This window comes from Barbatula barbatula (genome assembly GCF_947034865.1).
Source record: "Barbatula barbatula genome assembly, chromosome: 3".
In the NCBI taxonomy this organism is placed as follows: Eukaryota; Metazoa; Chordata; class Actinopteri; order Cypriniformes; family Nemacheilidae; genus Barbatula; species Barbatula barbatula.
In genome coordinates, this window is record NC_136764.1 from 18,428,908 (window position 1) to 18,498,333 (window position 69,426).

At 40.2% G+C, this 69,426-nt stretch overlaps 7 protein-coding genes across 19 annotated transcripts in view; 3 read left to right on the forward strand and 4 right to left on the reverse strand.

The window, feature by feature from the left end:
- Positions 1-840: 840 nt before the first annotated feature.
- afg3l2 (AFG3-like AAA ATPase 2) lies at positions 841-6,742 on the reverse strand. Its single transcript, XM_079451588.1, has 17 exons — positions 6,478-6,742; positions 5,844-5,937; positions 5,682-5,762; positions 5,479-5,597; positions 5,134-5,286; positions 4,964-5,038; positions 4,722-4,846; positions 4,346-4,619; positions 4,120-4,257; positions 3,882-4,035; positions 3,547-3,654; positions 3,269-3,394; positions 3,067-3,177; positions 2,858-2,973; positions 2,540-2,740; positions 1,975-2,169; positions 841-1,844 (listed from the first exon to the last, which is right to left on the reverse strand). The coding sequence occupies exons 1-17, from the start codon at positions 6,568-6,570 to the stop codon at positions 1,602-1,604; spliced, it is 2,406 nt and encodes an 801-aa protein (XP_079307714.1). The 5' UTR covers positions 6,571-6,742; the 3' UTR covers positions 841-1,601.
- Positions 6,743-12,453: 5,711 nt separating this feature from the next.
- On the forward strand, positions 12,454-23,168 carry plcd1b (phospholipase C, delta 1b). Of its 2 annotated transcripts, none has more exons than XM_079452466.1 (15): positions 12,454-12,771; positions 15,262-15,420; positions 16,927-17,155; positions 17,245-17,374; positions 17,485-17,713; positions 17,816-18,017; positions 18,114-18,258; positions 18,357-18,509; positions 20,030-20,161; positions 20,242-20,401; positions 20,882-20,998; positions 21,787-21,965; positions 22,103-22,235; positions 22,312-22,461; positions 22,555-23,163. In XM_079452466.1, exons 1-15 carry the CDS (start codon positions 12,741-12,743, stop codon positions 22,644-22,646), a joined length of 2,241 nt encoding a protein of 746 aa, XP_079308592.1. In that variant the 5' UTR covers positions 12,454-12,740; the 3' UTR covers positions 22,647-23,163. The 2 variants fall into 2 exon arrangements, with proteins under 2 accessions (XP_079308592.1, XP_079308591.1); XM_079452465.1 differs by lacking the exon at positions 12,454-12,771 and adding an exon at positions 14,193-14,647 and having other exon boundaries at positions 22,555-23,168.
- Positions 23,023-34,639, reverse strand: ctdsplb (CTD (carboxy-terminal domain, RNA polymerase II, polypeptide A) small phosphatase-like b). Of its 2 annotated transcripts, XM_079452467.1 has the most exons (8): positions 33,922-34,566; positions 31,316-31,476; positions 31,122-31,154; positions 29,355-29,456; positions 28,877-28,933; positions 28,145-28,237; positions 27,145-27,330; positions 23,023-26,049 (listed from the first exon to the last, which is right to left on the reverse strand). In XM_079452467.1, the coding sequence occupies exons 1-8, from the start codon at positions 33,995-33,997 to the stop codon at positions 25,924-25,926; spliced, it is 834 nt and encodes a 277-aa protein (XP_079308593.1). In that variant the 5' UTR covers positions 33,998-34,566; the 3' UTR covers positions 23,023-25,923. The 2 variants fall into 2 exon arrangements, with proteins under 2 accessions (XP_079308593.1, XP_079308594.1); XM_079452468.1 differs by lacking the exon at positions 31,122-31,154 and having other exon boundaries at positions 33,922-34,639.
- Positions 34,640-35,776: 1,137 nt separating this feature from the next.
- hhatla (hedgehog acyltransferase like, a) lies at positions 35,777-41,715 on the forward strand. Of its 4 annotated transcripts, none has more exons than XM_079451628.1 (13): positions 35,781-35,951; positions 37,574-37,686; positions 38,438-38,505; positions 38,611-38,724; positions 38,954-38,974; positions 39,165-39,359; positions 39,461-39,670; positions 39,783-39,954; positions 40,110-40,254; positions 40,368-40,403; positions 40,488-40,689; positions 40,773-40,917; positions 41,229-41,715. In XM_079451628.1, the coding sequence occupies exons 2-13, from the start codon at positions 37,581-37,583 to the stop codon at positions 41,363-41,365; spliced, it is 1,551 nt and encodes a 516-aa protein (XP_079307754.1). In that variant the 5' UTR covers positions 35,781-35,951; positions 37,574-37,580; the 3' UTR covers positions 41,366-41,715. The 4 variants fall into 4 exon arrangements, with proteins under 4 accessions (XP_079307755.1, XP_079307754.1, XP_079307753.1 ...); XM_079451627.1 differs by lacking the exon at positions 35,781-35,951 and adding an exon at positions 36,380-36,508; XM_079451629.1 differs by lacking the exon at positions 38,954-38,974 and having other exon boundaries at positions 35,777-35,951.
- A 1,395-nt stretch (positions 41,716-43,110) lies between these two features.
- Positions 43,111-47,222, forward strand: klhl40a (kelch-like family member 40a). The gene is made up of 6 exons (XM_079453844.1): positions 43,111-44,329; positions 44,800-44,960; positions 45,052-45,159; positions 45,402-45,587; positions 45,930-46,079; positions 46,650-47,222. The coding sequence occupies exons 1-6, from the start codon at positions 43,208-43,210 to the stop codon at positions 46,759-46,761; spliced, it is 1,839 nt and encodes a 612-aa protein (XP_079309970.1). The 5' UTR covers positions 43,111-43,207; the 3' UTR covers positions 46,762-47,222.
- A 909-nt stretch (positions 47,223-48,131) lies between these two features.
- On the reverse strand, positions 48,132-53,501 carry zbtb47a (zinc finger and BTB domain containing 47a). 2 transcript variants are annotated; one of them, XM_079453750.1, is made up of 6 exons: positions 53,151-53,501; positions 50,855-52,039; positions 50,323-50,470; positions 50,115-50,230; positions 49,420-49,564; positions 48,132-49,328 (listed from the first exon to the last, which is right to left on the reverse strand). In XM_079453750.1, the coding sequence occupies exons 1-6, from the start codon at positions 53,154-53,156 to the stop codon at positions 49,105-49,107; spliced, it is 1,824 nt and encodes a 607-aa protein (XP_079309876.1). In that variant the 5' UTR covers positions 53,157-53,501; the 3' UTR covers positions 48,132-49,104. The 2 variants fall into 2 exon arrangements, with proteins under 2 accessions (XP_079309876.1, XP_079309877.1); XM_079453751.1 differs by having other exon boundaries at positions 53,154-53,494.
- Positions 53,502-57,968: 4,467 nt separating this feature from the next.
- The window catches only part of vipr1a (vasoactive intestinal peptide receptor 1a), a 26,215-nt gene continuing 14,757 nt past the window's right edge, over positions 57,969-69,426 (reverse strand). For 5 of the 7 annotated variants that reach the window (XM_079453760.1, XM_079453763.1, XM_079453762.1 and 2 more), the window contains 5 exons: positions 68,216-68,282; positions 68,007-68,098; positions 67,794-67,923; positions 60,849-60,890; positions 57,969-59,660 (listed from right to left, as the gene is read on the reverse strand). In XM_079453760.1, coding sequence (XP_079309886.1) covers positions 59,469-59,660; positions 60,849-60,890; positions 67,794-67,923; positions 68,007-68,098; positions 68,216-68,282 — 523 coding nt within the window. In that variant the 3' untranslated portion in view covers positions 57,969-59,468. Of the gene's footprint in view, positions 59,661-60,589; positions 60,891-67,793; positions 67,924-68,006; positions 68,099-68,215; positions 68,283-69,426 lie in introns of all 7 variants that reach the window. The other 2 variants (XR_013786481.1, XR_013786482.1) reach the window with 2 other exon arrangements.

The following is a 69,426-nucleotide window of genomic DNA, read 5'->3' on the forward strand; positions in this document are numbered from 1 at the left end:
TTTGTTCTGTTGAACACAAAAGAAGATATTTTAAAGAATGTGGGGAAACTAAACAGTTCTGGAGCACCATTACTACCATCTTAATTTTTCCCTACTAAGAAAGTCAACAGTGCCCCAGATTTGTTTGGTTAGAAAACAATCATCCAAATATATTTCTTCGTGTTCAGCAGAACAACTAAATCTACACAGGTTTGGAACAACTGGAGGGTGAGTAAACTATGACAGAATTGTCATTTTTGGTTGAAATGTTCCTTTAAGTGTCTTGTGACTAAATATGACTATATGAAGTTACTGACATTGAGTCACAAATTCATTTGAATTTCTATTTTGGTTTTCTCAAAATAAGGAGACTTTAAAAATCGAAAGAATAAAAAAAATTCTGTGAATTAATCCTTAATTGTATGTACATATCTCAGTTTATTTCTTAAACAATACAACCATTCATACTATAGATGGATTAAGAACTAAAGAGAGTTTTAAAGTTTACAATCTGTGCATTTATTCAGCTTTCAGCACACGTCAAATCCTTTTTACAGAACAAAATACACATTTACATATACTGTAATATCAAGCAAAGCTTGATGAAGTCACATACGGACAATGCATATTATGTTGACGTGTTCTGAATGTATTCCCAAAGATTGCCAGATGTCACAATAAATGTAGCTGTACAGTCAAATAAATAATGAATCTACCTTCATTAGCTCATCATCAACATAATGAACTATTGAACGGATTTCTGTATGACTTCATTTAATAGAAATGTGATTTGCGTAATATGCACATAGCAGCAACTAAGCAGCTGCAAGAGCAAAGAACGATAGAGGAAAACATGTAAAAAATGACCGCTCTGAATTTAAAACACTGAATATTTTGTTTCAAAACAGGCTGCGTGAAATAACCTAGAAACCAAGGGCTGATGATCATGTTGGTGCAAACGTGAGAAAGTGAGATGGTATGTTATTTAACATGGGTGACTTATGTGCTGTCTACAACATTCATCAAGTCCAATGCAGTCTTTCAGACAACCAGTAAGCAAACAAACCTCTTCCAAAAGGTCAAAATGTGTGGCAGTTTTAAACTGGAAACTTAATTTACAGAAAGTAAAAACACATCCGACATGTCATAGAGGAAGCGGTAGCAGTTGAAACTCAAAGATAATTGAATAAATTGTCTATATTTATGTATATTTATGTTCTCCTGTCGATTATTTTTGAAATGACTACAAAAACATTGTTTCTTTGTACATATACAGTGCTATCGCCTTGACTTTAAATTATTTTTGGCAAAGAACTTCTGGGTCACTTTAATTCATCTCAGCTTTTAAAGATTTTCTATGCAGTTCAAAAACTGGATTTTTTCACGGTAATACAATCAGATTCAGCAAATAAAGAATGCAATTAAACTGTATACATGTTTATAAACACCCTACTGTTTACAATATAAGTCCAATGCTTACCATTGGGAAGGAGCCCTCCAATCAGAGCTCTTCTCCAGAACAGGGTTACTTGCGTGTCTGCCTAACAGGGGCATCACGAAAAGCCCTTTCCATCTCAAAAATAAGTGCCGTGATCTTGCGGCCCGTAATGAATAGAGGGTCCTTAGAAGGGCATACCACCAGTGATCTGCCGAGCCACCTGTTCCTCCGTAGACTCCTCCTTCTCGCTGCTCCGCTCCCTGTTCCAGTCTTTCAGGCCTTCTGGGAGCGAAGTATCTTCGTCCATGCTCCCAGTTCCCTCAACAAAGTCTTCATAAGTTGACTTTTCAGCAAAAGGCCTTCGGCCCAGCAGCTCCACCATGTCATTCTTATCCAGCACCTCTTTCTCCAGTAGACGCAGTGCCACCTTGTGGTGAAGAGAGAGATGTTACAAGACAAACTTGTTTTCTTGAGAAAAGAGACCGAGTGATGAGAGAAACAAATCAATGCGAAAAGCATGTAAAATGTTCTTGAGCTCAATCTCCTGCGTGCCGTACCTTCTCCACCTCTGGTTTCCTCTCAGTGAGCAACTGTGTCGTGCGATCATAGGCCATGGTGATGAGGTTCCTGACCTCAGAATCGATGAGACGAGCCGTGGCCTCGCTGTAGGGCTTCTCCAGAACCATCTCTCCTTGACGTGGCAGGTCAAATGACACCTGGCCCACCTTTTCGTTCATGCCAAACTGCACGATCTGTTGACAAAATGAACAATGACATGCTACATACAGTATTTCAGTGAGTCACAACAAAATAATTGTGCATATGTAGGTTAGCCAAATAAATAGTAAAGTGTTAAAAGAACATAAAATGCTGTATTAAAAAACAATAAAGAGCATTTGAGTTTAATTGTATCCGTCACTTAGTTAAAATGGACAAATTGTGTAAGATGCCCTCATACTTGAAAATAATATTATTCAGAAAACACAACCAAACCTAAATGAACAAAATACTAATTTACAGGCAACATACACAATGTTATTTGTCATTTGTAATCCAATGCAATGCAAATCATCCAGTTACTATGCATGTCCTATTTTCATTAAGATATAACATGTGATCTACCTGTGCATATGCACTCTGTGTAACCTTCTTCAGGTCGTCCTGTGCCCCGGTGGTAATGCGGCCAAAAAAGAGCTCTTCTGAGACACGCCCTCCCAGCGTCATGCACATCCTGTCCAACAGCTGCTCTTTGGTGTACAGGTACTGCTCTTTAGGCAAATACTGTGCATAGCCCAATCCCTTTCCTCGTGGAATAATGGAGACCTGTAATAAACCAACCAATTATTGGTCAAGTTAATATTGACCCTGAGAAGGCCCAGGAAGGTTACAATAAGAAGTCTGTGTATTAAAATAAAGAGGAACAATATGTTTTTATTTTACTTTAAGGAGGGGGTCAGCGTGCTCAAGGAACCAGCCAGCTACAGCATGACCAGCCTCGTGGTAAGCCACTGTTTTCTTCTCTTCAGGTTGGAGCACCTGTGTTTTCTTCTCAAGACCTACACATACAGAGATCGTTTCAACTTTTACTAAGCACAATTTACATGTTGTGAATGTATCGTTTAAAACTAAAGCAAACTTCTGTCACCTACCTCCGATTACTCGCTCGATGGCCTGCTCAAAGTGTTTTTGGTTAATGGCATCGGAAAGATGGCGGGCTGCGATTAGCGCTGCCTCGTTGCACACGTTAGCAATGTCTGCACCTGTCAAACCAATAAGCAGTGAAGTTTAGTTCACATCACTAACTCAGAACACAACACAAACTGTAATTTATACAAACAAGTCTTTGCCTGCCTGAGAAACCAGGTGTTAGGGCAGCCATTTTTCTTGCCAGTGCTTCTTTGTCCAGCTCTGCTTCCATCTTTAGTGGCCTCAGGTGTACTTTAAATATTGAGGCTCTGCCTTTGATATCTGGTGGCCCTGTAAATATGATATATTACATAAAAATGTATGCAGGTGTGCATACGTGTATGTCTGGTTGTGTATAAATTCTCTCCAAGTTTTAACAGTATAACAGACAGGACAAAATGTGTATCTGTATAAGGAATAAAAACATCTAAAAGAATATTTACCAATGTATATCTGTCTATCAAAGCGTCCTGGTCTCATCAGGGCTGGATCTAGAATGTCTGGTCTGTTGGTGCCAGCTAGCACCACAACATTGATAGAAGTGTTAAATCCTACAAGACAAAATAATTTGACTTTAAGGAGTAAGAATACACCACTTCTGCACTTTTGCAGTGTTTATTGTTATAAAACAAAAGTATTATCAAGCAATAGTTAACCCAAAACTTTATATTTCTCATCATTTAGTCTCCATCTTCTATGAAGGACAGCAAAACATTTTGGGTAACTTGCGTAATCACCTAAATATAATCATGGAAACCGCTGTTTGTCGGATACATACCATCCATCTCAACTAGTAACTGGTTGAGTGTGTTCTCTTGTTCACTCTGCCCACCAAAGTTGCCTCTACCTCTCTTTCGTCCTACAGCATCAATCTCATCTATGAAGAGAATGCATGGGGCATTCTTCCGGGCTAAGACAAAGAGATCCCGAACCTGTAAAAAGAAAATGTATTAAATACTGTGATCAAGGTAAATTAAACAAAATCATACCAAAAGCTTTAAAACTAATATACTTACTCTTGCAGGCCCAACTCCCACAAACATCTCTAAGAATTCTGAACCATTGACCGTGATGAAGGGGACGTTGGCCTCACCTGCCGTAGCTTTGGCTAGTAAAGTCTTTCCTGTGCCTGGGGGTCCTGTCAGGATAGCTCCCTAAGAAGCAAGATGTTGATTGAATTACGAACAAATGATGTTCTCATAACAATGCAATTTTATGCAATGTGGAAAAGTCATTAAACACCTTTGGAATCTTGGCACCCAAATCCTGGTATTGCTTTGGGTTCTTAAGAAAGTTGACAAACTCCATGATCTCCAACTTTGCCTCCTCACAGCCTGCCACATCCTTAAACTTGACGTCAATCTCATCCCTAAGCACTTTTGCAGTGGTCTCGCTGACGCTGAAGAGACCACCCATTCCTCTCCCGGGCCGGCCCGCACCTGCTGGCCCTCTCCTCAACATGAAGAGCAGGAACCCAATGATCAGTACAGTGGGCAACATGCTAAGGAGGAAGGACCTAAGAACGACAGAAGAATAAGATTTGAAATTGAACGTCTGATTTAAAGTCCTTTTTTCTAGAGATCATAAACCATGATACACAATTAACTTAATATCTCACCCATCACTTTCTGTGGAATAGACCACTGGAAGTCTATTCTCTCCTTCGATACCCAGCTCTAACTGAGCAGTCTCCAAGTTGCGCTCGAATGTGTCCACGCTGCCAATGTTGAACCACACATATTGCTGTTGAAAGAAAGAAACTGAGTAATGTGTTTGATCAGATGATCATTGCTGACAAGGCCTTTATTATTAGAGACTACACAAAAAAGAAACATAATTGTACAGAAGACAAAAACTCACCCCATCAACTGGAGTTTTACCAGGGGTAAAGATGACTTTTACAAATCGCTTGTTTATGACATCCAACCTGTCAACCTGCAAAAGATATGATGTATGAAGTTTATTCACACTGTGGCTACAAATTAACATAACTCGATAAAACCGATGTAATATAAAATGTAAATACATACCACTCCTTTAGCAAGGTAACCATTTACAAAATCTTTCCAGGTAACCTCTCTTCCACCATCCCGAAAGAAAAAATAATATGTGACAGCTGCCCAGAAGGCCGCGCCAGTCAAGAAATACAGACGAAACTCTTTATCGTCCCATGGGACATCACCCTGCATGAAAAGTTGGGTCTTTAGGAACTTTTCAAATGATTCACAAAGGCATATGTTGGATTTATTAACACCCTTGAACTTTTACTACAATATATGTAAAGTAGATATTATTTAAATACTAAAGTTATACTTGATGTGTAACCAGCCTGTATAATGAATTAAAATAATCTATACTACTATAAAGGGATTTACCTTTTGAAGACGGCTGAACCATGTGGATTCATCCTTCCTTCCCCCTCTTTTCCCTCCTCCTCCTCCTGCTCCACTTCCTCCTCCACCAGTGGTCTTCTGAGCATTGCTTGGTTTGGCCTCTGAGTTATATCAGACATACAGGCATTGTACATAAAACATGCAAAGTGATCCAAAATCCACTTACATGTTATGAGAAAGATTACCTTTGACTTCTCCGTTGGGAAGCTTGGCCTCATCGTTTTTTGGACCACCATTCTTACTGTTTGGAAAGTATTTTTCAAACCCTTGAATACAATCAGAAACGCAATAAGGATGAGACTCAATGGATGACAGCACCGTTGATAATACGAGGATTTTTTATTCACCTTTGGGAGGTTTAGAACTTAATATTCTGTATGTGCCCAAGACCTGAGAGAGTAAAGATCTTCTTTCTAGGGCAATTTCTCCAACACCCGTAACCTACAAAGATAAACATATTCAGCTGATCCACAGGAAACTAATAAAACATTAGTTTTTTCTGAAAAGCTGCTTTGAAACTAAGAATTGTGAAAAGCACTAAACAAAAAATGGCCCGAATCTATAACAATCGCTCGACTATGGTTTATAAGGAATAAGAGGTCCCGTTTTAAACACATTGTAGCCTCATATAATATATACAGCAATTCAATATCAGTAATGTACAGTAATGCATATAGTCAACACAGAACAGTAAAATCATTTAACAAGCAAAACTATATTTAACGAAGGATAATGTTATGGAAGCTGTCTTTGTTGGGAATAGACATTAAAGCAAGTCTGAAGAACAGTGATGTAACAGCAGCTAACCGCGTTACTCAATGCAATGTCACTCAGGCCGACGCTTGTTTACCAACCACATCTCCGCATTACAACCTTGAAGTGTACACCAGAGACCAACAAATGGATGGCATGCGTTATAATGCGTGAGTTTACGATAAGACATAAGGCATTCAGAGAAATAAAGTCAAGCTGCTCATTTACCGATTGCACACGTTGTGTTGATCTGACATTTGACAGCAAAGCGTGGAGAAGATTCCTGCAGCCTCGCGACATGTGCAGATATCGGTGTGCCATTGTGGCACGTGCGCTTGTGATGCGAATCAATACAAACAATATAAACAACACAACATCGGAGGAAACGTTTTCACAACATGAACTTGAAATATAACGCTTGCCATTCTAGACAATGTACTTCCGGTGCACGCCGCTGATGACGCGCTCACTGGTTAACCCGTCGTGGTACCGTGTGCGAACTGTATGTATGGTTTTCCTTCGTTTTCGTGTTATTTAAGAAAAAGTATTTGGAAAACATCGGTTTGCAGAAAATTGGGGAAATGTGCCTGCTGCCAAATAGCATTACACAATATAATTGGGTAACGTTAGTAGACTTATAAACGTATTTGTGTCCTATGGTGTGACTGCAAAAATGTAGACAGAACTAACAATTTAGGTAAATCTCTCATGCTGTTTTATTTTTTATTCTATAAATATAAATATTCATAATAATATATTAACCGTTTGTTTTAAAAATATATTTTGCTGTCACACCATTATTTGCGTGTCCAAATTGGGAAATTATTAAGTTTAATAATAAAGTTATTAAATAGGCAAACAAGCTGATATGTGTTGGAGAAAAGAACCCAAAGCATATACATTAAAATAGTAGGGTGGTTAAGTGCAAACACATACTTATGTGTATCATTAGGGGGCGCAATATATCATTCTGAGGGAATCAAATCAAATGGAACAGACTTTAGTTTGATAGAAAACATTTGTTTCTTTGTTATAACTGTACATAATCTATAAATAATTGTGTGTATTATATGCAGCATTTCTCTAAAGGAGAAGAATGAGTCATATTGACTCATATATTTCCGTTTTTTAAGAGAGTTACCCTTTTTCTTTTTAATTAATTTATGATTTGTAAGACTGTGTGGTCAGACTAAAACATGGCTTTATTCAGAAGTGTCACAGCAGGCTCGTAGCAAAGGACGGAGCTAAACACAAACAGAAACGTGTGCCATTGCAAGAAGCAACATGTTTCTCTATTCTTTGACTTGGCATTGCATCCTGCCCGACTGGAATGTTCACATTCTTGTTGAAATGTTAGGTTGTCCCGTTTAAGGGACCAAATCCTCAAAGAGCTAAAGACCCCATGTTATAAATCATATATGCCCTACTATAATTCAGATTATCTTCTAAACACTGTGTAGTAACTCTTAACTCATAACAACCATTATCCCATTATGTAGACCTTTTAACTTTAGATCCCTCTCTCACTTGCAGCAGGCCAGGCACATTGAAATGTAAGCAAAATGTGTTTCTGTAGACTTGTTAACACATCAACATTAACGTTTAATGGACTTTGGTTATAGTGGAATAGCAAAGGATCTGAAAGGGGTTGATAATACAAAGAATCTGTGCAGAATTCATATTTTTGTGAGCATACCATGCATGCCATCTTCCCACATAATAATAAATGTCTCTCTGTTTCACACAATCGCTAACACGCATTGAAACTTTCAGCTATTCACAAACAGAAACTTATTGGACACAATGCCATTGCAATTACAGCTAATATTGTTTTTGAATGGCCATATTATGTTGTTTTTTCAAAATAACAAAAGTAAAATTGTAAACATTATAGAATTCTAGATACTTTTTGTTTAAATCCACTTAGATTTTTAAGCAACATTTTAACAGTAATGCAATAAAATATATTAATCAAGATTAATCATTATTGTTTCCTTTACATACATACAAAGGTCTGCAAAATGATCATAGGAAATTTATTTTTCTGATCTTAATTCAATGTAGGGTGATCCATTATTCAAATAACATTTGCTTTAACATTTCTCTCTAAAATATGATTTAGACCAGAAATAATATTGTAGCAGAGGTGGAAAAAACAGATTGTCTGCATGCTTTTCCAGGGCCCCTTCAGCACAGAGATGGATTTGGGAAATGTTGTCTCTTCCAGAGACTGCAGAATGGCCTAATGTTAAAATGCACTCACCCCAGAGCTGACAGTGCTCTCAGGATAAGCCAGCCATGAATGGGACTGCTGATTGGCACAACTGCAAACAGCTACTCACTACTACATGATTTTTGTTGTTGTATTGGGGCCAAGTAAAATACCAAACTGATATGCAGAGTGAACAAGATGACAAGACATTTGCTTCAATGAAGGTTGAAGAGTTCTGCACGTTTTTCTACAGACATTTCTCAATCATGTATTTGTCTGGGCATGTATTTTATCTTTGGAATCAAAGTTCTTTGCTCTGCTTGTAAGATGTAGATGTTTGCATGTCTTGGAATGTATCAATGGGGAATAGATGGCAACAGGTAGTACTTTTAACAAAGGGGACAAGGGATCATTTGATCATTGAGGGGTGACACTGAGATGTGATAAAAGGAGGATAAAAAGTCATTTTCTGCTCTTCCAGTCCCACAAGTGAATTCTGTATGTTCAACACTAACAAATATTACACTGTTGTAAGATTTATTGTTCATTGAAGTGGACTTTCCTTGAAATGTTGTGACATTAGCTGATGATAACAGAATCTCAGTAGGATTTATTCAAGTAAATTTGGGCAAAACAAATCTGCGTGCTGTATTAAAGGCATTTTGTTGCGACATTAAAGTGTTCTTTGATCACTTTTAGTCTGCCAAAGGAATTCCCAAAATCCATCCATCCATTTTCTACCGCTTATCCGGGGCCGGGTCGCGGGGGCAGCAGTCTAAGCAGAGATGCCCAGACATCCCTCACCCTACACACTTCCTCCAGCTCTTCCGGGGGGACACCGAGGCGTTCCCAGGCCAACCGGGAGACATAGTCCCACCAGCGTGTCCTAGGTCTTCCCCGGGGTCTCCTCCCGGTCGGACGGGCCCGGAGCACCTTCCGGGGAAGGCGTCCAGTAGGCATCCGTAACAGATGCCCAAGCCACCTCAGCTGACCCCTTTCGATGTGGAGGAGCAGCGGCTCTACTCCGAGCTCCTCCCGGGTGGCCGAGCTTCTCACCCTATCTCTAAGGGATCGCCCAGCCACCCTGCGGAGGAAGCTCATTTCCGCCGCCTGTATCCGGGATCTTGTCCTTTCGGTAATGACCCAAAGCATATTGACCATAGGTGAGAGTAGGAACGTAGATTGACCGGTAAATTGAGAGCTTCGCCTTGCGGCTCAGCTCTTTCTTCACCACGACGGACCGGTACATCGACCGCATTACTGCAGAAGCTGCACCGATCCGTCTGTCAATCTCCCGTTCCATCCTTCCCTCACTCGTGAACAAGACCCCGAGATACTTAAACTCATCCACTTGAGGAAGGAACTCTCCACCAACCTGAAGTGGGCAAGCCACCCTTTTCCGATTGAGGACCATGGCCTCGGCTTTGGAGGTACTTATTTTCATTCCAGCCGCTTCACACTCTGCTGTAAACCGTCCCAGTGCATGCTGAAGGTCCTGGTTTGAAGGGGCCAACACGACAACATCATCCGCAAATAGCAGAGACGAGATTGTGTGGTCCCCAAACCTGACACCCTCTGGCCCCTGGCTGCGCCTAGAAATTCTGTCAATACAAATTACGAACAGAACCGGTGACAAAGGGCAGCCCTGCCGGAGTCCGACATGCACTGGGAACAGCGTTCCACGGCCTGGACGAAAACCACACTAGGGTGCCCTGGTGCCACGTGCACTGATGGACATCCTTATGCTTGAACATGGTGTTCGTTATAGACAAACTGTGACTAGCACAGAAGTCCAATAACTGAACACCGCTCGGGTTAAGATCAGGGGGGCCGTTCCAAATCAATCACGCCCCTCCAGGTGTCACTGTCGTTGCCGACATGGGCGTTGAAGTCCCCCAGTAGGAAGACGGAGTCCCCAGTCGGAGTACTTTCCAGCACCCCTCCCAGAGACTCCAAGAAGGTTGGGTACTCTGCACTGCCGTTCGGCCCGTAGGCACAAACAACAGCGAGAGACCTAACCCCGACCCGTAGGCGCAGGGAAATGACCCTCTCGTTCACCGGGGTAAACTCCAACACATGGCGGGAGAGCTGGGGGCTATAAGCAGACCCACACCAGCCCGCCGCCTCTCCCCATGGGCAACTCCAGAGTGATGAAGTGTCCATCCTCTCTCGAGGTGTGTGGTTCCAGAGCCCAAGCCATGCGTAGAGGTGATCCCGACTATCTCTAGTCGGAACCTCTCAACCTCACGCACCATCTCAGGCTCCTTCCCCGCCAGCGAGGTGACGTTCCACGTCCCTAGAGCTAGCTTCCGTGTCCAGGGATCGGGCTGTCGAGGCACTCTCCTCCGACTGCCGCCCGATCCACTACGCACCGACCCCCTATGGTCCCTCCCGCACGTGGTGAGCCCACGGGAAGGCGGCCCCACGTCGCTCCTTTGGGCTGAGCCCGGCCGGACCCCGTGGGGAAAGGCCCGGCCACCAGGCGCTCGCATGCGATCACCGACCCCAGGCCTGGCTCCAGGGTGGTGCCCCGGTTGCGCCATACCGGGCGACGTCACGGTCCTTGTTATTTTCAACATCATAAGGGTTTTTTGAACCACTCTTAGTCTGACCCGTCGCCTAGGACCTGTTTGCCTTGGGAGACCCTACCAGGGGCATATAGCCCTCGACAACATAGCTCCTAGGGTCACTCGGGTACTCAAACCCCTCCACCACGTTAAGGTGGCGGTTCAAGGAAGGGTAATTCCCAAAATAGAAGACAGTATTTTATCAACCTCTTACCTACACCCACTTTACATGAAAACCACAGAAGACTTCTAATAATGTGAACTGATAATCAACTCTTTTAGGAAGAGAACCAAAACATGTCAAATTTCTCATAGGACTGTGAGCATGGTCCAAAGGGATTTACAGTTTTGTACCTTTCAAAAGTTCCTGTAAAAAAGTGTATTTGTTTGATTGTGTATTGCATTAGCAGCACAAATGTCAACAATGGAACACCCTTAGCTGAATGCACTGTAAGTCAGTTAAAGTGATAGTTGACCTAGAAATGAAAATTCTGTCATCATTTACACACCCCCAGATTGTTCCAAACCTGTATACATTTCTTTGTTCTGCTAAATACAAAGAATATCAGTAACCAAACAGATCTCATCCCCCATTGACTCCCATAGTATTTATTTTCCCTTATGGCGGTAAATAGGGGGTGAGATCTATATGGTTACGGACATTCTTCCAAATACATTCCTTTTGTTGACACGTGTCTCAAGTTGTGCTTATCCCTGAGGGTGCACTGTGCTTTCTTCTCAAATGCAAGTTTCTTTGGATAAAACATCTGTCAGTGCATAAACGTGAAGGTAAAAATAACTGCCATACTGCTCAACTCAAGACTCAAGGGAGTACACTCAAGAGTAGTAAAGGAAATGAGGGGAGTGCTTCAACAAAGGCGATTCTTGCTTACCTGTGAATGAGCTGAATGACCCACTATACGGAAATAATAAGTTATCAAGCGCCAAATATACTGACTTCAAAAAACCTAAAAACACCTGACATTAAAAAGCAACTTTCACTCAGGAATTTCAAAAGAGAAGAGGATTACTATTTGCTGTCTTTTCTACACTGTGTCTCTTTAAATGATAAGTAAGAGGAAATGCAGTTTAACTGGAAGCATTTTATTGTTCATTCAGATGTAAGGTCATCATACAACTTTCAAAATCCACTTTACTTCTGCAATGCAACATAGTTCGAACTGAAACATGATATTAAACAAGAATATTGAGTGAGACTGACTTCATCGGAACTACATTTTTTTGTTACAACACTCAGCTATGCAACTAGGCCTCACAAAACTGATTTTAACAGATCTGCTTGTTGTGTACAAATGCTTATGACCGATTCGATTAGTTTTTAATATCAAGAATATTTTAAACAATAAATCTTTGGATTGTCAGTGTGATTGTAGATTTCCCGGCCCCCTACAGGCAGCGTGAGGCACTGCACGCAGCACTTGAGATGCTCAACGGGATGGGTGGTGATGCGCTAACTACATAGGGGAGTGGCTCAATCATGAGACACTTTATACTGGGACGATAGCACCCTGCGGCAGGTAATCCGTACCTGTGACTAAAGGATTTACGAGTTATATCCTTTTTCTTTGTTTGTTCGTTCCTCTCTTGAACGGCTCAGCTGTACGCAGTTAAATGTTCATTTTCTGCTGACGTTGAGAATTGGATAAAATTGTGTACAACGAGGACATAAGAGTCTGCTGTTTTTACGAGTAATGGATTCCAACGGCATTGCTGATAAACAAGGTAAATTGCGAATGCGAAACGAAACTTGATGTGTTTAAATTAAAGTGATCTATCGGTGTCTGTGTGCATCAGAAATCAACCGACTAAAGTTGAGTTTGAGAAGCGTGATCGTCCAGACCTGAACCTGCACGCGCTCCTGAGTTCCAGCCACGCGCAGCTTGATGTTAACAGCTGCTTGTTAAACACGACACTTTGAAACATGATGCATGCAAAGTTGTGTTTATCGATGTAGATCGTGTACGCGTTTTAGATTGTTATATTTATATTTATATATTTGACTTCATATATTTAATACACTTCACAATTATTTTGTATTTGTATGTGGTTCAACTTAGATCAGTATTAAACTTTTAGGACACTTTAAAACTATTGCAATGCACAGATTTAATTTATCAGTGAGCTTTTTATTGGTTTAAGAAAAAACTGTTGAATGGCTAGTGTAGTGTAAATAGAACAGGCATTATATTCATGCCACACCCTTAGCAGTTGTATTGTCATGTGTTGGGTGTGTTTGTTCATCTTACTACAGTGCTCCGATTTTGCAGCAATATAGTCTACTGCGTTTTCTATTGAGGATGAGGGAGAGGTTTCAATAGCCCGAAGCAACATTCCGTTGACCCTTTCGCATAACATATCCTTTTCATTCCTTCGGTTCCTCTACCTGAAAGTCTGAAAGATTTGGGGTTTTATGCACTTCTTCAAATAAATGTTCAGCTTTGTTGTTTTAGGCCTACAGGCATTCATAATCAAAGAATAAAGACAAAACCGTGGCGTGTTATGTAACTTGAGTCACATTTGAGTTCTTAAAAAGCACAGTGGCATTCAAGAACATACTTGTTGTGTATACAGATTATCTGTGTGATCCAGGTGGATGTTGACACCAGCTGTGTTTGTGGCACGAATGTTTGTGGTCTCAGCCGAACACAAAACATTTAGAAAAATGTTGTCACCAAAGAACACTGGCACCAATTGACTTTCACTGTAACTTACTTACTTACGGCTACCGCCCAACTTTGGCAATAGGCCACGAACAAGGGCTCTCCAGTCGTCCCGGTCCTGGGCCAACTTCTCTAACTGTCCCCATGTGTGGCCAGACCTCTTCACATCCGCATCCAAGCCGCGGCGCCGACTTTCAATGTGGGGGACACAAAACCACTGAAACTTCTCACAATCGTCTCTTGTGTTCCACAGAAGAAAGTCAAACAGATTTGAAACTTCATGAGAATGACAGAATTATTTCCGTTTCCTTTTGGATAAACTGCCTCTTTAAAGGAGACATCTATTACTTTTTCCCCAATAGCAGAGTTCTTCTAACCTTGAAATTATAACATTGACACGCTGGATATCTTCAGTGCAGAATGAAGATGCAAGGTGTAGAAAGTAGAGCAGAGTATGCAAACGGTTATCCACTAGACGGCGCCATTGCTTCCCGGCACAAATAATGGCAAATCCCAACAGGTATTTCCCCACCCTAGACGTTTGCGTATTGGTGCCGTTTTGTGCTTTCATACATAAGTCATATATATTTAACAGTGTTAAGTTACCAGGCCTGACGTGTTGCTTTAGTTTTATCAGCAAATTTAGCAGCGAGTCGTCGGATCAAGCAGGCGCACTGTATCACTACAATGACCATTACTCTAGGAACGAACTTTGAATAGTGCACGGCACGCCCCAAATCCCTAGATAAACGAGTGTGCGTGGCACACGGTCGTCTGGATATGACTTCGACTGCCTTTTCCACAAGCTGATTTCATTTCTGCGCGGAAAACTCGCACCATGCAGTGCGTACGAAAACAAAACGCACGGAGCAAGTCTCAAGAGTTATTACACAGCGCGCACGGCAAGGCGAGCGCGAGTGACAACATGAGGCGTCTAGGTAGGACCATACAAATAACAATCGGCATTGTCGCATCTGTTGTGCACGTTTTATCTACGCTTTCTAACTTGCGTTTACAGTTGTAGTATATGTTTTACACGTGGGTTCGTTTTCTAGGTAAAAAAAGAAATATTGTTTACTGTATCTGAAATCCGCCTGGCAACGCGTTTTGGACATGGGTCTCAAAATGCTTTCTAGGTAGTCAGGCTACTACTTTACAGCTATTGTCTTAAAAAGAACAGGAGCAAGTCACACCTGTTGATTCATGCTTGTGTGTACATCGCTCTTAAATACACACCACGCCTAGAATAATGAATCTTCGCACACTTGACCTGATAGTTGTCCTGGTCTGTGTCAAGTGTCCTGTTTTCAAGTCATTACTGCGGTCTGTTTTATTTGCATACGTTATTAAGCCACGTTTTATTTCTCAGCACGTCGACTCTTGAAAGGGTGGTTTCCTTCCTTATTTGAGCCATATGCTGACGATACAATTCTTTAGTGCATTTAGCTTTCATGCAAAAACGTTGTCATGAACCACAAATCGGGCTTTGAAAAGGAAATCATCAAAGCTTTGAAAGGATGAGCAGTCTTGCTTTTTTTCTTCCTCCCATTAGGTTTGGAGGGTGATACAGACCTGCAGTTCTTGCTGAATGGAGGGGATCTTGTGAAAGTGCGTTCAAGCTCATGGAAAAAGAACCGCTACTACAAGCTGCAGGAAGACTGCAAGACGGTGTGGCACGAGTCCAAAAAAACCTTGAAATCCAAACAGACCTGTGAGTAGAAGGATATGGACAGGGGTGTGGTAAGGCCAACCCTTTCTTTGCATGTCTGGGGGGTCTGCCCACCTGTCCTGCATTGACCCGTTTGTATTTTGTGTGAGTGAGTGTGTGATGTTATCTTTCCGTCCATTATTTAATGTTATTTTGTGTATTAATCGTATTTAAATCATGATAACGATTTATGCTAAATAAAAATTAATTGAGCATAATCATTTAAAACATAGAAAAAGTTGGAAATCACAACAAAGCAGTGGGAAAAAAAAAGATTAACTGCATTTCTACTATGAAGGGTGACCAATGATTTATAAACAAATGACCAAGAAATCAAAAATGGTGTGGATGAGTGTTTAGAGGATTGATTGCATGCTTTGGAATACGGTGTTGAAGACGTTCAATGGCAGCAGATTATAACATATTCATTGGCTGTAAAGTGTAGGCCTAATAAACATGCTGAAGTGAAATTAAAAACCAAAGTTCGGAACTGACAAAATAACCATGTTTATAAACCGTGCGGATACATTTCGTGCAGACCTAATTTTGCGTTATTGTTAGATGATTTGTAATGCTGGTATGTTAGTTCAGGTTACAGTAATCATATTTGATTATTTAGAGCGCCAAGTCATATTCAGCGTATTTGCTCTATATAGATATTCCAGGGTACATTATCACAGCTTGCATAATGCGTTTCTCAATGCCTTTTTTGTTTTAAATGAGAGAAATCTGAGATTTGACCTTGATTTTCAAATGAGTTTGCTTCTCAAAAGACATCGTTGAAACTGTTTTGTTAAACAAAATAGTGACACTCCGTAAAACACACCACTTACATACAGAGAGACCCAGAGATGTATTGGCATGTTCTGGTCAATGCTCTATAAAATAAAAACCCGGGGCATCATGAAAACCGAGCTCACTGTGCTCTTATTATTATGTATGATGACCAATATGCATATATTTACATATGGATATTGCAATCCAGACATGTGATACAGGTAGGCATACGTGTACCTGCAAGCCTAAAAACTAGAAAAGAGGACTTGCCTACAGAAACTGCATCTTAAATATATAGCATTTACCTAACCCAACTTTTGCTTCTGAAGGAAATATGTCATGTTAAAGGGACAGTTCACCCAGAATATGAAAATTCTGTCATCCTTTTATCACCCTCAAGTTTTTTCAAACCTGTGTACATTTTGTTGTTCTGCTAAACACTAGGATAAATATTTGAAAGAATGCCTGTAACCAAACAGTTTTGGGGCACTATTGACGACTATAGTAAAGTTTCCCGTATTCTTCAAAATGCAGAACCAAGAATTGAGACGAGTCGAGTTTTTGGGTGAACTATCCCTTTAAAGAGGTATGTTTTTATATTTTAACCAAAAAACAAAACACAGATGCTAATTTAGCAGTTTACAAAAGCTGTGTAAAAAACAACTATTCTCTGATATCAGTAAATCGCTGAGTGGTCATAAAATATTAAGACTATGCATCATTTTTAACTAGTTTCTATTGAGGAAATTGAGGCGGTAAGAACAGGCCGAAAGACTGAAGGTATGATGAAGTACACAGAGGATGCAGTAGAGGGTCGCGCGTTCTCCATTCTGTTTAAGGGACGGCAGAAAAGCCTGGACCTGATCGCCAGCTCTGACGAGGAGGCCAAGAAGTGGGTCAGCGGTTTGGAGAAGGTCGTATCCAACACGAACAGTCTCACTCCGCAAAAGAAGACAGAGCAGTATCCTTCTCAAACCACTGAAGCTTTTAGGTATGACTAAAAAATCTTGACTAGATAGGTCATATATTATCCTTACATCAGCGCTCTAGCTGGATCTACAGCTGCATGGAAAAAGCAGATACAAACTTTGACAAGAAGATGAGTCCTAAAGAGCTGAAAAGCTTTCTGCAACAAATTAACATTGAGGTGGAGGATGAATACGTAAAGATGCTCTTTGAGGTATTTAAATATATTTGGTGTGGTTAATTTTTAGTTTAGTGTAAAATGTTGAATTATGAGTAAAACGTCACGTTATATTAAATTCAATCAATGCCCTACTCTCCTTTTAGAAATGTGACGCATCAAAATGCGGATATCTGGATGGAAAGGAGATTGAGCATTTCTATAAAATCCTGACTTGGAGGGAAGAGATCAATGTTATCTATGGAGAATACGCAAAGACGGGTGGTCTCATGAGCGCCGCTGACCTGCGGAACTTCCTGTTTAAAGAGCAGATGGAGGACATGTCTCAGAGTGATGCTCTTCAGCTTATTGACAAATATGAGATAGACGAAAACGGTAACTGTTTTATCTGACGTTCAGTTTGTTATTCAGCTGAAACTGCATTGCAGTAATTTCAGAGAAGTCTCGGGAGTAAGTTTTCTGTGTTTAACTTTGCAGCCAAAGCAAAACAGCTTATGACAAAGGATGGCTTCCTAATGTACCTGCACCAGCCGGAGGGCCTGATCTTTAATCCGACCCATAAAATTCTTTACCAAGACATGAACCAGCCTCTCAACCATTATTTCATCTCCTCCTCTCACAACACGTACCTGATGGAGGACCAGATCAAAGGACCGAGCAGCACTGAGGCTTACATAAAGTACAAGATCATTTGACTGTAGTTTGATTGTGATGATAAACCCAAATTCAATCTCTCTGTGAACAACTAATGTAAAGTTGCCATGTCACGTTCCAGAGCGCTTATGAAAGGCTGTCGCTGTGTCGAGCTGGACTGCTGGGATGGATCTGATGGCGAGCCGGTCATTTATCATGGACACACGCTCACCTCAAAGATCCTCTTCAAGGATGTGATCAAAGCTATTAAAGACTTTGCCTTTAAGGTATAAAGATCAAGACTAATATTTGTTTTGGGACTTGTAGAGCTTGTCCTCTTTTCAGCATGTGCCTGACTGTTAACAATTGTTTTATTTTTAAACAGACATCTGAATATCCTGTGATCCTGTCTTTGGAGAACCACTGCAGTGTGGAACAGCAGAAGATCATTGCTCAGCACATGATCTCCATCCTGGGTGGCGCTCTGGTCACCAAACCCCTTGGCGATAAGATGCCCACATGTTTTCCTTCCCCTGAGGTTAGCTACAGGATACACATTTGTTTTTAGGGCCAATGATCTGCTTGGTCTTTTAAAATATCCTATTACTGTTTGCTGCACACTTTATGGTTGTTTTATGTGCCACTGTATTGTCAATCCCAATTGCAAATCAAGTATTTGCTTAAAATTTGTTTAAAGCTTTTAAAACGATCAAGACTTTGAATAAACCAGTAGACGTGGATTGGACAGTGATGATTTCTAGCATGTCTCCACAAGAGATTGCTTTTCAAGTTTTGTGTGGAATGAAAGGAATGCACGCCTTTTAAATCACCTCTATGGTATCTCAAAGTATGTTTCAGACTTTCAGTGATGTTACAAATGTCATTTTTGGAGAACACAACAAGCATATACCCTGCTCTCACACAGCATAAATATGAAACGAAGCAATAGCTAAAGCAGAGTTATGTGGTGATGTTTACTGTTTGGTGGTGACCTGCTTTCAAAGCTTCAGTGAATTGCTATGGAGACCCGTGTGCTGCTTTGCCTGCAGGGGGATGGGTCATTATCATAGCTTACATAACGTTTGTTTTCCATTCCCTGCAGTCAAGGTGTGGCCTTGGTCATTGTCACCGTCAACAATAGAGTCACTGGTCTCCTCTAGGGTTTCATTCGCGGAAGTCGTTTCCAAACTGCTGCTTAAGAAACAACTCGCTGTTCTTCTGCTTAAGATATTAAATTCAGGATGCAGTGAATATATATTGTTGTGAATTTTAATTTTGTTAGTGATATCTAGGGACTGCCACTTTGTCTGACCAGGGGTAGATTGGTAATTCGCTTCACTGTTTGTTGCGTTGCAAATTAAACGGACAAGTTGGTGTAAATTGTTTCCAAATGCCTTTCGTTAAACAATTTAAATGTTTGGATGAAGTGGAGTCACACGTGACTTCCCAGTAAATATAATGGTTTCAAAAGCTTACCTCAGTGGTAAGAGCAAGGTTGTTGGTTTGATCCCAGGGGATTGCATATACCTATGTAAAATGTATAGGATAATACAATGTAAGTTGCTTTGGATAAAAGCATCTGCCATATGCCTAAATGCAAAGATGAGTTATTCTAAACATTGATTTAACATTAAAGGTCCCGTGTTTGAAATTTGGCGGCTTCTAGTGGTCGGGTTTGCAAATTGCTACATTGCTTGCCCCTTCCTTTCTAAGCACTATGGTGGATGACACAGGACAAAGGTGTCATCGTGTTTTAAGTTTGCCGAAGGAGATGACCTATTTACAAAACACAGGTAGTCCGTTTAATGCTACTGTAGAAACAACATGGCGAATTTTACGTAAGGACCGTTATGTTTTATGTAATCAAACCATATCGCTTCATTATGTAAGGTCTTTATACACCTCTGAACACATCGTTATGTATATTATATTGCATTTCTGTCAATAGATCCTCCAAAAAATGACACACAGCACCTTAACTCAATTATGTTTACTGGGTTATGTTTGATATAATGTTGTAGTATTCAGATTGTATTTTGTCCCTATTCTTTCTTCTAGGAATTAAAAGGTCGGTTTATAGTCAAAGGGAAGAGTTTGGACAAACTTGAGGACAAAGCTAAAGCAGCAGATGATGCAAGTGTAACGGAGGAAGAGGATGATGAAGCCGACGAAGAGCAAGAAAACTCTAAGGTAAGCTGATTTCTCGCTCTCTTACGTGCACATATGAACGTGGAAAGTTATAATTTGCAGACTACACTTTCCCCAAACAGACGTCAAAGTCACTGAAGTTAGCGAAGGAGCTGTCGGATATTGTCATCTACTGCAAAAGTGTTAAATTCCATGGGTTTGAAGATTCTCGGGACAAGCAGTCCTTTAATGAGATGGCCTCCTTTAAAGAGGGAATGGCTGAGAAGCTGGCAGAGGATTCTGGTATGATGTCATGACTCGATTACACACAACACAATACATTTTACATCTGAATCCATTTTATGAGACATAGATGTGGACTCTGCTCAGCTACACTGATTTATGGCTTTATTACATGGCTTTACAATTATGCGTTTGATGGCGCTTTGAAAACAAAGAGACTTGCAATGTCAGTATCTGAGATGACCTTAGTTTTGCCGTGCATTGTGACTGTTCATTTTCTAATGTAAACACACGTTGACAACAAATAAAGTACGCTTTCCTGTGGCTCAGTGGTTGGAGCATGGCACTAGCAACAACGAAGTTATGGGTTCGATCCCAGGGGATTGCAAATAGTCAGAAACAAATGTATAGTACAATGAAATGCAAATGGCTTTGGATAAAAGCGTCTGCCAAATGCATAATGTAAATCTAAGTATAAGTGTAAATGGGAAAAAAACTGAAATGCAAGTACACAACAATTTATTTATTTTTCTTTCACAGCCAATGAGTACATCACTCACAATACAGACAAACTCAGCAGAGTTTATCCATCTGGACTGAGGGCAGACTCTTCAAACTATAATCCTGTGCCACTGTGGAATGCAGGCTGTCAGATCGGTAAATCTGATATCAATTGCTTATTCACCATTCTCTTGCTAGTAAAGAATGAAACTAGTGTACATTCAGTGTGTACACAACAAGGCTTGTCATGGTGCAGGATGATGTTTACAGGGTCAACACAGTCATGAAAACCTGATAATATAACATCCTCCTGACACCCTGCAATTCGTTTTTGTCCACTGTGGTTGAAATGGGTCTGAGATCTCCAAGTCAAGCACAGTTGACAATCTATGTGAGTCCTACTGTTTTGTCAAGAGGACATCTGGGGCTTTCTAGTGATGTCACATTTTTGGGGAGGACAGACTACACTAGCCTACTTTATTTAATGTGTGTTGTTGTGGACATCAGGATTTTCTAATTCCTGTATTTTCTTTCATACATGCTTCATTTGAAAATGTAATGGTGATGTACGAATGAATGAATGAAGCCCCGATGTCCACTACAGGGGACGTTTTAAAGTGTTTCTTTTAACCAAAATCTAGAAATTTGGTGAATAAAAATGTCTGGGTTTCAGGAGGATAACATTTAATTGATTTTTATTTTTAAATATATTTTAAATAATATACATGATTCTTCTATGACTATAAATTGCAATGCTTATAAATATATTTTTCTAACCCTGCACAATTTAAAACATAATTGGCTATGAACTGCTACTTTTCAGTGAAATCTCTTAACATTTGTTTTGAAAAACATTTTATAATCACGACTGATTAGGAAAATAATATTTGAGTGGGTTGAGAACAAAAAGCACTAATCTGTTCTCTTGTTTCTTAACGCTTCAGTGGCCCTCAATTTTCAGACGCCCTGCACAGAGATGGATCTGAATCAGGGACTGTACCTTCAAAACGGACAGAGCGGCTATATTCTAAAACCTCCTTACCTGCGGGACCGAGCCACCGAGTTTGACCCCATCACTCTCACTAGAGGACCGTGGTTGAAGCAAAAGATTCTTCATGTGATGGCAAGTGGACTTGGAACACTTGAACTGATTAAAAGCATTTTACACATGAACCTTATGTTTCATAATGATTGACAAAACATTTTGCTTTTGTATTTATATACTGATGTAACATGTTAAACACCATTTCTGTTTGTCAGGTGATCTCAGCCCAGCAGTTACCCAAAGTAAATGAGAGTAAGCACTCCATTGTGGATCCTTTAGTTCAAGTGCAGATTTATGGTGTGCCAGCAGATACGACCATGAAACAAACACAGTACATTGAGAATAACGGTATAATATTTTGTAGACTTTTGTAGAAATACAGGGATGTGCATGTCAGCTAAGCAGACTTCTCTCTTCTTTCAAGGGTTCAACCCCATGTGGAATGAAAACTTCCAGTTTGAAGTGTGTGTGCCGGATCTTGCACTGGTGCGCTTTTTGATCGAGGACCATGATTCTACATCAGACAATGAGTTTGTTGGGCAGTACACACTTCCCTTCAACAGTCTAAGAAATGGTGAGTGTTCGAATCACTTTATCTGTATGAATAACATGGTCAAGGGCATCATTTTTCTTCTCTTAAGGGGCTTAATGACTTGTTTTACCACAGGATACCACCATGTGCCACTGCTCAACAAGAATGGAGACCTGCTTTCATCAGCTAGGCTTTTTGTTCACATCATGATTGTTAATTCTGAATAGCACTCACTCATTCTGAATCTGATGTGATATTGCGCATCACCACATTTAACAATGCAGGCATAACAATAGTTAAATATCTTTTTTAACGGTTTGGAAACAAACGAGGCAGCTCTTAATATTAAGAATTTTACTGTTTTAAGACTTGCAGTACAGCAACTGCATATGATGATCTTAAGTACATCTACCACATTTTTTAATTGTAATTTACATTATACATTTCTGTATGCTATTTGCACTACAAATTAGCATGCTGCACGTTCATATATTCAGTTTTGAATAGTCTTAAATTTTACTGTTTTAGATATAAATTTTAGCAGCTTTTGCCAATCTCACAATATGTTTGTAAGCCTGCATACATTTTTTTTCTTTGTCTTTTATGTAGCTTTTATTTCATAAGGTACAGTGTCATGCATCTTTTGGAAAATTTAATAAACAACTTGAAAAAGTCCGTGATTCTAATGAACGTATTGCCAACTGTACACTACCTTGTGAATGATAATAAACATAAGTTATTTAAAAGTGTGTTGAGTTATTCTGCAATGGTTTCAACCAAGAGATACATTAATAAATTCAAGTGGTTTTTGCTTTGGAAGAGTTCAAAGGAATATTCCTGGTTTAAAGCTCAAGTACTGAAGTATATTGAACAAAACCTTTTTCAATTATTCAAATGTACTGTGTTAAAGATTATGGTAACAAAGCTCTGCAAATTCCTTTTTAAAAACTAGGTTGCTACCAAAACGGTTGTATTTCCAAGACATTCTGAAATGATTACAACTAATGATTCAAATACTTTTAAAATGTATGTGTTTTTAAATTTAATATAGTTTTATAAAAGTTGATCTCCCACTTCGTTTCGCAACCTGTTGCATCTTTATTTTACATCATTGTGAGACAAATTAAGTATTTCCAAGTTACTAGCCAAATGTAAGCACAAAGTTTCCTTGTGTTAATAAGATGCTCATACTCGCTGAAACAGCATTCCTTGAAGAGTTCAAAGCAACAAGAGCATACCAAATAATATAAAATGATGAAACTTAATTATCAAAACTTTAACTCAAATCGTGTCTAAAAATCCAAAACTTAAGCTTTTAGACCATACTGTAAAACAAAAAAATTAAAAGCCTTTTGGCATCTATGTCTATGGGTTAAGATTGTTTCCTTGAAACAAAGATATTCAAACAACCACAACTAGAGAACAAATAACACTGGAGTTTTAGTGAACTGCAATATAAAAAATGTAATTTTCAGTTTTAAAAAGGTGCTTTAATATGTCAGAGTCCGGAAGAAAACCTGCAACAATACAACCATTAATCAATTCAACTTGAAATGCATTTCAAAATGAGCACCGTACAGCCTCTCCAAAGTGACTTCAACCCAAGTGAATCTGTTTAACTTAAAGTGTCTATATGGCTTAACAGTAACGGTACCAATAAAGTAAAGACAAAATGTCAAACGTGTCAGCTTGAGAAACAAAAGCGCTGCACCTGACACTTAGAAGTGAAGAACAAAACAAAGTGTTCTTACATCAGATCATGGTGATGTCAAACAGTGAATGTGAAATATGTAAATGTGACAATATTGTGTTTCACACCACCACATGAAATAAAACCAAGCCAGAAATCAAATATCTAAATATCCAAGTATCTTCAACCACCAGATTTGAAAAAGCCGGCGAGAAGGGGAGGCTGTACAGCAAAAAAACAACAGGTGCGAGATAAACCAAGTGATGTTTCAAATACTGACAGATACATGTAAGAATCAAATCGCTCTCCGTTGCCTGAGAGAGAGATGGAGAGAGGTAGACGATGAATGACCAAGAAAAAAGAACAAAAAAAACATTGACAGCTTCTGGCAGATGAAGTACTATGTGGCGGACTCTAGGCAGAGAGGTTTTTGTCTGCTCAGCAGCAGAACGGGAGACGCCGCTGCTGCTCCTCTCATCTTAGGCACTGCGGTAGAGAGTCTGTGCAGCTCGCGCTCTCATCGGCCAGAATCCCAGCAGGAGAATCGGGTTCTGTTCAGATCTTGATGGGGATCCGACCTAAAGCAACGGCCCTACGAAGCACACAACTGTTCGTACCCTACAGGGAGGTCTTTAGTAGTGTAATATACGGTGGTAGCAGCAACAGGGTATGTTTTAAAACAAGTTAAAATTATAAAGATGATGGACCTGTACCAATTGTCAACAATCCACTAATCAAACGGAGAAAGCATTAAAAACAAAAGGGATACATTTGCAATTGTGCATCCTGGCTTCTAAAAAGTACACTTCCTCTTGAAAGTACAATAAAGGGGCAGCAAATGCAGTGTCTACACTACTTCACCAAAGGCCATTGACTGTAGAGTTTTTAAAAAAGACTAACGACTACAATTCTTCCTGTAATGTTAACTGGGATGAACTTTGAAATGTCCAAACATTTGTTTACGAAATATGACGCTATAAAGAAAGCACCAATATTACAACTGTCAAATTCAGTTGCTTAATCTTGGGCAGGTAAAGATAGCATCACATTGTAAGACAAACTCATAAAGTTTGGCACAATACAATCTAATACGATTGTTTCTCCTTGTCTGGCAAGCAAGAGAGTTGGCAAGATAGGCCAGGGCAGATGAGAAGAGCAACCTACCAAGTGCAAATGCATTCCTTTGCAAACAAACTAAACATATACAAGTCTAGACAGAATCATTCTATATAATGGTACAAGCTAAAGCCAAAAGGAAACGGAGACTTAAAAACAAAGAAGCACAAGACTAAAAATGGAGATGTGTACCCAGCTTTACATAATTAGAAACCTCTGGCCTCTTTAACAGTGCTTTTATAAAAGAAGAGCCTGCCCAGCCTCCATTTTAAAGCATATAATTCTTGTAAAGTTTAGGTTCTCTGGAAATACATTGTGTACAAAATGTTATTTTCCCCGTAAAAATGACATTCAAAAAAGGCACTTTGTTGGGTCGAAGAAGAAAACCCACAGTCCTTTAACCCTACAGATTTATCTGCATAGCAACACCTCAAAGAACAGGTATGACGTGAATCATTTCATTACGAAAAGGGAAAACAAGATAATGATTTTTTTTTGGTTTGTCATAAGCACTTTTTAAAAGAGAAAGATTTGAGTGTCCTATAAATGGTAAAAGTCTGTGTGTTTCCTATTGAGAATGCCGGTTGGTGTTGTGTTTCTGTACTGTGAGGGGAGGATTGGAGGTAGCTGCAGGCTGGAGGAGAGGAGTTGCTCCTCTGATCTCCACCGGGGGGCTCCACTGACTCCTCATCAGCCTGCTACCTGCCCCTCAGGTTCTGCAGAACTCCATACACATCCTCCTCTTTGCTCAGTCCCTCAAAGAAAGGCAGCAGGTCCAGGAGCTCCATGTCAGTCATGTCATCAAACCACGACTGCACCGGAACCTTCACAACACAGTAAAAAACAGTTAGTCCAGATGCATGTCACCCGTCACTTTCCTACGGAAGCCGTAAAGGGCCAAACAAAACAACAAAACGCAAAACAAACAACAAATCTAAAAGCCAAAAAACTAATCCTGAATCACAATTACAAATCTGAAAACACACTTACAAACCATAAAGCACATCAACAATTCCGGAAACAAAATAAGTCAGAAAACACAACGACAAATCGGTCAATCTGGAAAAGGTAGGGTTTTTGTGTGATCGGGGTAGTTGATTGGACGGAACCCCTGTCAATCAAGATAAACAGGAAGTACAGTTCTGTAGCTAGCGGTACAGAATAATAAGCAGAAAGAACTAGCTGTTGGCAGTGTACACAAATAAAGTATGTACTGTGGGTTCAAATTTGGTGTTTTGCGTCTGCTCTGATAGCATTCCTGACATCGCTTAATAGGGAATCGTTTTTTCGTCTGAATAAACCTGCATCTTCAGGTGTCTTTTAAGAGAGCGCAAGCTGATCTTAATATCCTGATATGTTAAAGCATATCTAGAATCACGCCATATGAATGTCCTTCTTGAAAGTAGTGCTGAACAAACTCCATTTCCTTTTATGAAAACACACACCTGACTGTTTATCGTGATTGACAGGGGTTCCGTCCAATCATATACTAGTATATTTAAGTCGCTTTTATAATAAAAATGCGTTAGAAAAAACATTATCTTTACAGTATTCAAGATTTGAAAATGTTGCATTTGTATTATTTTAACTGGTTTGTCACATTTTAGTTTTCAGCAATTAATACAAATAATATATTATAAATAATGAATATTACTTTTTTGAAAATTTGGGAGAAATGTTATCAGTAGTTCACAAAATGAAAAACGATAAATAGTAAATTAAGGAAAAACGAAAATGTTGAGTTGTTTTATGTTTTCGGCAGCTGTTAGAAAGTGACAACTAATTAAAACCAAAACACTTCCGCCTGGAGCTTCATTTTACAAAATCAAGCAAATGGCTAATTGTATCAAGGGATGTAAAAAGGACAGAACGCTAAAGTAACCGAACATGAACGTTTTTACAGACATATCAAAACTCACAGCATTTTCGGGATGGAAAATGTAGGAAGCAGGAGAGTTGTCCAGAATGATGACGTTCCTGAGCTCTCTGCCGAGCCGGCTTAGGTCTTTAACATAGTTCCCTCTGTGGAAAACACAGGATTCTCTGAAGAGTCGCACCCGAAAAACACCCCACTGGTCCAGCAGGTCAGCCACTGGGTCGGCATACTGAAGGAGAAATTACATTTAGTCTTATGATTTATTTTTTAAAGATGATCAAGCTGGTCATGCACTGTCTCAACTGTTTTAATCCATTCTGAAATCCTCCAATGGCTCCCTGCAACAAATACAGAGCTAAAACAGATACAGAGAAAAGCAAGCTGCTACTGCAACAAAACACACTATTCTATATTTTAAGGAAACCTACAAAACCATAATCGGATATAATAGGTGCTCCTCAGTCAGAAAGCTTGCCATTAAATCAAATTAGCCATTATGACCTCCATAAAACAAACATGAAAGTGATAGTACCAATAGATACAGAAGGCTACATACACTCCCAACAGCCAATGTGTCATCAACAGGTGTGAGAGAACAAACACATCAGGGACATCAGCTACAGATATGACCACAAATGAAACTTCACAGCATACCATTAAAGCTGACAAACTAAAACGATTGTGAGCTTTGGAAGGTAGCAGCGTGAGCATCTACGGGCATGGCTACTGATACACGGCACGCAAGAGTCAGTTGCCATAGAGACACTTACCCATGCATTAGCGGCTAAAACAAACACAGGCCACACAGAGACAAAGAGGGGGGTCAGATATTAGCAGAGCAGGTATGAAATCAACCCCAACCCAACAGGCCCTTCATCATCCAGCAGCACAGAAAATGGCCACCACAGCATTTTCAGATGCATTAGTGTCAGCGGGGGTGAACCCCTTTGGGCTCCTTTAGTTAAAGATGTGGCTGCAGTGGTGTCATCTGTATTTTTTGTCAAAAATAAATGAGTGAAAGATGGAGTGTGGAAAAGACAAACCTTGGCTAGGCTGGCTGTGAAAAGCACACATTCAAAAAGTTCGCCCATTTTCTGCAGGAACTCGTCCACGTGGGGTCTTTTGAGCACATATACCTATGAACACGAGAATGTCATGCAAAGAACTACTAAAGATACAGGTAAAGTCATCACTTACTTAACCTCACTGCGCTAAAACAAAAGGGCTTTTCATCCATGGAACACAAAAGGCAGAATCAGTTACCATTCACCTTCACAGTCAAAGTGAAGGGCAACGGTCAGTTTCTAAATTCTGCTTTTGTGTACCAGGGTAGAAGGAATCTGATATACAAGATAATAATACAAAAATAATCATAAATGTTTTGGGTTGAACTATACCTTTGCTTAAATGTATAACAAGTCATAATTCTTGTGAACACTTGCATTTTAACTCTCATGTTTGTACATCTGAATGTGAGGACTATATGAAGAAGTGAGGAATACACGAGTGACATCTGCTCCTTGAAGACATACGGCGGCCACCTAGTGCAAGTAATCCTGAATAGGCCAACCAGCACAGACAGCCTATCCTGGATTACTTGAACAAGGTAACGGCCTCTCGGCCACTGGGTTTTTCACCATTCATCCATTAAGTCTGACACTTTTAAACATATAAACTATATGTGGTGAGACACTTCAACCTGTTCATCTCAATCGCTGTGATCATATCAATTGAATAGGATTATTGTTTATTCATTTCTTCTATTAATCCTCTACCTGATGCACTGTGCCGTCTATCTCCACCGGGACGATGAAATCAGCATTGCTTATAGGCTGTGAGACACAGAACAATAACAATGAAGTTTAAGATTCTCTAGCTCACATTTTATTACACAATGAACCACTCAGTTTACAGATAAGATAAGAAGCCATAAACTTTACTACCTAATCAAGATGCATAAATGCAATAAAGTTAACCATAAAATGAATCAACAGAGGGCGCTGTTGTTCTTTTATTACAAGTATAAGTAAGAATAAAGATATGCATTTCTCAATTGTCAGAAAAGGCTGAGAAACATACACATGAGCTCAAATCATTTTGAAAATTTCCATTTTGGAACCTGGGTACCCTTGTACCCTGTAAAGGCCTGTTCACACCAAGAGCAATAACTATACTAGTTTCTAAATCTAAAATGATAAAACTTAAATCCACTTAAATGGAGGATCCCAACTTCATCCTAGAGACATGAATTACCTTAAATGAGCTGTGCACCAGAGTCTCATCCAAGTCTATTACCACACACTTCTTTCCATAGTCATTTATGTTAACCTCAGGCAGGAGGTACTTCTCTGGAGGCTGTGGAGATGCAAAAGACACAGGTTAGCTATATTCAACAGAGTCTAGTTTTTTTCATATGAGTGGAAATGGAGGCGTAGGAGTTGTGACCGTAATCAAGCAGAGAGGGGGTGAGAAGCGGCACGGTCCCTGAACATCAACACATTTCCTCAGGAAATTTCAAGAAAAGCTTCAGGCATAGGAAATGTGTTTCCTGTGGTGCATAGACGACATGCAGTTACACATCCCAGCTCTTCCACACAAAATTCTCCAACAGGACGTGGAAAAGATTACAGCTGTGTGTGGGGATTACAGGTTTTTCACACATTAATCAACGATGCAGGATGGGTAAGGTTAGAGAGGTTTTTTATATATATATATATATATATATATAAGCTGTGGGTGAACGGGTCCCTCTCTCTTGCTATAGTTGCCTTTTCTTGCCAGGGCTTTCTCATTAGAAGCGGACTGGCTTCTTGTTATAGATGGAGGAAGTATGCTGTATAGGCTATCTAGTCTACATCCCTGTATTTGTAATGGGATGAATCAAGCTTGGGAGGAAGCACTGGAGTGCAGTCAAGATCCTGGTCCGAACTGCTGACAAACTTACGGTTAAGCTGGAGTATGTTCCTGTTCAGTATACAAACAACATTACGGAGTTACACCAAGTCAGCAAGCTTGGCAAAAACTTCACCGGGGAAGAATACAGCACGGTCCACTGTCAAGTTTTGGAGGATCTACTGACAGAAATGCAATAGGTGTAATAAAGACCTTACATAATAAAGCGTTGTTTTTATTACCTTAGGATGAGCTTTTTCTATCTACATACACGCAGGTCCCCTAACATGGAATTCAGTTCTACAGTAGCCCTAAAGAGAAAAACTGCTCTACAGAGCACGTATCGTCAAAATAGGTTTTCGTCTTTGGCAAAGAGGCGAAAATATGACGACATCTTAGTCCAGTGTCAGCCACCGGAAAGGAAGGGGTGAGTGGTGGAGCCGTTGGTTGCAATTTGCAACCTCACCGCTAAACTTTATACACTGGACCTTTAAGTCATGTTTTGGAAGACGATGGTGAAATCATTAAGGGATTCGTTTACATCCATATGGAACCAAAATGCCTACCATTCAGATGAACAGCACAACTGACGTGCTATCTATTTATGAATCTTTCTCAAGTAAAGTGTTTTATTAACTATGAGCAATATCAGGGGATGTTTCCCTGAAAGCGTACACAATCTAGATCTGTGATGACTTTAAAAAAATAGCTCCATTTGACTGAACTCCAGCACTGACAAAAACCACTGGCATGAGTTTAGGGCTGGGCTATCTGTTTATCCAACCAATGGCGGAGGGAGTAGGTCAGTCAAACCTCTTTGAATTCCATTCGGTGCTGGCCGTGTTGTTCTAAACAAGTATGACTAGTTCTTATTTGAACATGTAGCTGTCATATTTCAGAAGCTCCCAACAGTTAAAAATGAGCAATGTCTTGGCCCAAACTGCATGAAAAGACGTTAGGCTTTCCAGCCACCTCAGAGGTGTGCGTTACATGCATCCGAGAGGCATCAGTCAAAGAGCATCACTGTCACAGAAGCGCGTCAAAAGGCGAGTCGAGTGCACGGTGGAGCGATACTCCGTGTGGCATGCAAGAGCACAGACACGGTGAACGGAATGGAGTCATACATACACTGGGAATAGGGAAGACCTCAACCTGGTCACACTGGATAATGAGAGATGACAAGAGAGGAAACATACAGGAGAAGAAATGAGATGCTGAACCACAAGACAAATGGACAATAATTGTGTCAAATGTGATACAGTCTTGTTCGATAAGTTAACTGAAGCACAACACAAATGACGGGATGTTTGGGGCTGTCTCACCTTTGGTGGAGCTCCGTTTTCCTCCACAGGTGGGGGAAGAGGGCTGCTGTTGTTGTTGGGGGTGGCGGGAGAATCGGCATCAGGACTTCTCAGGCAGCAGAACAACGAGCTGAAGATGCTTCGAGTTCTTTTCTTCTTCAGACTGCTGTTAGACAGCGAAACTGATGAAAGAACAAAAGAAAACATGTCAAATCAGGCTTGAAACATTTAAATTGACTATGGACGCATGGTTTATTGTAGGCCAATTCAATACTTGCTAATATATTCGTTTTCGGACATTAATGAATATTTGTAAGGATTATTTCTTGACACATTATTACACCTACAATACTATGGTTCATAAAGTCCTCATAGTCTTGTATTAGTACTCTGGTGTTACATGAAACGAAAATTCTGTCATCCTTTAATCCCCTCTTATTTCAAATATTTATAACTTTCTTCTGCAGAACACAAAAGAAGATATTTTGAAGAAAGTCGGCAACCTAGCAGCACTGAGCTCCATTCACTTCTACTGTATGGACACAAAACCAATGCAAGTGAATGAGGTCCAGTTAACAATTCTTAAAATGATCTTCTTTTGGGTTCTGCGGAAGAGAGACTGCCATACAGGTTTGAAATGACAAGAGGGCGAGTAAAGTTCTGGATAATAATTTGCTCCGGGTTTTGTCTAAACATTTCACACTGCAAGTGCAAATGAACATCAAACAGCCTTGTGGTCCCTGTCATTCTCCCACACACCCTAATAATAAGCCACCTTCATTCCAGCACCTCGGCAAATGTCTAAATTTTAACACTGAGGTCACCAGCAAGAGACGGCCCTTTAAAAATAGCGACAAGTAGAAAAAAAGCTGAAACTAGACCCTGCTCGCTTACAAACCCCACCCCGTCCCCTTTAGGCTGCTATACCCTAGTCCTTGCACTCATTGGCTGCCGACTTTAGCTCCATTTTAAGGGACAGAGCTATTTTCTCTCGTTCCTGAAGCTACAGGCAGGCAGAAGCACAGAAGGTTTTGGGAGAAATAGAGAAGAATAGGTGCTGGGAGTAAGGAGGAGCTAAAAAACAAACAGCCAATCAGAGTCTGGCATTCCTCTCCCGCCCCTTTATCCACCTCTAGACTAGTGCTCTTACAGTAGTCCCTACAGCTTATGTCTTCATGTTGATATTAAAGACAATATGAGTGTAACATTTTACACAGTTATTTACTATGACGTTAAGGAGGTGCTGATAACCATGGGAATGCATTTAGTGAAAGATGTTAATGCTATACAAGGTGTTTTTAAGGAAGTGTTATCATAATAAAGAGGATGATCTCTCATTGTGAAGGATCCTCTCATAAGTTTGAGAAATAGAAGAGGAAAAGCACATTCAGCATTTTCTCTGCATCTGTGTTTAGTAATCATCGTGGAAAAAAAGAGTGATGAAAAAATCTTTTCACATCACAGAACTACACAAAACAAAATCTCCACACAGAGTTTAAACATATTTATCTAGTAGACCATAAGAGAAACCGAAGATAATCCAATAAACAAGTAATATTAGCACAAAAAAATATAAATGCTCGATATTGATCACTGCGCGCCCAGGTGAAGCCAGAAAAAGATTCACCTGTCTTTAAAAATCCTGTAATATTACTCACTTCAATTACTTCCATCCCAATATTAACGAACTGCACGTTTTCATATAAGGCAGCACAGAAAAAAAATATTAAATGGGAAACAAATTCAAGTGAATAAGATAATAAAAGACAAAAAAATGTAAGTGATTCCGAATAGGCCATTAACAGCATGAGGACGTTTTTAGAAGGTTCAGCTTCATTTTGAGCTTTTAAAGAGCTGCTGCACTCAGCCACCCTGAGGTCAAAGGTAAAGCCCTGCATGTGACCCATAGGAATTCCTGCCGTCACTGTGCCGGACATCCTCAGCCCCTGAATATCTCTGCTCCAGACAAACAGAAAGGAACTCATCTTAACTTTAAGAGAAAACAAATCTCACAACAAAAATCTAATTTTAAACAGAAACCAATTTAAGTTTATTAAACAACAGAAATGTGACGTAAATTATTAAATACGCCCGAGTTATTAAATGCACATGAATAGCGCACCTAACCAACTAACGTTATTCGTGCGGCTGACTTGTCAATGTACAACAAATCAAAGTCCACTATTATTTCACCTCGTTGCTTAATGAAACTACCAACCGAGCAAAAATAATAAACGTGTATTTTAAATAAACAAACTCTGCTTTTTACGTTTATGTTGGTCGCCATCCACATCAATGGTGACATAAGCACTGACGGAGCCCAAACTTTCAGTCTCTCCCAGTTTAACGTTACATTCCGCCTTTACGACCACCGAGCTTGAATAAACACGGTTTCTGAAATGTCTTTGTGCATGAACAGAACAAACACGGTGATATCAAAGCATATTAAAACTAGCAAACAACGCAAAAAAAAAACTTCTGTCAGGTCACACAGAGATAACATTCCCGGTTTTTGCCCTATCCGCGGACGCACTCTCCCAGCCCGCTCGTTTAAAATGGTGGGCAGAGCTCAGGCTAACAAAACGCGCTGCACCGATTAACTTCAACCCCCCAAAAACACCTCTCACCTTTCTCAGCATTTGACGAGTGTATCTCCTCCTCCTTTGGGTTTGTAACCTGCGTTATTATGGACGTGTTGTCCATGGAAACAAACAGTTAGATCCTTTTTCCAGCGAGTTCTAGCCGTCTCCGTGTTTCCGACCGTGCTAACAGCTAGTCGACTTAATGGCAGATCTCCAGCCAGCCAGCAGACTCCTGTCGCTCAGGCTAGCGTGGGCGAACGGACTGCACCCGACCACTAATCTTTGCGTTTTGTTGCATTAAAATAAGCGTCGCGGACACACATCTGACCAATTAGCCCGTAAGGATGCGCATAGCAAAAACAGATTTCGCGAGCGCGGCTAACAAGTAACGTCGTTGGCGGCAGCGTTGCTAATATAAGATAGCTTTAGCGAGCTGACCATGAACGCGGACGCACTCGGGTGTCGAATAAATCACTCGCGCAGTATCGGAACGCTTGCGATTAAACTCTTGTAGCTATCGAGGAGAAACACGACATCGGTGCGCTTAAATGATCGGCAAAATCGGCCTCTTCATATTTTCCCGTGTTTTCTGATCTCTGCTTCCAATATGGAGACGGCGGGTGTTTGATATTCACGAGAGCTGAGGAAAAGCGGGAGGAGGTATTTTCTGGGAACCCCCTCCCTCATATTAAAAATAAAAGCACGTACGGGGAACACGCAGTCCATCCAATGACAGTCCGCGCAAAGTTGACTGATTACCTCAACAGTTTAGACACCAAAGTTGCGATATTTCAACAAATGCCAAGTCCAAAAATACACTACACAATTGTGTTTGGGTGACTAATGTTAATCGGTATCAGTCAAAATACACTTTATTGAGGGGATCAATCAAAGTTACTATAATGGCTTTGTATTTATTCACGTATTCATTTGATCCCTTGGCGTATTGCAGTTGTTTGTTGTGTATGATCTTAAATTGTATTATGTGAATAAAATGTCATTTACATTAACGATTTGCATTTGGGCTTCACACTGTGGATACACACTGTCATTTGTCTGTGCGTGTCTTTAATATCACTGGGCGTGTGTCAAAACAGACCATATTTCTGCCTTTGAGGTTTAAATAGTTAAGGGCTTTCTCTGCTTGCTAATTTACTCGGACTGTCTCCCTCTGCTGTTCAAAGTTGTTGTTGCACATTTATTTCACCATTTTAAAGTAATTATTAGTTACTTACTATTATTCAGGAAAAAAATACTTTCACTTCACAAAATGCTAAAATTGTTTAAATAGATAGGAAAACAAACGGTATTTAATTTGAATGTGGATTAATTCAAAAGACTGTAAAACATACAGGATATAGGGTTAGTTAATCGTTGCTTTGATAGACAGGTATAGGCTTTATTTTTGAATGATTATATTGATTAATTTATAGGGAATGCACAGGCATTGGCTCCTAATCCATCTTTCTCTGTCTTTTACATTTTTTCATGTGGTGGCTTTTAAAGCATATACACATTAAGTTTTATTTGATCAATAATCGGAAATCTGTAATTAAACGATTTAATCTTTAAAATCTCTAACAATAGGTTATAAAAAACGAAAGTATGAAAATTGTTCTTTAATGCACCCAGAGTGGATCCCAAAGCTACAGCTGAAGGAAACAGATAGGATATCCTCAATGTGTTATCACATGGGACAGTGCTGTAGCCTACATCGTCCAGACCACAACATAACAAAAGAAAGTATTCATACAGCATGGAATTCTATTGGAATAGCATGCACCTCCACCATCCAGTTTTGTATCTTAAATCTGTGCGCCTCTTTGACGGACAGTCCTGGTGCCACCCCTCTGCAGCTACAGTCCTGATTATAAATACACTCTACACCCCCTCCCGCAACATCCACACCAGCTACCGCTGCCTTTTACCCAGTGCACCATCGGCACTGGGAAAACGGGACGGATGTATTAGAAGAAACCCATACTTCCCCCCTTTTATTTTATTTTTTTCCCCAATCTTGGTGGGGTTGACATCTGTCTCCAAACATCTGAACGGCTGTTAAAGGCAGATACAAGGTTAGTACTGAGAAAGTGTTCCCCTTCATGATATACTGTACTTACTGTACACTGTGTCGCAAAAAAACAAGAACCATTTTTGAGTCGATATGTGGGCGCCTAGATAAGTGCAGACTCGTTTACATTTCAAGCTCAGATTTGCATATGTCACTTTTGCCAGCACGACTACCCAAAATTGAACTCACGCGGTAGACGCAAACGTATTGTTTTCTTCAATAATTAAATGGTTAAATGAAACAAGTGCGTTCATTTGATGTTTTTCATACTCCTGAGATATTCCCTGATGTGTGGGAGATCGCATTGCGCTGCAGCTGCCGCACTGTACCGCGAGCAACTGCTCAGACTAAAATAGGAAGGTTGTACTACGGCGCAGCTGACTTCGCTCTTTCTGAAGAGCTGTGAAAAGAGGCACTCCCATTTAAGTCACTGACTTACAGTCGTGTCTTCTGAGAATGATAGATGAGTGTTAACACTGCTGGAATGCTTTTTGTTGTTTTTAGTTATGTTTCTGCTGTTGTTACTGGATATTGATTGCTTAAGCTGAGACTTCGTGCATGGTACGTCTTGACGTTAACGTATATGCGAGAAAATATAAGATAGCTACTGTATATCTTATTTAGTAAGTGTCGATGGTCCCTATATGAGAAGTTGTTGGACTGTGCAGAGAATGCTTGAAGAAAAAACAACAATGAGACATTTCAGAATACACTTTTGAAATATTGATATTATATCGCTGTTAGGATAGAATAATATTAAACAGTTTACTTGTGTTTTAAAAAGTAGTTCGTCAACGAATGAATCGCACGGAATGAGCGCACATTAGCCTACGTCTCTCATTAAATGCCATATTTTCAACTATTTACAACTAATTATCAACAAACAATTGTGTTTTACAAACAAATCGCATGTTTAAGCTTCGTATTTTTTGTTTGTTTCCTGTTTACCTCAAAGCATTTAAACAGATCACCACTCCTTTTTATTCATAATTCCTTTTTGCAAACTAGCTATTCAGGTACAACTTGATTCTGTGTCACAAATTGCGCTCTTTATCGACAATGATTTCACGGATTTATCTTCTTAATCTTCTAAGAATTAATATATGAACACATATCAAAACGACTATTTCAACCACTCATTTCTTATGAGGTTTCTTGCACTTTATTTGGACGGCTGAGCAATTTCTAACATCATGAATATTAATATAACGTCAGGAACGTCACACTATGATTGGACTGTTCACACATATAGATTTCATTTACCTCGTCTTCTCCGTCAGCTGTTGCTTCGCAGTGTACAGTAACCGTTTAGAGATTTCATATAAATAAAAAACATTTAAATAGAGAACCAAAATATGATCACATTGAGCATTTAACTGGTTGTAAACTACCTGAAAGCATAAGCGGATATCTGAGCAGTTGGAGTGACGTTTGAACTGTAACGGCCGTTAGTGAGTGTGATGCAGAGGAGCTAATAATAAAACACTTACAGACTACACAACTATTGAAACGAAGTTTTGATGTTTTTTTCTATAGAGGTTTCTGTCAAATATTTCCTATAACCTGGAGTTGTTCATGTATCAGCTCAAGTGAAACAAGCTTTTTAATGTCAAGTCTTTTCAACAGGTTAACCATGGGGATCAAGGCAGCCCTTCCCAAGTTTGAGCTGTACATCTACACTGCTGTTCTCGGTCTGGCACTCGTATGGGCAGGCAGCTGGATCATTGAAGCCTCTAGTGGTAATCTGTTTTCTTTCGCCTTTTTCTTATTATTAGTTGAATGAACATGTTTGTATTGAATTCATATTAACACTAGCACACACATAGTAAATATGTAAGATTTCTTGCCCTAATTATGATTTATTTATGACCCCTAAAAACAATACATGTAAGTGTGGGCAGGGTTTTTGCTATCGATCTCTGAGCATTTACTGGAGCAAGACTAGAGGCCATATTACAGAAACATCTTAACTCAGATTTCTATCTTATCTGTAAAGGAGCCAAATTATAAAAATCGTTGTCAGATTCCAATTTTGCACTTAAGATACAAAGCATGGCCCCAGATAGTGAATATGATGACCTGGAGATTCATAAATGCATCAGATTAGGGTCTAAATGCTAAATGCAGCTTTCACTTACAATTCTTAACACCTTCAAATCAAAAAAGGTCTGTGATGCAATATTTGTATTAAACTGTAATTCAGATGAAAAAGATTTGTCAGATTTCACAGGATCAAACAATCTCATAATCTCCAAATATATTTGAGAGCCTGGAGGTTTCTGAATAAGCAGGCAGGCAATTTGCATTATGTAATGCTATTAATATTTAATCTTACTGCTGATGTACAACCTAATATGACCCCTTTTTTGATGTTCCACAAACATGATCATGATTAAATGGCATGTTTTGTTTGAAAATACATAATTACACTGCATACGATACATTTAATGTACTACTGGTTTTGTAAAATCTTTTCTCTCGTATTTCCAGAGAATGTAAACAGGAAAGCATTTAGGGAGAGCGTGAAACCAGGATGGCACTATTTTGGCAGAAAAATGGCAAGTAATATGTATTATAATATGTATTATATAACCGTGTATGATCTCTTTTATTTAATGTAATTTTACTAAGCTTTTAGTGACTGGTGTATTATTTCTCTTTAGGATGTATCAGATTTTGAATGGGTTATGTGGTTTACCACTTTCCGTAACCATATCCTGTTTGCCCTCTCCGGTCATGTGATCTTTGCAAAGATCTGCTCAATGCTGTCTCCAAAGGTACATAGTCATCACCTTATGCAACATGGTTGGATACTGTACTGAGATTTGATATATGGTTGTGGTGTTTATTTGTGTTGCATGATTTGTTGTCTCCACAGAGGCGTCTGTAATAAAAGGACATTAAACAAATTAACTTTGATGTTAACAGTGCATGTTTGAAGTGATCTTATCTAAACCTTATAACAAATGTTACATGAATTCTTGTTTTTGCCTGCTCTAAATGAAGATAGGTATAGATGGATGCAAGGTAACTCAATTTAATTTGATAGTACTACTTTATTTACTAATACTTGTAACTACAATTAATAATAAAGGCGAATAACGATATTGCTAAAACTAATTTTACTACAACGTTGACAACTTACATATCTCATTTCTGTTACATGTTACAGCTGGATAATAGAAATGTTGTAAAAACAATGCTTTTCTTCTAACAGCACAGATCATCGATCTATATGGTGTATGGATCTCTGGCTGTCCTGATTACTATGGGATGGACATACGTCTCTCTCATCCTGTCTCACTGCATCATCCTCTACAGCGTGGCGCTCATGAAGAAGAAGTGGCTCTGCTTTGTGGCTGGACTTACCAGCCTGGCGACTATCAAGATGGAGCCCTTAAACACCTGGCAGGTGAGTCCAAAGCCAGTATTTTATCTCTCAGATGTCAGCATATTAAAACATTTTGCTTTGTCATTTTGATGTACTGATAATCTCTCTGTGTTGTGATGCAGGAAGGCTTTGTGACAGGCTCCTTTGATCTACAAGATGTCTTGTTCTACGGAGGTTGTGGATTCTCTATTATGCGCTGTATGAGTTTTGCCCTAGAGAACTGTGAGAAGAAAGATGGTAACTACACGTTCATGGATCTGATCAAGTACAACTTCTACCTCCCATTCTTCTTCTTTGGACCTGTCATGACTTTTGATCGATTCCATGAGCAGGTGAGTTCTGTATATTCAGAGAGACTGCTGCTAAGAACATTATTGTTTTTAATTCTATCACGTTTAGTCTGCGTTTGCCACTCTGGTTAAGTGATCCCTCTGATTTTCTCAGGCCAACAACCCTAACTTGACTCGTAAAGAACGAGAGATGTGGAACATCACCATTCATGCTTTGGTGCAGCTTGGGGCTATTTTGGTGGTGGATGTCTTCTTCCATTACTTGTACATTTTGACAATCCCTAGCGATTTGAAGCTTGTGAAGCAACTGTCGGACTGGTCTTTGGGTCAGTTTGATCAAATTAGTAATTATATAAAAGAGTAGTAGCAACCAAACTATTACCGCAAATAAATTAGTTTTTTGTAAGAATATTTTGTATTTGGAAATTTTTAAATGTGTTTTTTATGCTGTCACATCAGTGATATTTGTATTGTTTTTTAGCTGGTTTGGCGTACTCTAATCTAGTGTATGACTGGGTGAAAGCAGCAGTCATGTTTGGTGTCATTAACACCGTATCCAGACTGGACCATCTGGACCCTCCTCAGCCCCCAAAATGTATCACAATGCTGTATGTCTTTGCTGAAACGTAAGTATTTCGATGAACGGAAGAAAGGAGTGGACATTATGTTTGTGGTATCTGTAGATGTTTGGTGTAATCAGGTTATACAGAGTTTATTCATTCTAAAATGTACTTTGCAGGCACTTTGACAGAGGAATCAATGACTGGCTGTGCAAGTGAGCATATCAATCATTCAATTATATTTATAAATAATGTGAATCCTACTGAATTCTTATATATTGTTTTATTCTGTGTTCAAGATATGTCTACGATTATATCGGAGAAAACCATGATGCCATCTTGAAGGAGCTTCTGGCTACTATCTGCACGTTTGCTGTCACAACTCTGTGGCTCGGACCTTGTGAACTGGTATACATTTGGTCGTTCTTTAACTGCTTCGGGCTGAACTTTGAACTGTGGGTGGCTAAGCTTTTCTCTCTGCCTCCATTCTCCACCATTGAGGTGAGATTACGCACATTCACTGAACTCATACTTGGGATGGATTTGGGTTGCAAACGTATCAAGCATCTTTTTAATTTTTCCAGAATAATCTTATGTCTGAAGCAATGTCACGTCGAATCAGGGGTTTGTTCAACGCTGTGAACTTCTGGCAAATTGTCCTGTATAATGTCCTGGCACTGAACACTCTGGATTTTGCTCAGCTGGTTGCTAAGAGATTGCTGCTTAAAGGTAAGAGATTTGTTTTAGTTCAATGTATAATGATAATGAAAGCTGAAACAAATTTGACTGATGTAAAAGTAATTAAACATAAAAATGTCCAAATAGTCCAACTTAAAAATGCTAGATATATATTTATAGTGTTATATTTTAAAACCCCAATAAACTTATTATTGTGTAATGGTTAGCTGAAAAGTGTATTAGTGCGTTATTTTAAAAAATAAACGTTGTTTGGTTTAATATAAATTGAATATTTAAACATTCAAACATTTTGAAATGTGACTTTGGTTTCCAAAAAAGCTACATGGTGTTGTTTCCCTCAGGCTTCCCTGTGTCCACTCTCATCGTGCTGTTTGTGACTTACTGTGGCGTTCAGCTGATCAAGGAGAGAGAGAGAAAGCAGGCTCTGCTGGATGAACCAGAACCAGTGCCAACCCCAGAGAAACAGAAATCCGAGTAAAAGACAGAGTGGTCACTGAATCTGATCCAAGTCTCTCTTGTTAATTCATGTCAGACCGCTGCAGTCCTGTCACTATGGTCACTGCTTTGCACAAATCTGTTTTAAAAAATTTAAATATTTTTAACTGTGAATAGTTCTGAAGTGCACTTGCTTTATCGAAATGCAACCTGTAACCATACAGACAATCCAATAAGTGCATTTTTTATTTATATTTTAAGTGGATATTTAAAGGATGGGCTTGCCAAATATTTTATGAATAAATAATATATTGAACAATAAAGAGAAAATGTGAAATGTTTTGTGTGTGTATGTTTAACGATTATAGTTAAATTAAACTATGTGAGAATTTCAATTTGTTCAATGAGATAACTTATTATATATCATACCATATACCGATATAAACCGATATTTTGTTTCATAAAAATATGTTTGTTGTCCCTAGTTCAGCACACAGTTTACTCACTAACATATAACTTGCTTTAACTTGTTTACCTCATTGTGGAGATTAAGAGCCACGCTGTTCTGTTACTTGCGTCACACTCCAGCAGAAGATATTATGTGTACACATTTCTCTATTAGGCTTTGTCCTACATTGAGCTTTGAGTGGCACACTGGAGATTTGGGTTGATTAAAAGGCCTAAAATAAACCCTGAGACACACGGCTGTGTTCAGCACACAATTATATCTCTTTTGGTCGCCCTTTGGATTTCTATCATGTTACAAACTTGGCCTTTTCATTGTAACATATACAATTTTACCTTATAAATAAAAGATGTGTTAATAATTATATACCCCTTTTTATTTATATGCATATTTGAAAAATATTTTGGGGAAAAAACTTTGAAGAAAATTGTTGGAAAGATGTGGTTCACACATACATGCTCATGGTCTCTCTTTGCTATGATATTTCTTGACCACTTTGTGCAATTTACTAATAAAAATAGCAAAATGGCCAACAAAAATCTCATTAGTTTAGAAACTGTAACAATAGATAAGTTATGTGTCATGATTTTTGTGACTTATGGAATAGTTAAGGAACATCTAAAAATAAAAATTCTGTCATCATTTACTTAACCTTGAGTCATTCAAAATCTGTATACAAATCTTATTTCCGATGAACACAGAGAAATATATTTGGAAGAATGCTTGTAACCAAACAGTTCTTGACCACCATTGCCCACCGTAGTAGGAAAAATTACAACGAAGTCCCCCAGAACTGTTTCTTGCTGCTTTCTTACATTCTTCAAAATATCTTCTTTTATGTTCAACAGAACAAATATATTTACAAAGCAATTTGTCCTACAGCTAAGAATGGATTAGTTACAATCATTTTTCCAAATATCTTTCTCTGTGAGCCCATAATACTCAGTAACTCCACTAGAGGGCCTCATGAAGAGAATATTACCTACTAAAACAGTACCAGCAACAGACAGTTCAACTCCCTTTTTTTAACTTTCAATGGACTGGTATATGGTATCAGTCCTGTTGTAGTGCCCTACTGTCTTTTCCCCAGAGGATCTACAACTTAATAGTCACTGTGAGTAACGATTCAGCTGTTGGTATGATCAGTCCGGTGATGGGGGAAGGGAGAAACCAGCTTGAATTTCAGGCCTTCTTAAACCGACCGTGGTTCATTTACTCATTTCTATATATAGATGGATAGACAGTAGTTGATAGCTTATGACAGCTGTAGAAAGAGACCACACCAGCACACTCTGGGATCATCCCATCCACATTTCTCATTTAGAGGGACTCTGCTAAGACGCTCAGTCCAGTTTTCTTGTGGGAGAGGACAAGGACACCCCTCCTTCCTACTGAAATATCACATCGAACCATAACAAGATGGCCTCCATGTCGGTGGACCCGGTGACAGAGCCACGCATGTATCAGCAAACGCTTCTACAAGACGGACTTTGTGATCTCTTAGAAACCAACAAGTTTGTGGACTGTGTTCTGAAGATCAAAGACAGTGAGTTTCCATGCCATCGACTAGTGCTGGCAGCGAGCAGTCCTTACTTCAAAGCCATGTTCCTGTCAGACCTGGAGGAGAGCAAAAAGCGTGAGATTGTTCTAAAAAACATTGAGCCTGGAATTATGGGAATGATCTTGAGGTACATATACACCTCGGACATTAACCTTACGGAGCAGAACGTCCAGGACATCTTCATTGCGGCCAACATGTACCAGATTCCTTCCATCTTCAGTGTGTGCGTGTCATACCTGAAGCAGAAGCTGGTTCTCAGTAACTGTCTTGCCATTTTAAGACTAGGATTGTTACTGGACTGCCCACGTTTGGCCATGGACGCACGGGATTTCATCTGTGACCGCTATCAGCTCATCATCCGAGACCAGGACTTTAATCAGCTGGGCCCCAGCGAGCTGGCTGCTATCATCACATGTGACTCTTTGAACGTGGAACGAGAAGAGGTGGTGTTCGAGTCTTTGATGGACTGGTTTGAGTATGACACGGTGGAAAGGCTAAAGGACCTGCCAGAACTTCTACACTGCGTACGTTTCCGTCTCATGCCGATGAGTTACTTTAAAGAGAAAGTTGAAAGTCATAGACTGATCAGGACGAATCAGGAGCTCAAGAAGGAGCTACAGCTTATCAAGGATGCACAGAGAGGAATGTTACACAGGGTCAAAAGGTCACAAAAAGGAAAGAAAAAGGAAGGAGCGATGACAGATTCTGAGGATGAGGATGAGGAGGGTCTGCTGCCGGGGATCCTTAATGACAACCCGCGTTTCGGAATGTTTCAAACGGACCTTATTTTAATGATCAGCGATACGGGAACTGTGGCGTACGAACCTGGCTCAAATGAGTGTTTTGTGGTATCTGCATCCACCGAGATCCCTAAAAACCACTGCAGTCTTGTCACAAAGGAGAATCAGATATTTGTTTCTGGAGGTCTTGTGTATAATGAGGAAGATAAAGATGTGCCTTTCAGTTCATACTTCCTACAGGTAAACACTCATTCATGTTTTCTATTCACTCTAAACATTTTTGGGGTTATTTCAACTCAATGTTGGGTCAAAATGGACACTTTGGGTTCTAAATTAGCTTATGCTGGGTTTTCATTGTTGGGTTGAATATAAACCATTTGTCGGGCTAATTTAACCTAACAGTTAGGTTTGTCCATTTCTGACCGAATACTGGGTTGAAATAACCCAAGATGTTTTAGAGTCTAGTAAAGTATACTACCATAGTCTCGATCATGTCTTCAATCTAAATGAATGAGTCACAGAGTTCCAAAAATAAGTTTGTCAGTATGTCCATTGGGGTCTGTTCAGATTCTGAACAGCTGTCATACTGTTGTACCTCATGTGTCATGTTTTCATTATCCATACATGACTCCAGTCTTTAAAACCTTTTACATTCAACATTATGTTCAACGGAAAACTTTTGTATAATTAACTTGTTCTTTATGTCATAGTTTGATCCCATGAGCTCAGAATGGCTGGGGATGCCCTCATTACCAAACCCTCGCTGCCTATTTGGGTTGGCGGATGCTGAGAACTCCATCTATGTGATTGGAGGCAAAGAACTAAAGGAGGGAGAACGTGCTCTAGATTCTGTCATGGTATACGATAGACAGTAAGTCGAAGCAGATGCAACAAAAACATTGAGTTGGAGCTAAAGGACTTAAAACAGCTGAAGTTAACGTCTTTATTCTCAATCCACACAGATCGTTCAAATGGGGAGAGTCTGACCCTCTTCCCTATGCAGTGTTTGGACATGGGACCATTTCACATAAAGGGTTGGTCTATGTGATAGGGGGAAAAACAGAGAGCAAGTAAGTTAGAAGGTTCACATGATACACATCTTATATTTGGCAGACGCTCAGTTCATTTTTTCCTGTACATTTGTTTCTATGTTTATGCAATCCCCTGGGATCAAACCCACGACCTTGGTGTTCTTAACACCATGCTCTTACCACTGAGCTACAGGAAGCTTCCTCAGTTGAAAATGTATAGAGAACAATTGTAATCTGATTTTTGTATTAACACATGGCTCTTTTGGAACGTGATGATATAGGAAATGTCTAAGGAGGGTGTGTGTCTACGATCCCAGCAAATTTGAATGGAGAGATCTGGCACCCATGAAAACTGCCCGCTCACTGTTTGGCACTGCTGTCCTTAAGGACAAAATCTACGTGGTCACTGGAGTCACAGACACCGGTCTTACCAGCAGTGTTGAGGTCTATGACATTGCCAGTAAAACGTGAGTCTCATCACTTTCTGTAGCCAACACATTTAAAGGAACAACAGTTCTCCCAAAAATGAAAATTCTGACTTTATTTACTCATTTACTCACTCTCTAGAAATGTTGGAAGAATGCTTGTAACCAAACAGTTCTTCTAGTGCACGTTTGACTTCCATTTTTCTACTTCAGTAGTCTATGGTGGCCAAGAACGGTTTGGTTACAAGTATTTTTCCCAATATCTTTCTCTGTTTTCATCGGAAAAAATACATTTACCCAGATTTGGAACAACTTGAGGTAGAGTAAATGAACGGTCCCTTTAAGTGTGAATCTGTTATGGATAACGGTGTTTCTTTTGTTTAGCTGGTCAGAGTTTATGGAGTTCCCTCAGGAAAGGAGCTCTCTTAACCTGATCCAACTGGGCGGCTGCTTATATGCTGTGGGGGGTTTTGCTATGATGCCCAATGAAACAACAGAAAAACTGGAGCCCACTGAGATGAATGACATATGGAGGTCTGCATTTTGTTCAAGAATACATTGTTTAGTCTTTTGTCGTGACTCTTAACTTTGTTTTAGAAGCTGCCATTTTTGGCTACTTTATAACTCAAACTGGTTTAATTGGATTTATTTAGCTGAAACAGTGTTTGCCAAACCTTTAAGAATAGCGTACCCCCTTTCTTTAGACTTATGCACACAGAGTACTATCACATGACGTATATTATATAACAATAGCATATATCATACAAAATTAAATACACAGCATGATTTTTCAATTTTCAAAAAGCAACCAGTAGAAATAACAATAAGACGTTTTCAGTGTACTGCGGTACACGTGAATGTGATGCGTGAATAGATGTGATGCACATTCATGCTTAAGTTATATTGAACTATTTGTTTTACATAGACAGCATTGTGCTGTTGTGTACCAAAGTTTTTCAATACTGTGAAATACATCACCTCAGTTATATTAGTGTAAGTTTACATACTCACATTATCATTCTCCCAGTTTTGGAACGACTGAGCTTAATGAAACCTGGTTATGCATTTAAGGCAAGTTGTGTCAAACCGACTTGTGCTTTTCAGGTTTGATGAAGAGGAGAACTGTTGGAATGGGATCCTGAGGCAGGTACGCTATGCTGCTGGGGCCACAGTGCTGGGTGTGCGTCTGAACACCTTGAGACTCACTAAAATGTGATCTACAGGCCTCATCTACAGACAAAACCACATCTGCTTCTCTGTATTCATGGAATAATACTCTTTAAATATCTTTGTCTCTTAAAGAATAGTTCATTTGTGATTGATCCCAAGCAAAGGGTTTTTTTGCTGGATATTGTGAAAGTCGGTTGGTCTGTCTACAACAGTTCTTACCATTATGCAATTTTTTAAAAATTTGTTTCCAAGACATATCAGCAGATGGAGACAAAAGACAAGACCAGTAATATTCATAGAAACATTTTAAGTCAGGATAACTTCTGGATAATTTGAGTGTGTTTAAATGTCTACGTATGTACATTGATTGTTATCATTCTATAATATGTTATTTTTCAGATGACATCTACAATTGAACATTTTGCTATAATGACCAATAACAATGTTTTAACATTCGGAAAGGAGAGAAATAAATGAAAGGGATTGCAATACAATAATGACCAAATTAAAATGAAAACACAAACAACATACAAATCGGTGTCGACTATAGGCAACCGCATTGTCACAAACTTTCCAAAACCACTAGGCAATAATGAAAAGGTCAAATAATGGTTAGATAATACATTTGTGATAGAACACTGAAACTATGAAGGACACTATACATAGAATAAACAATAGAGTCATAGGAATACATATGAAGATCTGCTAGCCTTTTTTAAAACATTTGCACGTTCCATTGACAGCTCGACAGCCAGTCCTTTTTCAATAAAATGAAGGTAGGGCACAGTTTTGTGTTGCAGTTATCAATACATGCTAGAGTTCTTGATGGAGCATTGCACACAAGTTTTCCATCATGATTAGTAAACAGCTAATGAAAGGCAAGCAGTTAAGTTGAGCAAGGCAAAGACATAAACACTTTTGTCTACTAAATGAATAGTAAAAATGTATCTCTTGCTTTGAAACACTGTGCTTACAATATAATCCTAAAGGGATACCTTACCCAAAAATTAAAATTCTGTCATAATTTACTCACCCTCAGATTGTTCCAAACCTATATACATTTATTTGTTCAGCTGAACACACAGGAAGCTTTCTGGAAGATTGTCAAATCTCACCACAAATAGTATTTATTTTCCCTACTACAGCAGTAAATGGTGGGTGAGATCAGACATTCTTCCAAATTTCTTCCTGTGTGTTCAGCAAAACAAAGAAATTTAAGCAGGTTTGGAACATTACGGGTGAGTAAATGATGATAGCATTTTCATTTTGGGTGAAGTAGCCTCTCCCTTTAACAATTTAACAGCAAATGTTAAACACTGGAATAGCAATTTCTTTGTTTTAGCTATGTAAACATCTTAGAAGTGCAACAGAGACTGTAAGTTCTCCATTCAAAAAGTGTACAAATGACCAAATAAAGATGACAATCAAAATAGACTTTAATTCATAACATTAGAGTCTCCCTTTGAGACTGTGAGATGCATATTAAATTGTGGACCGTATTTGCTTTTTTTAAAGATTTATACAACAAATAAATCTCAAGTTATTGACCTTTCTGTTGTTTAACAGAACTACAATGACATGAACATCAGTCAAAACACATTTATGATTTTGGACTCTTTTAGGTTTTGTAGCAAAACTATAGTTATAAATTGTCGATTACTAAATGACCAGCTTCACAATCTGCTAAATCATATAATGTTTAGTGATGCACAGTTAGAGAATTAGAAATAGAGAATTAATAACACAAAAAATGATGTAAATTTGTTACAAAATAGATAAACTGTAGACAATTTCTGAAGCCCATCACACAAGACAGTAAAGTGACATAAATGAAATACTGACTCACAGGTCTTTACCCCATACATAAACAATACATTTAAAGCATAAGACCAATAAAATGTAAAGACACAAAGTGGAAACTGAAAGCTCTATAATCATATCTATTTACACTACTGTGCACAAAAACATACATACTGCTGCTGTGCACAAAACATCTGTACTATAGTATACGTATATACTGTATACTAAATATGGGCTAAAGCTACAATTTCTCTTGTTTAACTAGGGTTTAACATAGCACTAAGCTAATTCAGTGGCATTTAATGTGGAAATGGACGCAATATTAAAACAAGAAAAAACAACATGACAGAAGTTAAAAAAAATGTAGGCTTTTTGCTACATGATACACCTTTATATAAAAAGATATAACAATATATAACAGAGCATTAGTTACATGTTCCTGGAGTCTGTCCTTGCAGCAGATAAGAGTGGCGTAAGCTGTGAACTTGATGGGAAAGTGACTACACACCATCCCGATTGTGATCCAACATCTCTCGGTGTTTCATCCTCACTGGAAGTTCTCGATTTCTAGCTGCTTCCATTTGATTTGTTATAGTGGATGAGTTATATTCTGAAAGACCTCAAAGGTCAGAGGATTCCTGACCTGAGAACACTTCTCTCTGTGAGCTTTCAGCATGTTTGAGAAGCGGAACCGCTGACCGCACACTTCACAGGGGTAAGGCTTCTCTCCAGTGTGCGTGCGCCGATGACGCTTCATATTGGGTCGACTCGTAAAGCTCTTTCCACAGATCTCACATATGTATGGTTTCTCTCCTATAAAAGCAAACATTAGAAAATTGATATAACGTATAACACAGACTGCATAAAATATTTCATACTGCAGAAGAACGTATTTGGACCTCACCTGTGTGTGTCTTCATGTGTTCATCAAAATACTGTTTCATGTTGAAGTCCTTCCCACACCACTGACACATAAACTGCTTGTGCCCGATGTGGATGCTCATGTGAGAACGTAGCTGATATTTGTATTGAAAACATTGACTGCAGACCTATTTGACACATAGATGAGAAATTAGTCAGTTTGATCTTTGGGTGATTTTATAAAATCAAATAGACAATTTCATCGGACGCACACATCTTGCCCGAAGTTAACTTCCGGTCTGTCTTTGTTGATCGGTCTGGCTAGTGGCTAATAATAAAACTTTATATTTAATTTAAATTAATATTTTATACTATATTAATTGTATTAAATAAACAATTTGTTGGATTTTGTTCTATATTAATTTGATTAAATAAAAATTTTGTTAAATGGGTTGTGTAACTTTGTTACACTTAAGTTTAGGCAAGTAACTGTTCTTCTGTATACTGGAAACCCATGCCAATATTGGCTAGACATACTTGCAAGCTAAGGTAATTTACTTGTTATTCTTTAGCTTGTTATCAGAAATAATCTGCAGGGCTCTATTCTTTGCGGATGTGTACTAGAAGTTAAGTTCGGGCAACAAAATCGTGCATGCACAGTAACGTTTGTTTATGTTGTTGCTTTGAATTCGTCTATACTGAAACCTTGCTGACAATATTATACAGCAGTTTTAATACCTCACACTGGAACGGCTTCTCTCCTGAGTGTTGTAGAGAGTGGACTTTAAGTGACATGCTCCTTTTAAAAGACTTTCCACATGTCTCACAGGTAAAAGGCATCTCCTCTGTGTGGGCTAAAGATACACAGAACAAGTGAAACATTTAAACAGTCGAAATTTTGTTTAAATATGCGAGAAACGGTTAAAGTACCACTAACACAACTTACCAACCATGTGTTTGCGTACATGAGCCATTGTGTAGAACTTCTTCTCACAGATCTCACAAGTGTACTTTTTGTCAGCATAGCCATGAACAATCTTATTGTGCTCATGGAGGGACCAGAGCTTCCTGAAGGCTTTTCCACAAGTCTGACACTAAATGACACAAATTCTGGTTAAATGTTATTATGCTTTTCTTATGCTTTTTATTCTTTCATGATTTATTCACCCGTATATGGTTCAAAACGGTTTGGCTTGGTTACCAACATTGTTCACAATATCTTCCATTGTGTTCTGCAGAAGAAAGAAAGTCATACAAGTTTGGAATGACATGAGAGTCAGTAAATCATGAAAGAATTTTCATTGTTGGGTAAACTTACACCGCGTCTACACCGGACGGGACATGAAAACCTGCTTGTTCTCAATCTGCACTGCATCCGGTTTGGACAAAATTTTAAGTTAAAATGGGTTTCTAATGTCTTTTGTCGTGTCGCACCAGTCGCGTCCGGTGTGGACACGGTGTAATGTACACAAATGTACCTGTATTGTGTTTTCACAGTTAGTCTGGTGATGTAACAATAACTCGCTCTCCAGGAGGAAGTGCTGGCCACACTTATCACACACCTGCATGCAGTTATGTGTCATATTCGTGTGTTTCTCCAGCACCCGGCGGTTGTTGAAGATCTTGGGGCACCTCACACAAGAAAAAGTCTCTATTCTATCCTTTTTTTCCAGGTCTTCACGTTCCTCACTGCTCCTGCTATGACCCTTCACCTGCCTCAATCCTCTATTGGCTTTCTTGGAGGCTATCACACCTGCATCAGCAGAGGTCTGAGTTTGCTGCAGGGACATGAATACACACGTGTTGTCACAAGTTGTGTTGCCTTCCTCTTCACTGGTGCCTTCTTCACTTGGCTCTCCATCCTCCTCAAGAGTCACATTTGCTTTTGATTCATCATTCCTCATTCCCTGCTCTTGTGAAGAGGTTGTTTTGGGGGATCCATCCTCTGAACCTTTAGACACGTTAAGGGTCTGGTTGTTCAAATTGAGCTCGACGATAATTTGCTCTCTATTAAACGAAACAGAGTCTTTCAAAGTTCCGGTTGTACCTTCTACTTTAAACAAACCAACATCTCCTACTTGAACAGCATATGACCCACCTTGACTTTTCCCTACATAGATTTTGGCACATGTTGGGTCTTTTTCTCGCTTGATTTCCATATGAAAGTTGGATTTTACGGAGTTGCTATTACACCAGCTCTGAGCACTGACGTCCGGCTGGGCAACAGAAGAGCTGATATCAAGCGAGCCTCTGTTAATAAGCTCACTACAGGAACTGGCAATGTTGCTCATCTGGAGTACAGTGGCAGCTTTGAGCACATCCTGGCCATTGCAGCTGGTGACCAGTAGCTTGGAGGTGTAGATAAAGTCAAGAATTTGCTGCAGGCCTTGAGGTCTAAGAGCCTCCAGAGAGAGCTCCACTCGCTGCAGCTCCTTACTAGATGCAAAGAGCGAGTGGAAGAACGGGCTGTACGCTGCTAGAACACCCTTATGAGCCCGGAATGACGTCTGGTAATGCAGGAGCACAATGTCCACGTCACATAGATCTGGCTGGAACAGACGCTGCTTGTTCAGTCTGTCCATCAAAAAGGTGCAGTGAAGGGTCACATCCTCAACCAGGGAGAACTCTGGAGATGGGTGATCAGCAGTTTGCTCCACTAAGAGCTGTAATAGAACACGCCTGACATTAGCCTGACTTTATATTATAAAGAATCTAGCTTGCATTATTTTTAAAACACGAACAAAAGCAAAATGATCAGCCTAGGACAAAGACAGTAGAATTATTATTTTTTCTTTGGGAAAACTTAAGTATTTTATTTAGCTACTGAAGGATATTGTTAAACGAAAAAAAACAAGAACTTATAACAAAATAACCAATCCACCAATCATCCTGTTTAAAAGAAACAACTCTGCATGATACTGCATGTGGTATGTAAACGAATTCATTTGACTACATTTATGTTTTAAGATGACATTACATAACTAACCAACCGTATTTTATTATTTGATAGCATACATTCCTAGAAAACAATATATCTTTAAGGATTATTTAACTTATTATATATATTAATATATACCGCTGTGGGACAATTACGCCATTTTTGATAAATCTGCATTTTTAGATTTATTGTGGTCATTCTAGTGCAGTGTCTGTTGAATTTCAACAAAATCAAACCTCACGAGTGACAAAGTCAACCAACAGCAATGTGAAAGACTGACAGCATGATATGACACATGAAAACTGTGATTAAAATCAATGTTATCATTTTTTTACTTTTCCTAAATACATGTACAAATGTATCTGTTGTATTGCTTAAAAGTGCAAATAGTAATGATATTTATATTTGCAATTTGGGAGGAATGTTTTTAGTAGTTCACACAACAAAATAATTTGACATAAACACAAAATAGTAAATTCAGAGATGGTCTCTTATTTTTTTCCAAGGCTGCACATTTGTAGGCTTTATATATTATATAGCTTACTTTTATTAACTGGTACAGATGATTTTAGAGTTAGTGCATAGATATAGTAAAGCATATGTGAAGAAATACATCATCATTAAACATTTATACCACAATCGAACAAAAAAGTAGGCAAAAGTTGTAAAAGTAGAAAGATAAAAGTGAGATGGATATTATCAGCACATATGTAAATCACAACCATTGTTTGTTTCACTGTGATGACGGATATTTGTCACATTCTACAGGCCTTATAAACATTCACAAATATGCATTGCATCAATCCGACAGGAAATAAGCAGTTAGGGGGGCTTACTACCATGATGATTCAGTGGTCTCTGCCTCGGAGCATCGGTTATCCTCTTTAGCATTTCAATGTTTCGTCTTCATTATTAACATCCCTTCTGTGTATACATCTGTCCTGCTTCTCCATGTCCGCGTACAGAAAGGTTCGCACTCAAACCGACGGAAGAGTTGATTGGAGATCCAAAATCATATGAGTCGTTTTGTCTGGAGCTTTAAAGCGACAGGAACGTTTTTACTAGAGCGAAATACACAACCCACTGCCTTTCAACGCGATGTCCATTTTATATCATAATGTGTATAAATTGCAGAACAATCTTTGAAATAAAATAGTGCAGATGATCTCCTGGCGCACCTGACGCCCGCTGCGCATTCATAACAGCAGAAGCCAATGACAGACGAGGTCAATGAGTCCACGGAGGAGTGAACCAGTTCACCGCAGACAGCACGAAACCGCTGTAGAGTACAACTGTGACCACAGCATGGCGCCAGAACATAGATATTAAGACGCAAAAACGGGACTAAAAGAGCAATTTTAGGATTTCAAGACAAACATCGGAGAAATTATGTGTTTGTTACATAGAGTATACAAGATTAAAAGCATGTCATGAATATGAAGACGTAAACGTAAACTGTCTTTTCTGTGTAACCAAAAATAGTACATTTGCTTTCATTGTAAGAATCTAGCTGTCAAAATAAAATTGTATCCGCACGAAAACTTAAAGGGATAGTTCACCCAAAACATGAAAATTCTGTCATCATTTACTCACCCTCGTGTAATTTCATACGTGTAAAAATGACTTTGGAGGAATGTTAGTAATTTTCCTAATCATAGTATAACAAATTAAATGGTAGTCAAAGGTGTCCCAGCGCTGTTTCTTTTCCTTGTGTTCAACAGAACAAAAACATATATATATTTGTTTCCTGGTAATGGATGAAAATTGCTGACATTCTTCATCGGAACAAAGAAATGTATGCAGGTGAGTAAATGATGGCAGAATTTTCATTTTTGGGTGAACTGTCCCTTTAAGAAGAACAAATGACTCATTATTGACCTGTCCTTGCAGTGAAGCCATTTGGATAAAGTTTGGGTTACGTTTTATTTCTGTAAAGAAATAAAACAATGGATAACCCCAAACAATGTTTAAGAACCAAAAGCTAACATTCTGGAAACATTCTGAAACAATTGTTGCCCGTGTACATGCATGGCTGTATTGGGGGCAGGGCTGGACTGGGATAAAAAAAGGGCCCTGGCATTTTTGCTCAGACCGGCCCACCACAATCGGTGGGACACAACCAACCAGTACACCATCCTTGCGGTCCCTGTAGATATGCATATCTACTTTTCCATTCCCAAAAACCCCTACAAAGCTGAGAACTAAGTGCCATGGACCAGTGTACTCACTCTCTCTTGACTGACTCCGTGGTGACCAAAGGTGGCAGTGGAGTAGGGCCTACACAAAGTGAGGGCATCCTGAGAGAGAGAGAGAGAGAGAGAGAGAGAGAGAGAAAGAGAGAGACGAGAATGATAACTGAATGAGAAAAATGATCCCCATACAAGTATCTTTAATATATAACAATGTAGAGAGATGGTTGCACATATTTTATACTTACTTAGTGGAAATGGCTCCATGGTGCTCTGAACATCAAAGACAACGAACTACAAACGTGAGGGCATCCTGAGAGAGAGAGCGAGAGCGAGAGCGAGAGCGAGAGCGAGAGCGAGAGCGAGAGCGAGAGAGAGAGAGAATAACGAGTCACATTTCAGTCTACAATATTATGAATATTTTTATAATAATATCAATAATCTCAACTCAATTTACAATAACAGCAGTTCCCTCAGTAGCTTGCTCTTCTCTGCAACTCTGTCAATTACAATGTGCTCCATGTTATAAAAGCTAGTTAACATTAGAATAATCAGCCGGAGTTGCAATTGAATAAGTTAACTCTGCTAACCTAGCTACAAAAACAATGCAAAATAGCTTATGCTGTGTTATTTGACTTTAGCTGACTGAGTGGCTAGTGCAGTAGGTGACAATCTGACAGACATTATAATAGCGACAACGATTATGTTGTCTTACTATAATATTCATTAATTTAGGTAAATCATCATCTTCGTCGTGGCCCAACCAGGCCCACACACTGTGATGTCACCATCCGGAGCAGAAGGTGGCAGTAATGCACCAAAAAGCTGTTTACCGTAAAACACGAAGAAGTCACCGGCCGGTCCCTGTATGGTGGTGGCGTCACTTACTGGACCAGGATCGGTGATCCTTAGCAGTTGTGTTTCCGATATGAGCTTGTTCTTCAGAAATGTTTGCAGACATCCCAACCTGCAAAAAGTAATTTCAGGGAAATGCTTTTAATTACATTCCATTGCCATTTTAAATATGTCTAAGGTGTTTTCACGTAGCTAGTTGTTAGCCGACCTGAATAATATGCGCATGAAATCAAATAAAACTTGATGAACTCACCTCAACATGTCTTTACAATCATTAAACCCAGTATTCAGTTCGGGACTAGGGAGAAGAGACAAAAGCCCGCCCACACTGACAATTGATTGGTTGATTTACCGAAACGGGCCAATCAGGATGCTCTCTGTATTACCTGCGCTTCACGAGGCACACACGCAGACTAGCACAAACACACACACACGCAAGGTATCGCGCTCCCTCTCTGCTGTGCGCGCGCTACATGTGTTGAAGCACAGTCTCTGTCTCGCATGCGCGCTCTTGATCATTCACTCTAGATTCCGGGATATTTTAACTCATTTGCGGGCACCAGGGAGCCGCTATCAATATGCGGGAGACTCCCGGAACTTCCGGGAGACTTGGGATGTCTGTGTTTGGTAATATGTAACGTTAGCTTGTGTGGACGCTACCGCACTACTTGATCAACAAAAGAGCTTCGCTACGGAAAAGCTATTTGATTCAGAAAACAGCGACGTTACCACCACGCTACTGAAAAATGTAGTTAAGCTAGTAGCGTCACTGCTTGTAGCGACGCTACTGCCCAACACTGCTTACCGTTTCAAGTACACTCTCCTGCTCACTCTGTCTCTCCTTGAATTCACTATCAGACACCTACTCCTCTTCCTGGGTGCCGCTATGGCTAGTCACCTCTCCTCCATGTGCTATGTTCACCTGTTTTTGCAAAATGTCGTTAGGTAAGCTACTATAGGCTTGGAAACTGAAGCTACAGCACTTAACATGTCGGTTATTTTTGCACATGTTGAGGCATCAACCTCTAGAATTTGTATTTGTTTGGCCCGCAACTTCTCCGCACCCCCCTTGCCCTTGCGCTTTTGTTTCTCCATCCTAAATCCACAGATTTCTGGCTCTGACCCACTGACTGCATTTGACACAAGAAACCGAGGGGAGGGTTGGAGCCCTAACCCTAAGAGATGATTGGGCCAGCCCAGTGTCAGTATGGATAATGAACCAATGGGCCGCTGTCCCTGCTTTATGGGCCGGTCGTTGGCAAATAAAAAAAAATAATTTTATATCAACCGGCCCCCAAGTGCGTCGGCCCACCGGGCATTTGCCCGGTATGCCAGATTACCAGTCCAGCCCTGATTGGGGGGTTTGCAGCAAAGTTATGTTGCAAATTTCTTTTTATTTGAATAAATTGAAGAATGTCCACCTATAGGGATGTTCCCTGTTGCACCGGAAGGAGTCCAAGGTATGTTGCTGGTTCAGTCAAATCTGGTAGACCAATGAGATTGTCCTCTACTTCCTGATCTGGTACTAAAGTCATCCCTCGTGACCCAAAAAGGGTTTAGGAAGGTCTTTAATCAGTTTTAGCATCCTTACCTGATTTAAGGTCCATTTAGCAATCCATCCCGCACTATGGCAGGTATGAATATAATGCTCCTTCTGCTCATGTTATTACGTATCATTTGATAATATGGGGTACATTTTTGTTCTGTGTGTGACAAACCATGACACTATCAGAATGGCCATAAATCCTAAATTTTATAAATCATGGGATCTATACAAATCTTTGTTAAACATCAGACTTCCAAACATCTCTCAATTTGTTTATCGTTGTAAAAATGAGTTATGAATTTATTTATGATCTGTCATGTTTTCAAAACAACACATACTTCATATTTCTTTTATCGTTGGTTAAGTTCTTTTTTACATTGATGGGTTTCAGACATTTAACAGCTCATTAAATCCGTTAATGTCATGTTGTAGTTTGGTGTTGACACGAAATTGGCTTATATACTGCAATTCATCATTATTTTAACTACGTTAGCTTTGTAGGTTCCAAGCATTTCCCTACGAGAGTCTATTCATTTAAATAAAAGGAAAGCAAGCCTCCTGAATGTAATCTGTATGCTGGAATAATCAGTGCTTGCTGGTATTCATGCTTCTAAAATGTTATGATATACACAAAGGGGGAATGGGATTTTGTAGATACATAACAGATGTGTTTCAGAGGGGATGTCAAAGATAACATCTCCCTGACTTTTCATTTGATCTAACACTCCGGTTTCCTTTGCTGTGTGTCTTTTTTGGATAAGATTTGAATGTCATCCTAACAGTGATGTCTCAGGCCGGAGTCAACATGAAGATCTTTGTAACTTTAGAAGAGCTCATCAATGAATACAAATATTAGTCAATGCCAGAACTCATATACAGTACATTATGTTAAGCCATGTGTGAGAATCAGCTATTTGATAAGAAACTCTTGTCATCTTAAATTGAATAGCTTGATAATGTTTATGAAAATTTGTAAAAAAAAATATACTATATATATAGATAATATATTCTTCCATATAACAAAATATTTACATATCTGTACAGTACATAGTTTACATTTTTTTAAATGTTTTATTGTATCATTTTAATTGTTGGGTTCTAAAGAGAAGGTCAATATCTTAGGAAGGAAGCTACTTTCCATGTTAATATTTATTAATACAGTAGTTTTCACAATAAATGCACAGGTGATTATATGTGCTTCTAATATGTTTTACAAAAGTAATGTCAAATGCCAAAAATGTACCTACCAGCAACCACCAGCATACACTTAAATACTCTTAAAGAGAAAAGACGTACTAAGGTATAATGTACAATTCATTTGTATTCGTTCTAAAACTTATAAATTCTACAAGATACGTCGAACAAACAACACTTTCCGAGACACTTACTCTTGACTGTTTTCTTACACTGAGGTAAAATAACCGTGTATGCAAACATGATGGGCATGCCAGCAGCAACAGATATGAAAAACACTACACTTTCGTCGGACAAAGACATTGTGTTCCAAAAATCCTAATAAAAAAGAAAACATTTCAGGGACCCTGTTGAAAAAACCAGCATATGCTGGTTTGGCATGTTTGGATGCTGGTCATGTGCTGGTTTAAGGTTGTCATGTGCTGATACTCAGCTGGTTTAAGATGGTCAAACCCAGCATATGCTGTTTTTTCGACAGGGGCGGTTGTCAACATATGGAATACATGCACAGTTTTACAACCCATTTAAACTTTCACATATTTCACATAACTGAACTTTACATTTTCGCTGAACTACAAATCATTACCATTAAACAACATATATAATGACACACAATAAATCTGCAGTGAAAAGAAAAAAGGCTCTCAATAAGATTCTCTTAATGTGCACTGAAACAGAATCACGTGACTTAAATTGGTAGGATACAAAAGCAAGATGTTAGCAGAATGTCAAATTGTCACATTAATTCATCCTGGAATATGTAAAGCGACAAAAATAAGAGACACGGCTCAGATTTTCAGCTTATTAGGAGTCTGAGGAATCTTAAGCAGCATAATGAGGGCAGGGGAGAGCAGAGCAACAGAGCAGTATGCCATCACAGACACACAGCCAACACTAATGCAGAGAATAAATGCACATACCGTTGTGTGCGGCAGATTGTTTCAAATCAAACATCCATCTTTCACCTCATGTATTAAATTTCCATTTCTTAAGCAACAGTCTGTAGCTTGGTTAGAAAGGAAGATCAAGAACTTGCTCTTTGAACGGAGATAGCACTTTTACTTCAGACTGTGTTGTTTTGAATCAGAATTTTGCTAAAAACATTCAAATGTCAAACTGTACTTGTATTTTCCCATCTTTCCTCTGAGTCCGCGTCTGATAAACGTCATGGCTATGAAGATATATTATCATGACTAAACTGTTCATGTACATCACATGCCAATCAGACTCCATGAGCACTGAGGTGATCGCCGTTCAGCATGTTCCCACTGAGCTGCAACCTTGGACATGATTGAGATGTGGGTGGGAGCCTTCCTGTGTGTGTAAAGCACTGACACGTGCTCTTTCTCTCATCTTTGATGGAGAATCGCTCAGACGGAGGAGAAATCATCTTGGCAGGCGGAGACCCGTCGTGTGGCGGGGCTGCTTCTGGTCATCATGGTGATTTGGGAGCTGAAGTTGATGCCATTGCTTTCCATTGAAGGCTGCTGGTACTTGGTGTCAGCTCCTAGAAACCTCTGCATGTGCCACCGCCTCCACTTCCGCTTGATCTCAGACTGAACCTGTGTTAGGACAAACCAGGATTTTATATGAACATGTTGTTAGCATATGAACGCACTCAGAGAGAACAAACAAAGAAGCCATAAAACATTACCTATCAAGAGTTTGGATGGTTTCCCCTCGTCTTATTTACAATTGCTAATATGGTATATTGGGCCTATTAAATGCTTTTTTTGGCCTATATGTGTTAAACATTTGAAAGATATGTGTTTGTTTTACTTCATGAACATTTAAAAAATAAAATATACATAACTAATAGAAATTAAAATTTTCAACAAAATTCGAGTCCTGCACAGTCTAGCCATTTGCTATGTTGACCACATGCATTCTGGGATAAAGGGATACTCCACCCAAAAAATGAAAATTCTGCCATGAATTACTTATCCTCAAGTTGTTAACCTGTTTCTTTGTCGGGTTGTACACAAAGTAAAATAGTTAGTAATTGAGATTTCTGGGGCGCTATTGACTTCCATAATAGAAAAAAATATAGTATATTTTTTGTTTTGTTAAACACAAAAGAAGATGTTCTGAAGAATTCAGGAAAACAAATAGTTCTGGGGCTTGACTTCTGACTACCCCAGAAATGTCAGTTGGCAACACTCTTCTAAATATCTTTCTCTTTGTGTTCAACAGAACAAAGGAATGTATACAGGTTTGGAACAATTTGAGATTGAGTAATTCATGACAGACTTTTTATTTTTGGGCAGAGTATCCCATTAATATGGCAATATGTCTTTCCAATATACTGCATTTTACTTTTTAAATTCAAGATGGTTTTATAAAGAACCACATTTCATTATACCATGGTCTGTTTGAATACTCAATTCGTATTGGCTGGAAGGTGTGCATTAAAACAGAATAATGCACGGGTAGCTCTTGTCAGTTTGTTTGAATAATGAAAATTTGAATAATGAAAAACTTGTCAAATTACCATGGTACAAGCGGGATAATCCATGGCTAGTTTAGCGTTGGGTGATTCTTGGTCTACACGTCGTGCATTAAAATCCTAATCACTATGGATAATTCCTTACATATGCATGTTAATTCATTACATTTCACCCTTTTATAAAATGGCTAGAAATGAAGATCCAGAACATTCTCTTTGACAGATAATGTACTCTTATATTTTATAATGAAACCTATAATTATAAATTCCAGATATGTTACATTTTTACAGACATTGATATTACCTCTCCATTTAGAAAACAATACAGGACAGCAACACAAAATCCCTAAAGGAAAAGGGGAGAGGAAAATCGATTAGAGTTTCAGCGAACAAAATTAATAATCCACGATACTATTTCTAAACTGTAACAGCGTGTCCTATCCAAGCGCGACGCGGCCGTTTCATTTTTTTTATTTCTGGTGCTGCGTTCAGTTTATAAGCGAATTTGTCGCTGCAAGTCGCCAAGGGTCGGGGGTTAGTACGGTAGAGGGCATTCCCATTAGTGGTTGCCAGAGTGACGACATCCACTGGTCACGTTAGCTCTACCATCGTCCTTAGGCCCTTTTCACATGACGTCACGCATCTTCCGTTCTGCTGTGAACCAGTGTATCGTTACTTCCGCTAGCGCCTTCATTATGGAGTTTACTAAATCCCTTGCACAGCTGCCCAAATACGGCTAGATGACGAAGTCGCTTACGACAAGATCAAAAGCTAGATAAAGGATACAAATTCTTCGATGAAGGTCTACTTATGAAGGTAAGTGTTTTGTTTTCTTTTTTGCATTAGCGAAGGTGCTGGGATAAGTACTCGAATACGTGTTCTGTCAGTCAATAACGTTACGAAATATTAACATGCCTCATACTAAACACAATAATAATCTTACCGATGTCTTGACCACTTGTATTTTCAGTCGCTGTTGTTAAATTTTAGTGTGAGGGCGAAACGGAAGTTGTGATACACTGCTTTGCGAAAAGGCGAAAGTTGAATGACGTCATTGTAAAAAGGGATGTCAATCCTGAAACTCGTTTACATTTGCATAAAGTTGAAGATTTATCAACTTTATCGTGTCGCCCATCCGGTCGAAAATGGTTGCTACTGTTGCAGTAATTCGCTTGTTCTCCATTTAAATGAATGGGATCATGCAGCTATGTTGCTTGTAATGTCTTCGGTATGGACAAACAAATTAATTATCAAAGGCATCTCATCGTGTAGCCTTTGGTTAGGATGCAGTGTTACTGTAATTAAAGGAAATGTAAGTCACCTTCGAATAAAACATCAGCCAAATGCATATATGTAAATTTATCTGAAATAAATTCTTATAGTTCTGCAACAAGCCCAATTTTTTTATTCTTTCATCTTTAGATGTTTTTAATCATTTAATATAAATATATTTTTCAAATCCTGATTCCAACAATTCCAACCCAAATGTGTTTAATATTTTTAGATATTACTGTCAGGTCCCGGGTTTGATCTTCCTTCACGTTCTCACTCACCTTTCCATGTGCACAGCTGATGCAGCTTGGCAATCTGCTGAGCGGCTCAGCAGCGCACAGCTGTTTCTTATCGCTCATTATTTTCCTTCCTTTATATTCCCCTCTGTTTCTCTCCTTCGTTGCTGTTGCGTTGTATGGTCTACCTCACTCTAGCCTCTTGCCTTGTCGGATTATTTATGCTAACCCTGCTCTTTTCTAGTTATAGTTTTTGCACTGGATTATTGTTTTGGACTGGACTGCTGCTTAGATCTGGATTCTCTCTGTTAGTCTGCACCAGTTTGGATTACGAGTTTTGCTTTTTCCCTCTGGACTCTGTTTGCACCTCGACCGACCCTTGCCTGTTGTACTGCCTCTTTTGGATTACCCCTTCGGACTCTGTTTACACCTCGACTGACCACCTGCCTGCCTGACCTTGCATCTGCTTTGCCCTGAACTGTCTGAAGCTCTGCTTCTTGTCTTGCTTTTGATTAAACATTATTATTTGAATCTGCATTTGAGTCCTTGCCTTCTGTACCTGACAGAACGCAACAGCCAGTTATGGATTCAGCGGATTCATCTCCTTTTCGTTCGATGCTGGAGAGACAAGGGGTCTTGTTGGGCCATCACCAAGAAGGCTTAGTCTCTACCCAGCAGACTCTTGAGACGTTGTCCCACCAGGTAGCTGACCTCACGAACCGGATGGAGCGTTTCCAACTGTCTGAGCCCCCGGTCATCCCTGCCAGCTCTGAGAGAGCCCACGAACCCCGCATAAACAACCCTCTTCCATTTGACGGTGAGCCTACCTTATGCAGAGCCTTCATTATTCAGTGTGAAGTTGTTTTTTCTCTTCAACCGATCACCTACGGCTCACAGAGATCTAGGGTGGCGTTTGTCATTTCACTCCTGTCCGGTCGTGCCCGCGATTGGGGTGCGGCATGGTGGACAGCCCACTCTGGTGTTCAGCTCAACTTTGATGACTTCAAGGAGGAAATGATTAAGGTCTTCGATCGCTCTGTGTTCGGGAAGGAGGCTTCCAGACACCTAGCAGCTCTCCGACAGGGGAATCGATCCGTAGCCGACTACGCCATCGAATTTCGCACTCTGGCGGAGACCAGCCAGTGGAATCTGGAGGCACTTTCTGCACGTTTTCTTGAGGGGTTGGTCAGTGACATTAAAGATGAGATTTATGCTCGGGACCCTCCAGGGGGGTTAGATGATCTCATAGCCCTGGCTATTCGTCTCGATGCCAGGATGGAACTGCGACGCCAGGTTAGGACCTCAACCAGGAATTCTTTCACATTTCCGTCTCCAAAGTCCCCTGCGGTGGCTTTCACCGATAACACTGATGCTTCAGAGCCCATGCAGCTAGGTAGGCTGCGCCTTCCGGCCAAGGAGAAACTTCGTCGGCTAAATGAAGGACTGTGTCTCTATTGCGGGGGCCAAGGTCATCAGGCTTCTACTTGCCCACTAAAAGCCAACGCTCGCCGGTAGATAGGGAGATCCTGGCGAGCAGTACTTCAGTCTCCCCCTCCAGCTGCTCTCGCACTCTTCTTCCGGTAACACTCAGTTTTAGCGACTCTTCTTTTAATGAGTCAGCGCTGTTGGACTCTGGGGCAGAGGGCAATTTTATGGATGAAACCTGGGCCCGTAAGAAGGGTCTTCCCATTCGGCAGTTTCACCCACCCATCACTGTCCGTGCCCTGGATGGCAGAGTACTGCAGTCCTTAGACTCTCTCACGGCTCCCTTGAGTGTGGTCACATCAGGTAACCATAGGGAGGAGTTAGAGTTTTTTTATTTTTAAATCTCCCGCAGCACCCATAGTTTTTGGTCATCCCTGGCTCTCCCGCCATAACCCAGCCATTAACTGGTCCACCGGTTCTTTGACAGGATGGAGTTTATATTGTCATGCCCATTGTCTTGTTTCTGCTTGTTCCCCCCTCTCTTCCCTTCCTTCGTTTCAGGAGGAGAAGGTCGATCTGTCCCGGGTTCCTGTGGAATATCACGATTTGAGAGCGGTCTTCAGCAAGTCTCGGGCCTCTTCTCTTCCTCCACACCGACCTTATGACTGTGCCATTGATCTTCTCCCCGGCTCTTCTCCACCTCGCGGACGGCTTTTCTCCCTGTCAGCTCCTGAACGGGTGGCCATGGAGAAATACCTGAGCGAGTCTCTTGCAGCCGGTATCATTCGTCCTTCCTCATCTCCGGCCGGTGCAGGGTTCTTCTTTGTGAAGAAGAAGGATGGTTCACTTCGCCCCTGCATTGACTACAGAGGTCTGAATGACATAACGGTTAAGAATCGTTATCCTTTGCCCCTTATGTCTTCGGCCTTTGAACTCCTGCAGGGGGCGAGGTTCTTCACAAAGCTGGACCTTCGCAATGCTTACCATCTGGTCCGGATAAGAGAGGGGGACGAATGGAAGACAGCCTTTAACACCCCTACGGGGCATTTTGAGTATTTAGTTCTTCCCTTTGGGTTGTCTAATGCTCCTGCTGTCTTCCAAGCACTTGTTAACGATGTTCTTCGTGACATGATCGACAGGTTCGCCTTTGTGTATCTGGATGACATTCTTATATTTTCTTCTTCCCTCCAGATGCATGTCCGTCATGTCAAACAAGTGCTCCAACGGCTGCTTGAGAACCAGCTTTACGTCAAGGTGGAGAAATGTGAGTTCCATGCCCGGTCAGTTTCGTTCTTGGGTCACATCATTTCGGATGAGGGAGTTTGCATGGATCCTGCGAAGGTAAGAGCCGTCTCTGACTGGCCGACACCGGTCTCCCGCAAAGGGGTTCAACAGTTCCTGGGTTTCGCCAATTTTTATCGGCGATTCATCAGGAACTTCGGACAGGTGGCGGCTCCTCTCTCTGCATTGACCTCCACTAGGAACAGGTTTGAGTGGTCATCAGTGGCTCAGGTGGCGTTTGATGAACTCAAGAACAGGTTTGTCACCGCACCTATTCTGGTCACCCCGGATCCCGCTCGTCAGTTCGTGGTGGAGGTTGATGCTTCTGAAGTTGGGGTCGGAGCGGTTCTTTCCCAGGTTTCTTCGCTCGATCTTAAATTACATCCATGTGCCTACTTTTCTCACCGTTTGTCTCCCGCAGAGCGAAACTACGATGTCGGCAACCGGGAGCTGTTGGCTGTGCGGTTGGCCTTGGGAGAGTGGCGCCACTGGCTGGAAGGTGCTGCCATTCCCTTTATCGTGTGGACCGATCACAGGAACTTGGAGTACATTCGGTCTGCCAAGCGACTGAATTCCAGGCAGGCTCGGTGGGCATTATTCTTTGGGCGCTTCGATTTCACCCTGTCTTATCGACCAGGCTCTAAGAACGGCAAACCCGATGCTCTCTCTCGCTGTCTTGCTCCGGTGGGGGATCCGCCCTCTCTTCCCGACACCATCCTCCCAGAGGGCCGGGTGGTGGGGGCGATTTCCTGGGGCATTGAGCGACGCGTCAAGAGAGCTATGGTCGGTGTCGAGTTGCCCCGAGGGTGCCCACCGGGTTTGCTCTTTGTTCCTGAGTCGGCCCGCACTGCAGTCCTTCAGTGGGGCCATTCTTCCAGGCTCACCTGCCATCCGGGTGTTAGGAGATCGCTGGCTGCCATCCGCCAGCGGTTTTGGTGGCCAGCCATGAGAGACGACATTCACCGGTTCGTGGGGGCGTGTCAGGTCTGTGCGCAGAATAAGTCTTCCAATGCGCCTCCCGTTGGGCTGTTACGGCCTCTACCTGTCCCTTCCCGGCCATGGTCCCATATTGCCCTGGACTTTGTGGTCGGTCTCCCTCAGTCCAGTGGCAATACGGTGGTCTTGACCGTGGTGGACCGCTTTTCTAAGGCGGCCCATTTTATTGGACTTCCCAAACTCCCTTCAGCCAAGGAAACGGCTCGGGTTTTGGTTGATCAGGTTTTCCGCATCCACGGCCTTCCCGAGGCTGTGGTTTCGGACAGAGGTCCTCAATTTGCCTCCCAATTTTGGAGGGAATTCTGTCGACAGATCGGCGCTTCAGCCGGTCTGTCGTCTGGGTTCCATCCAGAAACCAATGGGCAGTCCGAGCGCGCTAACCAGGATCTGGGTAGGATGCTCCGTTGCATGGCTTCCCACAATCCTTCCACCTGGAGCCAGCAGCTTACCTGGGTGGAGTATGCTCACAACTCCTTGCCGGTGTCTACGACCGGGCTGTCTCCTTTCATGTGTTGTCTTGGTTACCAACCTCCTGTGTTTCCTTCCCAGGCCGTCGAAGCTGCGGTTCCCTCTGTCCAGGCCTTTATCCAACGCTGTCGGCGCACCTGGAAAAGGGCCAGGGAGGCGCTTATCCGGTCTCGGGACCGTACCAAGCGTACCGCCGACCGTCACCGCCGGAAGGCGCCTCGATACGTATGTGGGCAACGAGTTTGGCTTTCTACCAGGGACCTCCCTTTGCGGGTCCCGGCTCGCAAATTGATACCCAGGTTCATTGGACCGTTCCCCATCGTCAAGGTCGTTAACCCGGTGACGGTTCAGCTTCGATTGTCAAACCCATTCCGTCGTGTTCATCCTGTCTTTCATGTTTCTAGAGTCAAACCTGTTCGTTGTTCCCCCCACACCCCCCCTGTGTCCTCCCCTATTTCCCTCCCCCCACCCTTGATCATTGAAGGCACTCCTGCTTTTAGGGTCAAGCGGATTGTGAGTTCCAGACGCCGTGGCCGGGGTTTCCAGTACTTGGTGCATTGGGAGGGTTATGGTCCTGAGGAGAGGAGCTGGGTTCCGGCTCGGGACATTCTGGACCGCTCTCTCATCGATGCCTTCCACCGCAACCATCCTTCCTCAAGCGCGCCGGGAGGCGCTTCTGGAGGCGGGGGTACTGTCAGGTCCCGGGTTTGATCTTCCTTCACGTTCTCACTCACCTTTCCATGTGCACAGCTGATGCAGCTTGGCAATCTGCTGAGCGGCTCAGCAGCGCACAGCTGTTTCTTATCGCTCATTATTTTCCTTCCTTTATATTCCCCTCTGTTTCTCTCCTTCGTTGCTGTTGCGTTGTATGGTCTACCTCACTCTAGCCTCTTGCCTTGTCGGATTATTTATGCTAACCCTGCTCTTTTCTAGTTATAGTTTTTGCACTGGATTATTGTTTTGGACTGGACTGCTGCTTAGATCTGGATTCTCTCTGTTAGTCTGCACCAGTTTGGATTACGAGTTTTGCTTTTTCCCTCTGGACTCTGTTTGCACCTCGACCGACCCTTGCCTGTTGTACTGCCTCTTTTGGATTACCCCTTCGGACTCTGTTTACACCTCGACTGACCACCCTGAACTGTCTGAAGCTCTGCTTCTTGTCTTGCTTTTGATTAAACATTATTATTTGAGTCCTTGCCTTCTGTACCTGACAATTACTACTTTCTCTTCAGTTTTATTGATCAATAAATCATAAATGGAATCTTGATTCAGAAAAATATACAATAGTTATATTTAACAAATGATTCATATGAATCTCTTTGGAAAAAGATAAATGGTCCATCCTGAAGTGTTAAGGCCCATTTTTGTCTATTTTCATCCAACCTTTTCGTCTGGCTGAACAAACACTGAGTGTATATATTACTGGGGATGTCTGGGGTTGAGGCAAGCTGGCAGATCCCACGGTGAGTCCTATCACTGTGGCCATACTTAGTATTCTATTGGCAAACCGGATAAGCCAAACTGTGGGCAAAAACATGTGTGTGTGTCTGTTCTAGTCTCCTGCTGCCTACCTGAAAGGACCCCAGGATCAAGTCAAACACCAAACGCACGTAAGACTGTATGTGATGAGGCATAAAGGCAAAGATTATATAGTTGATTCCAAACAGAGGAATCAGAAGTAGAGTTGATTTTGCCAATCTCCTGAAAACAAAGAAACCACACAGGGTGAAATATATTGAGCATCATTTTGTTTTGGGCATATGAGATATCTTAAACACACTCACGTGTACTGGTGTGATTCCTTTCTCCCAATATCTCGGCAGCTGATTTTCTGACGAAGTATTCGTATGATACAAATGAAGAGAATGAAGTTCATCTAAAAAGACAGCAAAGCAGATTAGGCTCCATTTGAATTAGATGGTGATGCATTTTATTTTAATTCCCTATAAGAATAATGTACTGTAATTGTCTTTCTGTTGCTGAGGATTCTCACCATTATAGTTATCAAAGTAGGAGTTTTAATAATCCACCACAGATCATCATCAATAAAATCCCAGCATCTGTCAATAGGACACAATATCAGAGTAAAACCAATTCTGTCCATTTTCAAGACCAGAAATACTATGTTAATACTCTATTGCTAATTCTAAACAAATTTGTAACACGAATATAAGATTCTAAAAATACTAAATCACATTCAGATCATATTTATATTTTTAAAGCGAAGTGGGTCTACCTACATCTAACTACAGTATCACAATTTTACAGAGATGTAGAATCAATACAAATCAATATGACAATGAAAATATTTTTAACAAAATGCAGTTTCTTTACTGCATATGAGCTTTGCTATAAATCTAGACTACTGACCTCTACGCAGGTATGCCATTTATCAACACAAGGAACAGCCTTGAGTAAAATGTGTTGAAACAAGATTTACAATGTCAGCTGTCTCATATCTATCGACCATAGATGTTGGGGATTGCCCCACTGAATGCCAGTTTTGGATGTTATTGAAAGCCACAGATCTCCAGTCAGAGAGTAGAGTCATCTGAAATTTCTTTGCCTTTAATTTGCATAATTAATTTTGCTTTAGTGTGTATCTGAGGTAGTTTCTGTTCAGTTAGGGCTAGGAATAGGAATCGGATACTTGAATCTATAATTTTAATTCCTCTTGTCAATTCCTGTGTGCATATTTTCAGAAATGTGCATGTGTGAACTTGTGATACAGCACAGATGCCAGAAATTGTCAATAGTTTCATTATATTAACTACAGTTTAACCATGATGTAGTTAAGCTATGGTAAAACAAATTGTAATAAATCAGACAAAACATGGTTGTATATTACAGTATACACAAAACCACTCAATAAGCAGGCTAAATAACCACACAGTTTGATATCTAAATGCTTTACTTCAACTGTGGAATCGATAAGAATCGGAATCGATAAACAGAATCGGAATATATCAAATTAAAACGATACCAACCCTAGTGATCAGCAATACAATAACCTACAAAGTGAACTAACATCATAACCTAGGAAGTTCGTCAGTACAATAGACTTAGATTAATATGATAACCTGCAGACATTATGAGTAAAATAGCCTTTATAACAGATAAACATGGTAATCTACAGACATTAGCAGACCTCTATCTCTAAAGCCCAAAACACAAAGTGCATAACACTAAAAGGAATCACGTAGA

Coding starts and splice junctions, on each gene's coding strand:
- afg3l2 (XM_079451588.1), bottom strand. CDS start 6,570: ATGGCACACCGATATCTGCACATGTCGCGAGGCTGCAGGAATCTTCTC. Junction 5,763..5,843: donor AAGTTCTAAACCTCCCAAAG/GTGAATAAAAAA, acceptor ATTGTATTCAAG/GGTTTGAAAAATACTTTCCA. Junction 5,598..5,681: donor TCCCAACGGAGAAGTCAAAG/GTAATCTTTCTC, acceptor GATATAACTCAG/AGGCCAAACCAAGCAATGCT.
- plcd1b (XM_079452465.1), top strand. CDS start 14,548: ATGCAGTGCGTACGAAAACAAAACGCACGGAGCAAGTCTCAAGAGTTA. Junction 17,375..17,484: donor ACGTAAAGATGCTCTTTGAG/GTATTTAAATAT, acceptor CTCTCCTTTTAG/AAATGTGACGCATCAAAATG. Junction 22,462..22,554: donor CTTCAACAGTCTAAGAAATG/GTGAGTGTTCGA, acceptor GTTTTACCACAG/GATACCACCATGTGCCACTG.
- ctdsplb (XM_079452467.1), bottom strand. CDS start 33,997: ATGGACAACACGTCCATAATAACGCAGGTTACAAACCCAAAGGAGGAG. Junction 28,934..29,354: donor TGGTGCACAGCTCATTTAAG/GTAATTCATGTC, acceptor TGTGTCTCACAG/CCTATAAGCAATGCTGATTT. Junction 26,050..27,144: donor TTTTCCATCCCGAAAATGCT/GTGAGTTTTGAT, acceptor TGTGTTGTGAAG/GTTCCGGTGCAGTCGTGGTT.
- hhatla (XM_079451628.1), top strand. CDS start 37,581: ATGGGGATCAAGGCAGCCCTTCCCAAGTTTGAGCTGTACATCTACACT. Junction 37,687..38,437: donor GATCATTGAAGCCTCTAGTG/GTAATCTGTTTT, acceptor TCGTATTTCCAG/AGAATGTAAACAGGAAAGCA. Junction 39,360..39,460: donor AGCCCTTAAACACCTGGCAG/GTGAGTCCAAAG, acceptor GTTGTGATGCAG/GAAGGCTTTGTGACAGGCTC.
- klhl40a (XM_079453844.1), top strand. CDS start 43,208: ATGGCCTCCATGTCGGTGGACCCGGTGACAGAGCCACGCATGTATCAG. Junction 44,330..44,799: donor TCAGTTCATACTTCCTACAG/GTAAACACTCAT, acceptor TTTATGTCATAG/TTTGATCCCATGAGCTCAGA. Junction 44,961..45,051: donor GTCATGGTATACGATAGACA/GTAAGTCGAAGC, acceptor CAATCCACACAG/ATCGTTCAAATGGGGAGAGT.
- zbtb47a (XM_079453750.1), bottom strand. Junction 50,231..50,322: donor TGTACGCAAACACATGGTTG/GTAAGTTGTGTT, acceptor GTGTATCTTTAG/CCCACACAGAGGAGATGCCT. Junction 49,329..49,419: donor ACACATGAAGACACACACAG/GTGAGGTCCAAA, acceptor TTGCTTTTATAG/GAGAGAAACCATACATATGT.